General features: G+C 42.8%; 2 protein-coding genes across 3 annotated transcripts; both read left to right on the top strand.

The window, feature by feature from the left end:
* The first annotated feature begins 14,604 nt into the window (after positions 1-14,604).
* Positions 14,605-18,781, top strand: penka (proenkephalin a). Its single transcript, XM_070845454.1, has 3 exons — positions 14,605-14,839; positions 15,301-15,447; positions 17,852-18,781. The coding sequence occupies exons 2-3, from the start codon at positions 15,304-15,306 to the stop codon at positions 18,443-18,445; spliced, it is 738 nt and encodes a 245-aa protein (XP_070701555.1). The 5' UTR covers positions 14,605-14,839; positions 15,301-15,303; the 3' UTR covers positions 18,446-18,781.
* A 23,214-nt stretch (positions 18,782-41,995) lies between these two features.
* sdr16c5a (short chain dehydrogenase/reductase family 16C, member 5a) lies at positions 41,996-69,323 on the top strand. Of its 2 annotated transcripts, none has more exons than XM_070844883.1 (7): positions 41,996-42,064; positions 43,434-43,761; positions 45,941-46,072; positions 46,312-46,411; positions 49,389-49,533; positions 53,959-54,084; positions 69,054-69,323. In XM_070844883.1, the coding sequence occupies exons 2-7, from the start codon at positions 43,441-43,443 to the stop codon at positions 69,148-69,150; spliced, it is 921 nt and encodes a 306-aa protein (XP_070700984.1). In that variant the 5' UTR covers positions 41,996-42,064; positions 43,434-43,440; the 3' UTR covers positions 69,151-69,323. The 2 variants fall into 2 exon arrangements, with proteins under 2 accessions (XP_070700984.1, XP_070700983.1); XM_070844882.1 differs by lacking the exon at positions 69,054-69,323 and adding an exon at positions 57,073-57,190.
* Positions 69,324-72,089: the final 2,766 nt, after the last annotated feature.

Genomic DNA, 72,089 nt, shown 5'->3' with positions numbered 1-72,089 from the left:
GTTATTTAGTAGCAGCCTTCACACATGATTTAATGAAACACACACACACACGTGTCCTGAATGCTGCTGCCTTCACATGGCTGCAGAGATCTAACTGAAGGAGAAACTGGTTTAAACTGTAATACAGTTTTAAGCAGCTGTGGAAAACAGATACTGTATGAATAATCTATTATCATTGATGCAGACGGATTGAAATTGAAATTCAGACTACCGTCATTCCTGCTTTACCCACATTAAACCTTTGTTGTTGAGGATGATTTAAATGCATCCATTAGCTTGGGAGCATTTCATTAAAATGAGGAATAACACAGGCATTATTGTGCCATTTTCAGCATTTTCTTCAATTGCTCCTGTCGATGAAATCACCAGATTGGCAGCTGAGTGATGTTCCACCAGAAACAGGTGGATCTGAGACATGTATTCTCAGCCTGATTTCCACCAAAACAGTAGCAACTGGCTTTGTGCTCCCAATCTGAATAAGCCTCCCACCTGTTTGCTCCCCTCCTCCCACCTGTGCACCACGTGCTCTGAGCTTTGCACCAAAATACCACACACACATGGCCAAGCCAATTTCAAGGTGGTAGTTACGCTGCCACACAAACAGGGCCCATGACAGGGAGGCTGCAGAGCCGTGTCTGGTGAGGACAAGATCCAGCTGGGTGCCAGACTACAGGGGGTCTAGGCCAATGGTGACGCATCAAAAGAAGAGAGGGAGAGAAAGAATAAATTCAAACTTCTCTGTTTGGATGTTAAACGTGTCACCAGACAGTGTTGTCTCCCGTGATCCACGTCTCATAGCGTACACTCAGCCTGAGGTGAACTCAGCTTTCTGCTGAGCATTTACAGCCTGCCCCCTGAGAGAGGGGAAGACGATGGTGGGTGAGTCAGAGTACCTGGGTGAGACTCTGTGTGCCAGGCTAGCAGGTGCTAGCTCAGCTTACTTCCCCAGCTACATGCACCACTCCCATTTGTTCCCAGTTCTGGCTGACATTTTCTGTTTTCTGTCAGCTCAGCGTGGCATTGGAGCAGCGCAGGAGAGCAAGAGCTGTGCTTATGTAGTGTTCATTGTAATTCTACTTTCTTCTGCTCCCCTTTCACCATAACGATCCACTGTAACAATCAAGCCTTCAGCTCCCCACAGCTCCACTGTTCCCCACAAACCAGCTTGTTTTTGGAAGATTAGTGACTAACACGCAAGAGTACAATACTTTGCTTTTTGAATTGAAATATATTGTCAGATTAGTTTGTAAGTTGAATTTTCATAAAGGCAGGATTTACTGCAGACATGCTCTATTGGACTGTATTAGTTTAATCGTACCTAACGGAGTGTCATCTGAGTGTATGTGCACTAGTATGTGAGGGCCAGTATAGGACTCCACCCAGCCTCCAAGGCTGCTGCTAATCCACTGCCTGTGTTTATAAAGGATACTAGTGGACTGGAATCATTCCCACGGGGAGAGATAACGAGTAGTGGACAAGTTTTAAACAAATTAGTCTTCAATGATCATTGAAAATCATGATCATTGAATGATAAAAAAAAAAGTAATGTTGTTGGCAATCTAGGGGATCTGATGATAATGGAAGGTCTAATAAAACACTCTGTATTGTGCACTAATTCTCCATTTTCTGGCCTGAGCAGTTTTAATTTCTGCTGACAAAACTCCCAAACTCAATGGCGGCAATATTGAGGTTATGTATATTCTTTCCATCCATGTTCTTGTGTGTCTGTCATTATGGAGTTAAAGTAAATGTTGATGGGAATACAGTAAGTGGGATTTGAGGTACAGGACAGTGCAGGACAAATACTGCTGACCTACATAAGTCTCCAGTTTGTCCGACCAAAGTGACAAGCCAATCAAAGGGAAGATCAACTAAAAATACTGGTGGATTTTCAATAGGGTTTGGAGAATCACAGCCATCAGCATGAACCACACAATCATACAAACACAACAGACAACGTGTTCGACTTGTCTTTGGCAGAATAGGTACTCTTTTCAGCCAGTGACCCCCTGATGAATGTTGTTTGGACAAAATGGCTTCTTTCTTTCTGATACAAAGCAACTTTTTCTTGATTATTTTCCAGACTGTCTCATCAATTGAGCAGACCTTTATTTTGTTGTTATTGTTGCTGCGGTACTTTCAGGAAATGTGCTCTCCCAGTATCTGATGGTAGCTTCCAGGGCTGTTACATTATGTTTACTGCCTGGCACAAGTACTTTTATCACACCCCAACAACTCAGCACCACGTAGATGTGGAGAAAATGGGAAGGAGAGATGAAAGACAGCATGAAGGGATCTGCAAGAAAGAAGGAAAGAAAGAAATGAATTCTGCTTATCATCAAATTTTGCAGAAGTAATATGTTGTTCATCTGGCTTGCTTTCTGCTGCTCAGCGGCTCAGTCTGACTTTCCCTCCCTACCTTGAATTTTAATCTTACGTCAATGGCCATCACATCCTGTTACAGAGACTGGAACACTTCATTGGCATAAAAGGAGCTGCATCAAGCTGGTTTAAGTCTGTCTGTGAGGATTCTCAGTCATCCAGGTCATAGTTATTACTTAGGAGTTGAGCAAAAGTCAACTGGACTTGTTGAACGTACTTGAAGACGTTTCGCCTCCCGGAAGGCTTCTTCCATTCTAACTGACGGGTAGGGAGGTCAGGCATATAAACACTGTTAGGGTCGTTAGGCCCTGGGTGGGTCCTGTGTGGGTCGTTACCAAGTCGTCATTTGAGTTGTTACGGTCACATGATTCAACACGTGAATGGGTGTTGAGCTGCCTTGTATAAGTCCTATTTATCAGATCGATTTCAGTTTGTACATGACCTCTGTTTACAAGTTAGACATGGAGTTCTGCAAGGTTCAGTGCTTGGACCAATTTTATTCACCTTCATGTTTTGAACACCATTTGCTGGTATTTTCCTGAGTCTGACAGACTTTCCAGCCTTTTCGCAGAGTCCTCGTTGGACCATTACCATTACAAGTATAAGTGGAAATGATTTATACATGTATACAGGTCTACATGTCAAATTTCATTTATATACATTAACATTTTAATTTCTAATTACTAGTAGTGACTTTGATGAGAGAAAGCCACACAAACGCTTAGACTGCTTAGACTTAGACAAGAATCTTCTCAAATTGGCTTTTCAAATGTATTTTCTTGTTGTTTATATCGTACAAAACATCCAGCAGGAGGTGTTATATACACAAGGAAAGTTAATGAGGCGTTAGAGTTGTTGGAAGTACGTTATCTTATTGTGAAAGCCAGTAGTATGGTCCCAGATGTTTTGATAGCACTGATATGCAATTTGCAGACTCGATAACAACTCAATACCCCGCCCTCACTTTCCAAATCAGGAAGTAGCGTAATTTAGAGCACGGCTAGGTCACCAGCGATAGCATCTTTTTGCCGACTCTGCTAAGAAGGAGTCAAAATAAATGGTTAAAAGGATATATGGTTAAAAAGTTAAGAAGTTAGACTTTACTTTAAGACCATAAAACTAACTGAAAATATTACACAAACATTTACATTAGTATTTAAATTTGCTAACGTTCAATCTTGATAGAATGTTAGCAAAAATGTGTCTGCCTTACGTTTTATGCTTCCTCTGGGTAATATCACCAAGAAAGAATAATTTCCACTGTTATCCAGACTATAGCCAATTATACTTATCAATAAAGCCAGATGAATCCAATCAGTTGGCTAAACTCCAAGTCTGCCTTAAGGACATAAAGTCCTGGATGAGCAGCAATTTTCTGCTGTAGAACGACTAAACTGAAGTTATTGTGCTTGGCCCTAAACACCTTAGAGACACATTTTCTAACAGCATAACTACTCTGGATGCCATTACTCTGGCCTCCAGCTCCACTGTGAGGAATCTGGGAGTTATCTTTGATCAGGATTTGTCCTTCAACTCCCACATAAGACATATTTCCAGGACTGCCTTTTTCCATCTACGTAATCTTGCTAAAATCAGGCCCATCCTGTCTATGAATAATGCAGAAAAATTTGTCCACACATTTGTCACTTGTAGGTTGGACTATTGTAACTCCTTATTATCAGGCTGCCCCAATAAGTCCTTAAAGACTCTCCAGCTGGTCCAGAACACTGCTGCTTGTGTACTGACGAGAACTATAACTATACTATACTATAACTCCCAAAAGTTTGGATTCTCCTACCCACTTTATTAACGTTACATTATTTAGACTGAGATCTAGCTGGCTGTGGTTTGGAACATAAAGCGTAGCTGGGGGGGCTAACCTGAATGAGTGAGAGGAACTACTGCCACAGGCCTGTCACACTAAATAACTGAGTTATGTAAACCAGTATATCATAAGGTATAAATGATGACTTACGTGTCAGTGGGCTTTCACTGGCACTGCAGGACGCTGATATTACTCAGGAGTCTGTTGTGTGCATTGCCAGTGTAGGTCACGACTAATGCTGCCTCTGGGATGAAAAACATATTGGAACTCAGTTGCCAGTCAAGACCTCCAACTGACTTAAACCCTTCTTCAGCACTCAGCTCCTGCCCTCTCTTCTCCTCACCTCTTTCTGTTTATGCCCCATACATTCTCTATTTTTCTTCCCTGTTCTTTTATATCTTTTTTCTCTTTTCTTTTCTTTACTTAATTATCTTCACATTTCTCTCACCCCCCCCCCCCCCCCCCCGGTTCCTCTTTTCTGGCCTCGTCCAACCTTATCCTCTCTTTTTCTTTGCTCCATGTTATCCCCCTTTCTCATTCCCCTCTCCTTTTCCTTCTCTTTCGTCCCACTACACTTTCTTTTTTTCCCCAGGAGCAGAGGCACAAGTTATTTCCCTTGTTACCTCTCCCTTACATGAGGGGTATACAAGTGTGGCACTGCCTCAAACCCCTTCTTTTACTCATCTGCCAACCCAATCTGTTCCACTCATCCTCCTCATCATTAATGCCATCTCTCTCTCGCCATCCATTACACTTAGCCTTTCTGTTAGCCTCATCAGAGAGTGCGGCGGGCTGACGGAGCTCTGAGCAGTGTGGTACACATTTGTACCAACTGTAGGGGTGTATGTGTGCGGCTGGTACTGCTGACCCCTCATAAGCCACCATCATCAGAAACAACATAATCATGGTGGGTAAGGGCTTTGGTCAGACTCAAGAGCCATTTTCTCTGAGGACACAATTCCCGCAATGATGCTAACATTAAAGTAAAAGATAACTACATGTAATGATCCAGTGTGTGTGTGTGTGTTAATGGCTTTACATTTTAGGCTACATTTGGTGTTTTGGAGAGGCAGCATGCCATTAAGACCTACAGGTTTACATAGAAGCAGGCACTAAAGCATTTAATCGTTGGTTTCTCTGCTCTGGTTGTAGGTTCATTGGACGTTCCTTGTTTACCTTTTAGAAAAATGTATGCATCTCTCTGTCATCATGCAGCTTGAAGGTTATTTTAAGTGCTGTGAGGACCGACTCTGCTAGATTTGTTGATTTCACAACATTAGCCATGGTAGGACAGCAAAGAAGGACTGCCTCAGCAACGACATTTCCATAAAGATGGAAAGATGACTGATGATCCCATCAGTCATATATCCTGTGAAATATCTCAGCATCAACAATTTTGATTGGCTGCTGGGTGTTAAAAAGTGTTTAAAAAGTGATGATGAACACCCAGTACTTTCAAGAAAACTGTGTCTTCATGTATTTCCAGCAGTGAGTGTCCTCCTTCTGGTCTCCATCCTGTGAACACCACAGGATGAAGACTGTAACGCACAAGCTGCAGGAAGTACACTGCCCTTCTAAACTCACCGACACTTTGGATCACATCATCACGCTGATCACGTCCTTGAACAGTTTACATTAATGATCGTCGCTTATGGGAGCGAGTCTGTGATCCTGAGCTTTTGTTGGTGATCTTCAAAAAATGTCTGTGTGTGAAAAATCGGGGCACAAGTTGGCACAAGCGATCATCCCAAATCCTACATTCAGTTGGCTGCTTCAGGTACAGGGACATGGCTGTTAGCCAGCTAGTCTTGTTGTTAAACATACTGTGAAATTATATTTACTGTTTGCGAGCTGTATGCAGTGTTATTGACTTTGAATCTTGTTAGCATTATGTCAGCTTTGTGGCTAACAGCTCAGCCAAAGGGTTCAATGAGCTGAGCTAGAAATATCTCCCTCTGCCATGTCATAGCTGAGATTTGTCCTATTTACTGATGACTAATGTTTCCATTGCATAGGAATCAAATGGGATGGAAATTATTGATCCACATATTAGTCAAACCCTCAGGCATAACCATAAAAGGTTTTGGCTCGTGACAAGCTGAAGTTTTTAGTTGTAAAATGCATGAAAATATGGCCTTCAGGGGTTAATTCATTAACTCCTAGACACCTCATTGGGCATTATCCCTTACATGTTTAATGCCATTTATGAAATATTAAGTGTCCTTAAAAATACTGACTGAGATTTTAGAATTCAAGATATTGTGGATTTGAACAATGCTGGCATGTACATTGTGAATTTGTAATGTTACAACATTGAATACTTGAAATACATACTTGAAAAGTGAAAACTGATCTGTGATCTGGATGCTCTCTGTTGTGGAGCCCTGATATGTGTTCAGTTAACTCATGTCCATGCCTTGGTATGAATCTGGCACAGTGGAGAGGAAATCTGCCATCATAGCCAGCATGTAGCCACATTGCTTCTCACTGTTTTAGGATCCATTGCAGCAAGCATGGAGGCATGGATCATCTCATCATATCCAAAGTGTGTCCTCCTCAGAATGTATTTGAGGTACATGGAGTGGTACAAATCTGGATTGAATGAAACATTAGAGTCACATCCTGCCATAAAATATATACTAAGCTGAAACCTTTTGTCAGAAACTATATTTGAACGTACCTCTAGTGCTGTTGTGCGGATGCTCCAGGCCTTTCACAGTCTTCACAAGTGCTTTGTGGGCATCACATCCTGGCCTTAGCCAAAGCTTTCATCTCATCATGGGACTCATGCGCACCTGTTTGATGGCTAACCTCTACCTCTAAACCTTAACCATGGAATTAGTGAACTGGTCTCTCCACGCAGTTGATAAAATTTTCAGCACCAGAAGAGCGGTTTCTGGGGAACCGGCATGCCCTCAAGGAACGTTTCCAGCTGGCTACATGGTGGGATAAGTGGAGGATCGTGTGCCTGGCGGACCTGTCCATTGAGGACGTGGAAGATGTCTATCTGTTTGGAACCATGATAACAGGTGTTCTGCTGATTGGATTAGGTATTGCCCTGATTTATCGTCAAAATTGGAAGACGGTGGCAGCAGTCAGGGCCCTTGACTGCTGCCACCGTCTTGGCTATTTGTAACTATAGCCGTTAGTACATGTGAGCTCCAGTATTAGCCGTGAGCCTTCATTTTGCTGCTTTTCCTTGGCAACCAGGGAGCCGAGGCAGTTGTTTTAACTAGAAAAAAACCTCTCTTCTTTTGTAGTAGTCAGTTGAAGTTTGTGACTCTCATCGTTAAATTCATCATCTGAGAGGAACACATCCTGGGACAGACTGCCGTCCTCTACATGGTTATCCAACTCAGTCTCATATTTACCTAAACAAACATAGTCTGTAATAATTATTGGATAGTGGACATCCACTGTACTGCTGCGTTCAACATGTCTGTATCCATCTGAGTTGCTAGATCAGTCTTAGTTGGAGAACATGGTACATTTATGGACTGCTGAACTTCTGGATTGTCAGGGTCCTCCATAATCAGGGTTGTGTCCAATATTTCACCTTCAGAGACAGAACAGCGGGTTGTTTAACTTGTTTAATGTTAATGTTACATCCTAGCAGGAGAGCGCTCAGTGTCTCCTGCTTCACTGTTTCTCAGAGTGCATTTCACTCGCTATCCGAGGGCATTTTCTCCATATGGAAGAAAATTTTAGGTACAGCATTGGGTTTTAGTCTTCACTCACAACCAGCAGCACCTGTGAGCTCTTTTAGAAGCACTGCTTGACAAAATGCATTAAATGCATCAAGAGAGAAGTGGCGAGAACACGGACATGACTCTTTAGGATGTTGTACTTGCCCGCAAGCATTTTCCCTTTGTCGTTCTCCTTTATACTCTTCTTACCACTATTTCATTTGTTTTTTTTTTAGTAGAGGCATATTAAGGCTCGTCAGTCTTACTCGTTCCCCTTAAAGGTTCTCTACATGAGACCCAGAACATGAACACAGCATTAAACAGCTATTGTCTATGTAAAGATACAGTAGAGTCATGGAGACCTGAGCAGAGGAGGAAGTCACTCTCCCTCTGTGTGCGTTGCCATCTGAGCCTCTCTGTTTGTTGTTTTTAGAGCACATTTCATTACAGAGAAACTCAGCATGCTTCACAAAATCACGAAGGAGACATAAAACAACACTAACACTGCTCATAGGCCTGAGAAAACAGGAAGGCTTTGAGTTTAACTTTAAATGTAGAGAAAGTTTTTATTTATCGCAGCTCATTGGGCAGACCATTCCAGAGGAAAGGTCCTCAGTAACTGAAAGCACCTTCACCAGCTCCTGATCTTCTGGGAACAACCAGAAAGCCACAGTCTGAAGACTTGAGAGGTTTGATTGGGGCGTCGTCATTGAGCGGGTCAGAAATGTACTGGGGAGCTGAACCATGCGCTGGGGCTGGATTTATGTATTGGAGTAATGTGATGATGTTTTCTTTCCTTGCTGAATTTTGTAGGAGTTGAAGTCCTTCCTGTTGCGATGATTCAGTGAAAAGAGCTCTGCAGTAATCTAATCAGTTCAAAATGAATGACTGAGCCAGTTTCTTAGAGTAGGTTTATGATATCGGCCTTTTTTTTTACGTTTGATATATTTGATAAGTGGTAGAGTGATGATTTGGTAACATTTGGAATATGGTTTTTAAAGTTTTTGGGAGGGACAACAACAACAGTTTCAGTTTTATTCATGATGAGCTGTATAAAGTGCTGCCTTAAGGTTCAGCCCCCGAAGTGAGAAAAACAGAGGAGCCAACAGGGCAAGTCAGGGTTTTTTAAACTCTACGGTCAAAGTCACCATCTACACATGCACACAAAGAGGTCTAATGGTAAATAGACAATGGGACAAAAGAGCAAGAATTCTCTAAAATCACTTTCCTGCTGTAGTACCTATTATTCGTCAGGAAAACTTAAATACCCCCCTCCCCAACCCCAACCCCCCCAAAGTCAAAGTTTCTTTCTTTTTTTAATTCTTCATTGATTGATTGATTCTTCACACTGTTATTTCTGTCACTTCATATAAAATAAAAAGAGCAGTGTCGGGTTTGAGTCCAGATGGCAGTTGATTAAATCACATTTTACACACAGATCACAGGGGACAAATAAAAAAAAACAAAACACAATGCCAAAGTAGGTGGGAAGCAGAACTGAAATAACAGGGACTATCAAAATTGCTCTTGCTCCACTTATTGTGTAACCTCGCCACATATTTTCTTAAAGCAGACATTTTAATGCGAAAACCATTTTTGAATGTCTTTTCAACAGAAATGATTGTGTCCCTGAACCCTTTAGCTTTGTCCAGTCCTGCAGTGATCTATTTAAACAAGTGATTTGCCAGTTGGTAGTCATAACACCCCCGACCAGGAACACCACACCTGACAAAGTGCACACAACAACAGCTTTCCTTCCCACTTCATTGAAAACAGCACTACTGCATTTTTGATCAGTACACCAATGTTCCATCATTGAACTGAACAGATTAAAAGAGTTCTATATGGTTTAAGCAAGCTGAAATGTAAATAATATCATCAGCTTTAGTCAAACGGCACAGCCAAGAATATAGCTAATGTCGGGTTAATGCTACTGCAAATCATTCTACCTCCTGCCTGGCTCTGCAGCATCCAAGAAATTAGACATTAAAAAGTTGTTACTCAATTTCCCATAAGCACGTCGACAATTCATGTACTGACACACACACCCAGACACACAAACAGCTCATGACTGGCATTGCAGGTTAATCTTTACTGAGGCTCTTGTTCCTGACAAATAAGTGCTGGGAACAAACAGTGAGGCGGCGTGGTGATGTTAGCAGAACGCCTTTTCTTAATTAAAAAGCTTGTCTTTGTAATACCTGCACCAATGATAGCAGCTATCTGTGTGGGGGAGATAAGGTGGGGGAGTGGGGGTTCAGTGAAACTGTTCACGCGTTTGTGCGTGTGGGTGTGAGGAATCTTACCAACCTAACACAGTGATGCAGTGCTTTGAACAAACATTGTTTCTGTGTCTCTGTGGGTGACAGAAATAAATATTCTATATAATGTGTTTTTTACATTAGTAATTCATTTTACACATAATTTGGTAATACATTTATTGAAGCAACAAAAAATCTGAGGAGCCACTTGGGAGCCGAAAGAGCCGGCTCTTTTTAGGGAGCCGAGCCAAAAGAGCCGGCTCTCTAAAAAGAGCCAAAATTCCCATCACTACAAGGCCTGCGGGCCACATCCGGCCCGCGATACAATTATATATGGCCTGCGAGATAATTTCATGTGACGTTCATGCACAACTAAAGCATGTCAGATGTGGTTATATCAAACACTGAATATTCAAAAAGTCAACTGTGACTTGAAGCACAAGACATAATGTTTACTTTGTGTATGGTGCATGGTCAAGTGAACTTCGATTCTCTACCATATTTACTTATGTACCATTTTATTATTCTGAAAAGTGCCATGACTCCCATCACTAGTGGACATTACAAAATTCATGTAAGCCATCCCCTACTTTTTGAGATATCTTGTTTCAAGGATTAATGTTTTGGTTAATATCCACAGGAGCTGAGACATCTTCTCCTGATGGGCCGACTGAAACTCCATCCTCAGGCCACACTAGAATCAGTTGGGTTTTTTTAGTTGTAGCATCTAGGGAGTGTAAATGCAAAATAAATATTATATTATAGATATCATCACATTTACTATGCCAAGTAACGCATCACCAAGCTGTGGTGCACCACCAGGTGTGGAAGCGTGTCACTAGCACATCTCTAGGGCGGATCTCTGTGGAGCACACGCAGTGCTGCTCTCATGCTTGGTGCAGCTGCTTTCCAGTGGAGGCGTAGAGCTGCAGCAGCCGTTCCACCCACATGCATGATGTGTTCAGAAGAGTGACCCTCCTGTTATTACATGGGCTTTACCAGACACAGAAGACTGGACCCCCGCCGTCCAAGGGCTTTCTGTCTCCATCAGAAGCCACCGTGCAGGAGCTCTTGTGTACACCACATTTCCACATCCACCCATTGGACGGAGATTCAGGGCTGTAGGCTAAAAACCTTCCTTTTTGATCAGCTCAGGCTCAGGCCTTGGACCAGCCCCTACTTATGCTGCTATAGACTGCCTGGGGACTCCCCATGATGCACTGGGCTCCTCTCTCCTCCTTTTCCTCTCCATCCTCAGGCAGGTTTTTCACTGTCACCATATTGCTAATTATTAGTCCTATTCCTGTTATCAGTACCCCCCCCCCCCCCCCCCCTCTGTTCAGCCTCCACTCAACACGGACCCTGACAGAACTGCAGCTATATAAATGATTGATGGATTGATGGATGGATTGAATGATTGAATGGTTGATTGATATTTAATATTGTAAAGTAACTTATTACTCTGAAATGAAAGTAACCATTCATGTGTAATGCATGACACAGGAGGTGCCAGGGGGCTGTTGGGCTGGATGCAGAACAGAGAGGGTGGGACAGACAAGGCAGGGGTTTGCATCAGGTGTTGGACTTGCATTATGAAGCTCCTGTCTCTGCCCTCAGGCCTTCAAGTCCTTTAAGAAAAAGAATTGATTAGTCTTTTCACCTTTTTTTCCTGTCAAGGCAGACCACACACTCTCCCTGCAGCTGTTTTACCTCAGCTGGTGCTCTCAGGTTTAGGTACACAAATGACTTGGTTAGATTTAGGGGAACATTGTGGTTTGAGTTAAACTAACTGTTACTAACTGTATGTAAAAATGTCAAATGTAGAGCTTGGTGGGGGAAAAAGAGAAGTGATTACAAAACATTGTCATTAAACGTACACTTTGAGCTCTGCAGACCGACAGGCAGACCGACAGGCACCTAACCTGCTTCATGGAGGCTGATCCCAGTCTTTGAGCCATCAGTCTTGTTCCAGGACTTCCTGTGTGTGTAAAGCAACAAGTACACTTTCCGCTCTGGGTTCCCATTGTACCACCCAGGTTTCAGAAGAGGGGGAAGACAGAATGGTTGAGGATCATCTACATAGCTGTGGCAGAAAAAGGCACATGAGTGAACAACAGAGCTGAGGGACTTGGTGTAAAGAGAAAAGAGGAGGGGGCCCACAATCCTGATGGACCTCAGTAGTGAGGCTGCAGGTTCAGGCACAGATCCTCCCCAAGTGGGCCTGTAAGTGTGGCTAGGATGGTAGGATGGGAGCAGGGGGAGGGCAGAGTTTGGTGCATCAACAGCAGAGTGAGCCACAGTCAAGTCAGTATTTATGGTTATCCAGTTGTTTGGCCACAGAAACTGTTTACATTAGAGCAGCTGAACAGTGAGAATGTGTATTAAGACACAGTAGAGGTGATGATGGAAGGCAGGAGAGGACTGAACGGAGGTTTGTCCAGCTGAGACTGCCTGGTGCAGCACTGGTGGTGAAGCACTGACCGTCGTCAGCAGGTTTTTTTGTTTTCTGGATGAAAGAGGAGCGAGAAAAGATCCAACTGTTTCCCCACTGTTTCCTCCATGAAGACGTGGAGCATTAACCAGTGTTTGCCGATTTAGCTGGCTTAGTGTGGGTGCAGCTAACAAGCAGTGGCAGCTGCTGATTATTCACCTGGGTGAGGCTACGGGCACTGACGGCTGTGTTGTTGTCAGCTCGGAGCACTGAGCCTCGACTTCAGCCGTAGAAAACCAACATTTATTCAACAACTGAATCAGTAAAGCAGTCACAGCTCAGCTTTTCTCACCAAGCAGCCGGATCCTCAGAACACTTTACACACCTTGCTTTTTAAATTCCATATTAAGACAGTACATACAGTCCAGTTCTTCATAAACATAATCCAATATTGTCTTGACCTGGTCGACATACTCTGCTTGTCCACTTAATGTTTAACGGCCTGGTACGATGGGCACATGCAAACAGGAACAAGGTCAATAAAGCCAGAGTCCAGAGCACTGTGCCCCCTTCATATTGATACCATGGTGTGAGGACTACAGACAGAGACAGAGTCCCTGTGGGACGTCTTGACCCTCAGTTGATCACCCATGAATCCCACAGTACTAGAGGGAGGCCAGATCACAGGGCTGGACTATGTTATGTTGAGCCTGAAGCCTGAAAGGTTCCACTGTCACTTTTAACCTGCTATATCACCATGGTGACTGATGCTGCAAACTTAACCTGGCCCAGGCTCTGTTCCGAGATTCATCTTAAATTTAAAGCACCGCCCCCTGTTCCCTGATGGTATTCTCTGTCAGCAAAGTAGATTAATAAATGTGAGAACTTCAGAGAGATGACTGGACGTCTGTGCCGGAGGTTTATCTGCTTCAGCCCCGAGGGTTCATAAATTGGGGATGAACTCTGAGGGAGCACAACTACCATACCATTGGAGTTGTGTGATCACTTCCCAGAGTTCAGGGCAGGATATGACTAACAGCTTATCAGACCAATAGAAGAGCAGCACGACACTCGGAGAAAGGTGCAAACCAAGACACAGAGAAGTCAGTCACACTGATGCTGTGATTGGACATAGAAATCTCATTTCTTTGCTTTGCTGGAGCTCTTTGTCCAGTTTTGAAATGAAGGTAATTTAATTGGTTTTTATAACAAGCTGGACTCCATATAATAACCTCCACTGAGGATAAATCCACAGAGCCACCTGCACGGCTGATTCATCCTAATGGATATCAGTAACATGAGACCTTACCTGACCATATGACGTTTGAAAATAGTTTCTACTCTCAACCAACATGGGCATGTTTCCGCTCATCCGGTCATGTCAAGTTGTGTCGCTGGTAAAAACTCCCACTAAAGATTTCCACACCATGCAGAGCAGCTGGCCGGGTTCACTGCAGCCTCTATTGACTGTGGGATGAGAGTATAGCCTGTAGCACTAATGATTTTCCAATGAGACATCAAACAGAAAACATTGACTACCTGTGGTCAGGAGAGCAGTGACTGCAGTATATTGGATTTTTAATAAAAGAGCAATCACCTCAAACCCTGCAGAGCTGTTTCTCCTGGCAAGAGCCCACGAGAAAGCTGGTGTGATACACACACGACCAGTAGGCTCACATCTGGAGACAATGAAATATTATTTCACACAGAAGCTGCATGGTTATCTCTGTCAGAGCCTTTCTGAGAAGCGATAAAACAGATCACTTGATAGAGTCAGTGTGTGTGTGTGTGTGTGTGTGTGTGTGTGTGTGTGTGTGGTAAAGAGAGGGGGGAGGCTGTCACGTCACATCATCATGCTTATTAACCCCTCCACCCCCAGTCCATTATCCCTGGTGACGTAAGCCACACAAACTCCTTAAAGCAGCGCGCTCTGGAGCTCCGTCACCAGCCGCCGCAGCAGCGCACTAGACACCGGACACCGGACACCTCCAGCGGACTCCACTGCGCTCCCCTTGTTCCCTCTCTGACCGCCACTGCGGTGCTGCACCCTGTGCCACGGAAAACCCGCCGGAGCGCACGGACAGTGTGCGCGCACTGATTGGCTGCACCGTGACCGCTGTGCGCACCGCGTGCTCACACAGGGAGAGCCCACACATAAATTGGGTGCACAGGCTCAACAGTTTCCCACTCTGCCGGAAGCCCGAGGGCACGAGGAAAGCACAGAGCAGTTTAAGTATCCTTGAAATAACAAGAGGTAAGAAAATCACTTCTTCACCAAGAGATGTAGAGGAGACATCTGCTACAAGTACTACTAGTTACTACTACTAGTACTACTGCTACTACTGCTAGTACTACTTGTTACTACTACAAGTAAAACTACAGTTACTGCTACTACTACTACTAGTTACTACTACACTTACTACTACTACTACTACAGCCACAGGCACTGTTAGGACTGTGAGCAGGACCGTAATGATCTGACTGAGACTGTTCTTAATGTTCAGCTGTGTGATGAGCAGGCTGGTGGGAGGGTGAAGCATGTTTAGTTTTAGTGACACTAATGTGTAGAACCTGTAAATACTCTCTTCAGTGATTCCACTGTTAAAAGATATAACATTGTACTCCCTGACTTTTTTTTATCATGATCTGAAATGTTTAACGTTAAGTGTAACTACAATCTGACAAAGCTTGAACTTTGTGTAATCTTCCCCTCAGTCCATGGCTACCCCCGCACACTGCAGCGCCGTGTGGATGCTGATCTTGGGTGCGTGTGTGTCGCTGGTGGTCGGAGCGGACTGCGGGAAGGAGTGTGCACTGTGTGTGTACCGTCTGCTGGGACAGCAGTCTGGTTTCTCCACCCTGGTACTGTCACTTCATTACTGTTCAGTTTCTTTGTGTCTCTGACACACTTTACGTCAAACTCATCCTTCATTGACGAGGTCACAGGGACAGTTTGGTGCCTCATACGTGGGACACCTCATTAGAAATAAAGTCAAGTTAATACAGAGACGGACTCCTCAGCGTGGATGAGGGGTACAGCAGTCTGGTTTCCCCTCCTCACCGAGTCATATTAGAGCAGGTTTATCAGCTCTATCATGTCCAGGGACCAATTAATAGGCTTCTTTTGAAAGGCTACCATTATAATATGAAACAAAATACACCTGGAGTCAATATTTAGCAAACACCTTACTTTATTATTTTTATTAAATTCTATGGATTTCTTTTCTTAAGACTTTCTCCTTTCCTTTCCTGCCTCCTTCAGTGTCTCCTTTCCACTGCGTTCCTTTCATTCTTTGCTTTCCTTATAGCTCCTTTCAAAATAATTTTCCCTCTTTTTTCCCTTCTCTGTCTCCATTCCTCCTCTCCTCTCCCACTCCCCGACCTCTCCTCCTCTCCCATTATAATCTTTATGTTTTCACTTCCTAAATGACAATCCTGTCATTTAAAGCTTTCGAGGCAATAAAGCCTCAACAAATATCCACAATTTCACTGTTCTCCTTTCTATAGCAGACATTTTCTTCCTTTCCTTTCCTCCATACTTTATTCCTCCCCTCCTCTCCCTTTCCTCACTCATCTTCTTTTCCCTTTTGAATCCCTTGTTCAGCCGGTCAATGACTGTAATCATGCTAGTACTGTCGAGTCTTTTTTCCATTCTTCTTCTTTCCTCTTACCTCCTCATTCTCTTTTACTGTCCTCTTTTTCCAGTCACGTTTCCCACTTTTTAGACCAGAGTCATCACCTCAATATCATTCTTTAGCTTTCCGACAAAAAGCATCAATACGAGCACACCGCCGTGTTTTCTCTGTGTTCTGACGGGGTTTTACATGCCGTCTGAGTCTCCTTTGTTTTTCTGCCAATTTCACTGTGTTTGCTTAAGTGATGCAAAAATTCCTTTAATGAGCTTAAAAATAATTTGAAACCTACGGACTAAAACATCGTCACAGCTTCAGTTTGCCTCCAACAGTCTCTTGGCTTATGTCCTATTCAGATTCACTCTGTGGTTTTAAGTCAAAGAATGTTTTAGTAGGTTTTTATGAGCACACGATTCTTTAAAATTACCGCACAATACGTGTCGGAGGACTAGATATGTAGGCACAGAGTGATCAAGTCAGTGAAGAAGGCTTCCATCCTCGAAAATATATGAACAGGATTCCTCTCGTTCAAGATTTTGCAAATCACGTGAAATTCTCTGACACCAAGAACTCAACACTCAAAATACATTTCAACATTTAGACTCCTGCGACAGGAGGGGGGGGGGCAGCATAAAGACAAGATTTATTATTAATAGAAATCTAAATTTAATATTTTTTACATTTAAACCCGGTCAACGTGCCCGTATTTGCTCTTTGCTCTCCCCTTCCCCCCCATAGCATCATTACCAGTTGTTTACTACAAATTATGGCGACCGGAGGGTGCTGCCGTCCCCCCAGCCCCTCAGGTGCCAATATGTCCTCAATTCAATTTTCCTGCTCATTAATTCTGTCTTCATAAGCCAGCGGCACTGAAAGCTCAGCAAGAATCCCTCCTCCATGCCTTCATGTGGGAATTTCTGATGGCTCATATATGTGAAATCTAATGACATATATGACTTTGGGAGCAGGTTATCCAAGCAGTGTGCACCCCCGAGGGCCCCGCAGATCCCTTTAGTCTGATGGTACTCCTGCCACTGGGGTTATATGGACTCACACAGTTGAAGGATGACTGGGATTAGTGGGTGATGGGTCGGTTAGATGAATAGGATACTGTGTCAATGGGTGAGGAGGAGGCTAAGACAGATGTTCTTCAGGGGGAGCTGGTGTTTTTCAAAGCCGTTAATGAAGTAAGTGGGGGACATCGCAGATAAAATGGGTTGTTGTGTTCTCCCAAACCATCTGTTGACTGTTGTCACTTCCATCCTCAACAATTTCTGTTCGGTGCAGTCTTTGTCTGTATTTCTGTAAATGAACACAATGTTGACTGGCAGTGCACATAAGACAGATAGCAGAGGGTTCTCTGTGTGTTTCTGTGTACCTCTGTTTAACTTTCAGTAAAGTCATGAAGCTTAGGGTGGGAAAATGAAACAGCAGTGATGGATGGAATGAGCCACAGAGAACAGTTATCTTCCAGTAGTGAGATGACAAGATTGATATCAGTCTTATGTTTGTTAAAGGGATATTCCAGAACTTGCATTGCAAGCTGGGGAATTGTGCACTGATATTTCTATGGAAGCATGATAGCACGTTCATGTCGGCAACAAAAGTCATGATGATCATTTTGATTTTTCCAGACTTGCTCACTTGAGTGTGAGGGCGGGTTGGACAGCCAGAAGCTCCGTCTGTGCAGAGACTTCCTGTTGGAGGAGGAAAACCAGATTCCTCTGGATGCCAACCCCCGTCAACAGCAGGAACAGGAGGCAGCCATGACAGCTGACGATGAGGATGCAACATCGCCGGAACACCATCTGACCAAGAAGTATGGTGGCTTTATGAAGCGCTATGGTGGTTTCATGTCCCGACGGTCTTCCTCTCCAGAGGGGGCACTAGAAGATCCCGGAAATCGGGATGAGGAAGAAAACGTTCGCCTGGAGATCCTAAAGATTCTCAACGCGGCAGCTGAGCATGGCAGTGAGGGGGATGGTCAGGGAGGTGAAGCGGTGAAGAGATACGGAGGCTTCATGCGTCGAGCTGAGGAAGGGGTGGCGCAGAGCGACCTGCTGGAGGCCGTGTTGGGCCGCGGGCTTAAGAAGCGTTATGGAGGGTTCATGAGGCGCGTGGGCAGGCCTGAGTGGCTGGTGGACAGTAGCAAGAGTGGAGGGGCGTTGAAACGGGCCTGGGAAAACGGCAGCGACCTTCAGAAGAGGTACGGCGGGTTCATGGACTAGGATGCCACAGTTACGACCCTTCAGCCCCCACACCCCTCTGACCCCCTCTCTTCAACCAATCAGCTTGTAGTCTGGACTTGTTGGTGTTTGAATCAACTGCCCACCCACTCTGCTAATCGCATTGCATCATTTGGCTTTGTATGATGTGCTGCTGCCCACTTCATTGGTTGAATTGGTCCTGTAATGGTAAAAATTATAAACGTATATTGTTGAGATGTACACAAATAATTTTTGGTCTGTTTTTGGTTTTCATGAAGATATTATTTATTAAAAGAATCTGTTGATCGAGGTGTGTTGGTCGAGTGTGTCTGATTTTTAAACATGCTTGTGTGTGCACAGTCACACGTTCAAGCATGCAAATATTTGCTATGTTAACATCCGAGAACATCAACACAACATATAACATGATGGAATTTGTTACTTTACATAAGATTGTTACCTAACAAAAGAGAATGTTAATACTGCACTATATATAGAATTTTAAGTAAAATCACAGAAACTTTTCGGCATTTTATGCCTGATTGAATCGAGCAGAAGATGACGTGCAGCAATGGGCCCCAGCCAGATTCAAACCCAGGTCCTTACAGTAAGGACTGAGCTGCAATGGTACGCACTCTTCCAGGTGAACGACTGGGTCATCCAAAGTCCTGGATTGTTAATGCACCTGCACCTGCAGCGCAGTTAGTTGAACTTTACCTGATACTAAATTATGCATGATGTTATTATTGCTATCTCGCTATGCCGTCACTGCTGCTTGTAAAGCTTAATTGCTGTAAGCCAACATAATAATTAAAGCTGATGAGTGCATCAACATTTTTATCAGTTTGCGTCTCCTCTAATCTGGGATTTGGGGGGTGGACGGTGCATGGTAAAATGTCATTGATCACCTTACTTAAAAAAATAGTGACCCTAACTAATTGCTGTTTACTACCAAAATAAACTAAAGTAAAAGTTAAGACAGTCTGGTGAGGAAAATAATGAACCTCATTGGCTTAAGTAAGCTTAAAGTATGAGTGACGTGTTTAATCAAATCTGACAGACTTGGTCATCAGAGTTACCGTTCCTCAGTGTTTCTAAGATGTTTCTAGGAGTTTACAGGCTGCTGTTGTGACAGAATGCATTTTGTACCATGAGTGAAGGTCTGTGCACCATCAGTATTTTCCCTCTAGTGTGAGAGTAATGGGCCAATGATGGCTCATGATGGCTCATCCAGTGGTCATCATCTAACTGCTTAGCGTTCTTGTCGCTGCAATGGCCAGTTTGTGAGACCTGAGCTAAATAGATTTTGGCCCTGAGACACTGATTTAAGTCAATTTCATGAAGTGAGGAGAACTTTTTTTATGACTACTGCTGACTGAGATTTTATTTATCATCTCAATTAATGTTTTTGAGTGAGATGTTCTCTTCAGCTTTAACAATCTAAAATGAATGACCCACTTTACTGAAAAAAAGTCAAGAAACCTATAGTCTCAACTATAGTCCTGGGGGGACAGGGCCACAAAATTATCTTAGCATTTCCAGCAAACCAAAGGGTCAAATAAATTGTTCTGAAGTCTCCCAGACCTACTGACAAGATGCATCTGAGGCCCTTCAGTGATTAGATCTTATATAATATTATACAGTACATGGCAGCGGGCCTCATAAGAAAGTGTAGACACTCGGTTAATGAGCTGTGCGACATTACCATTTTACAACAGGCTCACACAATCACAACTCTAAGTGTAATCTAATTAAAATTATAATGAGGTCCTGTCATTTTTTAATAACTGGTGCTGGGGAGGGAAAGAGTGAAGAAAGTCTATATAGAAAGAGGAATAAACATAAACAAACATAAACCTGTTTCAACATATTTATTGAGATATTATATGAGAGACGTGTTCATTGACCAATAGTCTAACTCATCAGTAGACTCTATATATGATAGACTGTTCATGTTAGACTCATATTATTGGCATGTGTACAGTGAACTTGTCTGCAGTAATGTTGAAACAGCTGGCAAAGCCTCCAGAATTTGAGGTGGCATCAGGCAGTGTTCACACTGTGCTGTTGTCTCCGCTCTCCTCGGCCAAGCATCATAAACATTGCTGTGCAAGATATCCAGATCAAGAGCCAAATTATATTTAAGGTTCATAGTGTTTACTAGATTAATTCATATTTCAAGTGCATAAGAACCTTATGCAATGGAAATACAGTTCAAAGTCTAGCGGCATAAGGTTCTTATGGGATGATAATAATAATAATCATATATTAATAGTAATAGCAATAATAATAATAATTACATTAATTATTAGCTCCCCCCCAAAAATTTAACTGATTTTAACAGATTCTGTTTCATTATATGCTAGAACATCAATGTCGAACTACTGTTAACACTTAAAAACTACAACCAAAATGACCATATTGATAACTAGTACAGGTGAAGGATTTTGGAGTTCTTGGCTGAGTAGAGATTGGCACAAGTATATTCAAAAGCATTCAGAACACACCAAAGGTCAAAACACACAAAACATTAAACTAACTGGACCTAACTGAAGACCAGTGTACCGGTGTATCCAGTTCTCAAAGCTTTTATTCATACATTTTTTTCATGCACTAGTTACTGTATGGTCCAGCTCAAAGGCACAAAGGCAATGACTGCCTGTCAGACCAGGCCAGTCTAATGCTTTCAATATTGAAAAGTTGCTGTGGCCACTGTAAGTAAGGCCTATTATTGTGGCTTTAAGCAGGTTCAAGAGGGCTAGCGACCAGCTTTGGCTTTTATGTTGTTGACTCTATGTGAATAAAATGTAATTGAGCGTGCACTGGAAACCATTGTGTCGGTTGTGGAGAAGCGTGAGTGCTGCAGCTGCACCTCATAGTCCCAGGTAGATCTTATACAGTCTTATATATAGTCTTCAGGCTTTATTAATGACATATTCATCCCAACAAGTCTCAAAGTCTGGATGAGCCTGATCTGCATCAAAATATATCAATATATAAATATATTTTATAAAATAATGACGTGAATATTTTGGATTCGAGGGATCTCTAGTTCCTTGTATCATTCTGATATATAATAATAATAATAATAATAATATAATTATTTTACTTACAGTTACTGCTGTTTTGTATTTATTTTTGTGTGTGTCAAACTGAAGTGTCAAATGTTTGCTGCCATTTGACGTGATTGCAAAACTGATTATGCCTCCCAACTTGCCTGCCTTCCACTTTTCTAGGGTCAGTGGTAATACAACTAAGGGTCTCTGTTCTCTTTCACTAGCAAACCCTGTGGTTCCCCCGAAGAATGTTTTGAGTGGGGGAGTTGTGATTCCCTCTGGATGCCCTGACAACTCCTGCTACACACTTTCCATAAATGTCCTTAGCAAATGATATAAATGGCGTCAGTGCTCCATCAGTATGATATGAAAACTGGCTGGGATAGCCACTTTGTAATTCAATCAACTGCATTTCAGCCTCTTTGCTATGGGTTTTCCAAACCACACAGATTCTGATGATGTTTATTGTCTCATTGATCTAATTTTTCCCTCAATTTCAGCTTTGCTGTGCTTTCTCGAGGACCACCTCTGTGTCTGGAATCAATTCAAGCCCAACTCTTATCACATGCACTCTGCCTGTCACATAGTCTTCCCTACTCAATGTTATACAGTGTTATCTCTGTAGAATTACTCCAAATTGTACCTGGAGCCTTTTGCCACTTTTCTTTTTCAAATATCCAATTTCGCAGTTGATTTAACACATAAGACTCTTTACTCATACACACATTTGACACTGTTACAGATTAGGGCTGTAAGAGGCAATATTTCATTCTCAGCTGTCCTTCTGCAGCGTTACCAGTTTTCTGGACAGAAGTCTCTGTCCTCTTGGCTCCTTAGTGACTATTAATGAATTGTAATCCAATAGGCCCCTGAGCTTATCTGTGTAACCACCTACCCAACAGATCTTCTAATAACTGTTCATTCACAGAAAGAAAAACAGCATCCACGGGAGTTTAATCTTTTTGCCTTCCTAATCATACCTCCCTTTATCGTAAGATTACCCAGGAGTGGTCCCTACAGGACTTCTTACACCCAAAACAGATACAGTAACAACAGATACAGTAAAACTTTCCTACTCTCACTCCACTGTTTGGTCAGAGCTATCAGACACATTCATTCACCCATACACACATTATAACAGACTCTTGTACAATTAGAGTAGAGGCGACATACTGCCTTAGTCCAGGTGGAAGAAGGCTCTGCTTACCTTCATCTTGTCAGGGCCGACACATAGAGACAGACAACCATTCACGCTCCCACACCTACGGGCCTTTTAGAGTCACCAATTAACCTGCATGTTTTTGGACTGTGAGAGGAAGCAAACCCACACAAGCACGAGGAGAACATGCAAACTCTACACACCTGAGGCAGCAGTTCTAACCACCGCACTGCCCTATTTTATTCATCCCCAAGGGGAAATTCAGGAAAAGCATGACAACACTAGTAGAATTCTCTTTGGACGAGGAGGTGGAGTTGCATCCATTTACAACTCTAGCTTATTAATTAAGCCTAGACCTAAACTTAACTATAATTCATTTGAAAGCCAGTCCTATTAGTTACAGTGTACCGCCCTCCTGGTCCAGACTCTGAGAGTTTCTTTCAACTGTAGTCCTTAGTGCAGATAAAGTAATTATAGTATGTGACTTTAAAATTCATGATAATGATGGTCTGAGCTCTGATTTCATCTCATTCTTGGACTCAAGTAGCTTCTTTCAGACTGTAAATGAACCCACTCACTGCTTTAACCACACTCTTGACCTTGTTCTGGCATGTGGTATAGAAACTGAACAGTTAACAGTCTTCCTACAAAACTCTATTCTGGATCATTACCTGATAACGTTTGATTTCCTCTTACTAGACTATGAGCCATTTGACAAAAATGTCTTTACTAGATGCCTATCTGATAGTGCTGTTGCTAGATTTAAGGAAGTGATTCCATCAGTATTTAAGCTAATGTCATGTCTCAATACAACAGAAGACCCCCATGTGAAAGCCCCTAGTTATGCTGCTATAGGCTCAGACTGCCGGGGGACTCCCATGATGCACTGGGCTCCTCTCTCCTCCTCTTCCTCTCCATCCTGATGCTTCATGTCTCTTTAATGTCTGTTACTAACTTGGTATCTTCCCCGGAGCCTTTCTGTGCTTTTCTCATCTCTCTGGTTCCTGTGGATCCTGGTCCTGGTTCTCCTGCTGTGGTTCTCAGGTTCCTGTGGATCCTGGTCCTGGTTCTCCTGCTGTGGTTCTCTGGTTCCTGTGGATCCTGGTCCTGGTTCTCCTGCTGTGGTTCTCTGGTTCCTGTGGATCCTGGTCCTGGTTCTCCTGCTGTGGTTCTCTGGTTCCTGTGGATCCTGGTCCTGGTTCTCCTGCTGTGGTTCTCTGGCTTCATGATCGTCAGCCACCTGCTGATGCTGCTCATGTGGGGATTCTTGAATCCTTAATGTTGAATTCCTGAATCTTTGGGCCTCTTAGTTAAAGAGTTTGGTCTAGACCTGCTCTTTATGTAAAGAGTCTTGAGATAACGCTGTTATGAATTGGCGCTCTATAAATAAAGATTGATTGATTGATTGACTTGTGTGTACGGTCGTGCATGCTTGTGTGCAGAACTGAGAGTGACTAGGGGAAACAGAGACAGTAATACAACACCCGGAATGACGAAACAGGCAAAGTAGTGGTGAACTCAATAGAAATGTAGTGTTTATTTGGCAGAATTTTCACATTTACAAACAAAGATTCTCTACATCGCTGCTTTGAAAGCCTCTGTGCTTTGTTACTGTCCCACTTAAAAGCTGATGTTGTTCCAAGAGATTCTCTTCATTTATCGGTCTGTTCTCTGGAACAGCTGGTGAAGAGGTTTATAATTGAGGGAACTCAAATACTAGTAAAATGATCCCCTGTGTTGTTTCCCTGTCTGTGGTTGCCATGGTCACATGGCAAGCCACAGCCAGGAGTTGAATAAGATGGACCATCAGAAGCTCTGACTGCAGTCGTATAGAGCAGTAAGCATTCATGAGACCAGATCTCCCCTCCTTGTCTTTGTATTTACACCCACGAAACAACAGCAATTTTTACAATTATCAGAATTCACACCAGTACCATTTTTTAACACTTTATTTATTGAATTTCAATTCCACACAACAAAAAAGAAACACCTGTTGCTACATAGTCAAGTACACAGACAATAAAGTTAATGGTTATTAGCACTCTCGAAAAGAATATATTTTTATGAATGATGTTAACAATCAGGACTGTGGACAGTGCATATTTTCCACATATTCAATGAAGGGAGATTAGGTTTTAAAATATTTTTTGAGTGAGCCGTTTAACATGTATTTCAGTTTCTCAATTTGAAAACACATCAAGTCCTCTTTAATCCATTGTACAAAAGAGAAGGACATCCATCTAAAGAGGATTAATCGTCAAGCCAACAATGAAGCAGATGCTATGGCCTTCAGTTGTTATAAAGTAAGTTTATATTGTGTTGGAGGTACACCAAAATATGACCATGCATGTGTTTGGGTCGAGAGGTCCAAAAACAAAGAGGTGCCATTGTAGCTGGTGAATATTTACATCTGGGGCAGCTGGCATCCAAATTAGAACAGATTTTAGAAAATGGATCTCTTGTAAAGTAGAGACGATGGGGAGGAGGAGTGAATACGATCAATAACAAGGTCCCAAATAGTAAGCAGATATTCACATTAAGGTCTTGTTCCCACGCGTCTTTTGTTTTGGTCAGTGTTGGAGGTTTAATATGTTGAACAATACCAAATAATCATGAAATGTGGCCTTCACAGTTAGGACTTAGACAGTCCTCTAGGAGACTACCTGGTTGGAGAATTGGAAATTAAGCGAAATATTTCATGACGAAACTTCGGGCTTGTTGGTATCTAAGAAAGTGAGATTTGGGAATATTGTAATTTTCCACTGAAGTATTGAATGAAATAAAGGTTGTTCACAAATAAAGATCTTTAAAACAAATAAACCTTTGCTGAACCATAATTTAAATGCTTTAGAATAAAATGTTGCACACAAAAATGGGACTCTCAGGCGTGCATGGGTTATGAACATCTCTTTAATCCACTGGAAATACAGAAAACACAAGCACATCTGTTCAGCGTAGCCAAATACTGTCGGACATCTCGGTCAACTGGGGGCGCGTGTGCACCTGTGCACCCTAAAGACCCCTAAGCTGCCCACAAGTGTCTGCGTGAGCCATACTCATTTTACCCGCCCAAAATATACCTACTAAAATATGAGTGGTGCTTTAGTGTATGAGTATAAATCATACTACAACTGCAAACTAACAAAAAATAAAACGTGAGGATGGGGGGTACCCAGTGTCCATTTATATTCTCACATTGCTATGGGTCCCACAAAGATAACAGATGAACCAAAAGGTTGGTTGGTCTTAACTAAGTTAGTTAAGACTAACCAAATGTTTGCAATCTTATTTGTGGTGTTTTGTAAAAGATTTTTTAGATTTTCTGTCACATTTCTCATTTCTAATGTGGAAATAAGAACCAGTATCCATCATTTTGTCATCACTTGTCTAGAATGACTATGAAAAAACATAAAATATATCTGGTGAAGCTAAATGATGGGAGAAGGGTAAAACATGTATACAGTGCACCAGTTTTGGGGCACTTATAATGCTTCTTAACATGAGACTGAGTCATTTAATGTTTTGTCCCCTGCAGTGAGGAGATCCTGAGTCTTGCAGGAAACAAACCAAAACTTTGTGTCTTGGCACCGATGCAGAAGCTCCTTCACTTCCTTGGAAGTAGCTCTGCATTTCACCATGGAGGGAGGCAGGTCAAGGAAGATCATGACCTTGTCATCGTTGGGGGTCAGAAGATCCCCTCGGCCGCTTTTCTAAACACTTCCATCTTCTCTTGGTAACAGTGAAATTTTACAATGAGCGCTCTGGGCCGCTGTCCTCTTACGGGTTTCTGTTGCAAGCTGCAGTGTGCCCAGTCCAGTGTAGGCGGTGTGTCCAGGTCTAAGCAGCTTGGCCACTCGGGTACTAGCCTGACTTGAATTCTTCTTTTACCCCCAGAATTGCACAAGGACAGTCTTCCTTGCAGGTCCTCCGTTTTCTGGTTGAGCTCAGTCACATCTTCCTTTAACTGGGTCTCTAGAATCAGCACTCTGTCGGAGTATACATTTGCAGCATCCTCAAGGCAAGGCTAGCTTCCTGAGCAGTGCCGGTAGCCCCCACTGATTCAGTTTTCATCATGACACACCAACCAGTGTCAATTAATTTGTGCATTTCAGGTCTGTTCAGGTTTTGCAGCCTGCTTTTGGGGGATCATTCTTTGGCATTTTTGCTTCAGACATCCCAGGATAAGCGATGCTACTTCTCTCCACAGCAAATATTAGTATTGTGACTTTGACAACTAGTTTTTGGGAGATTGATTTACATTATTTATATAGGAAAAAGATTACTCACACACATCTTTACATATCGCAGCTCACGAGCGCTCCCACAACAATGCCATTTTGATATGCTTTGCAGTTCTAGACATCTGACTGCCCACAGTTATCAGCTTCACCAGCACATCAGGACCATGATTGGATAGACAGCACTCTGGTGTGTGGCAGCATCATTAATGTGAACTGAAGTGTAAGCATAGAGTTTATTTCTTTAAAAGACCCTCATGCTTTGAAAAGAATGAAAATAATTAGTAAAAACATTTTAAATGATAAAAGATATTATTGTAGGGTAAATCCAAGAGAACTGAAGAAAATACAATAGCCAGTTATTTTGCACAAACATGTCAGCACTCAAATGTGTGTAAGTGTGCGCTTCAGTGTGCACAGATTCTGTTCTTACCAAGAAGAAATAGAAAATAAGAAAACACTGGTGGATGCCAGAATGTTTGTGAAAACTGCGTCAGTAGGTTTTAAGAAGTAATTTCCTCTTAAGGACTGTTGGTGAACGAGGCCTAATGTTACATTAGCGCCAAACCTCTCACAGCTGTCCAACCAATGATGTGGACTGTGCACTGTGTCATCGGTCACATGGCACAACAGACAGCGTGTCACACTGAATCCCACACTTCCAGGAGTGACACAAACATCACTACAGTCTTTTTGAAGGTATGCCTCACATGTTCTCTACTTGAATCATGCTTTGAAGGAACTGAATCAATGATTGTCTTGTCAAATGCAAAGGCTCATGCCTTTCACTGACAGTGATTGCAGTAATCCACAACAACCTCTATTGAGTCTTAAATTGCTCACTCATTTTGGAGCCAGAGGAACCCGTGTACATAAAATCTATATGGTGAATAATAGCAGTGGACGTTTCTACATGTAGAGAAGGTGAGGGTACAGGAAAATATGGAGTGATGGACAAGTCAATACAACCATTTCTATCAGAATGTTCCTCAGAATGTTTCTCTGAACAGAGGCCTACAGCTACGTGTACTCCATCTGATGATAAAGCACCTTAATCCAAACAAATGCTGATGAAATCTCAAGCAGCTCTACAGGAGTAAGCCGTCCAAGCTCTGGTATCAATTTCTCAGTCAATTAGTTCAATAAGTCTCACTTACATTAATCTGAATACACAGCCGATCCAATCATTATCATCATCATTATAATTACATTACATCTATTCAGAGTTAATGGAGGTTTCTTTGCGGTTTTTCATGTGAATGTAGCAATTTGAGAAGAGTGGGAGTAAAGAAAATCCTGCGTCTCCTCCAGGAAGTTGGAGACCGCCTGGAGTCAAATCTAGCCGCAATGTTATGTCACATCATAATCTCTTTATAACACCATCACGGTCTCAACGCCCACCTCCACCCAATCCAAAATGTAGTTGACCTGAAGGGACCTTAACAAAGACAGAACACCAATACCTCTGCAGCACGAGGAGCTATCAACTGGCAGCTGAGGTGGAAAATGTAGCAATAGCATAATGAATCCCAGTGTCCTACAGTCAAAAATCATCATTTTTTAATATCATTTTAACATCAACATTAACATTTTTAACCAACCCAGCAAAACAGCTGACTGTCGCTCACTCTTCATTACTCAAGATTCAATGAAGGAAGAAAAAAACTATTTCTGTTTGCTCCTGTCATAATTGTAATGTTCACAAATGAAATGGACAGCTGTTTCCTTACTTACTAATGTTCACTTTTTGCTTTAGTTGCTGTGTTAACTCACTGACATGGTCATTTTGGAGAATGTAACTTGTTGTGGTGTTAGAGTGGAATGCATGAAAAGGTGTTAAGTTATTAAAAGTTATTAAAGCATTATACAGTGAGATTTCACCCAGTGTAACAATAAAATTACAATATAATATAAATCATTATCATAATATTATGTATTATACGTTCTTTCCCCATAAAACACGAGTATCTGCAGTCAGACACAATAGTTGTGAAGACGTGATAATACTGGTGCAGTCCCTGACAGCCGCTGAGTACTGGAACACCAGATAAACTCCCAAACCGACTGTCAAACTGTCAAGCAAATCAGACCAGACACCTGCAGATAAAACCCTGATCACAACAAGTGTTTGCTTTGTCACTAGTATCAGTGATGCTGCAAGGTGGCAGAGGCTGAAGAACGACGCTGGTTCAACAAAGCATCCTTTTTTTGTGTCGTGTGGCATCAGAGCTGTGAAGAATTTAAAGACATTATCAGAGCAAAAAGCAACACTGTTGCTGGAGCTAAGACAAGAGGGGGATGCTGACAGACAGGGGCTGAGCGTGTCAATTTGTAATGGTGTTTTAGCACTCAGTGGCCTGTCAGTGCCTCCCACATTCAGAACTTGATGCAGCAGATTTAAACATTGTGCTTAAAAGATGCATTCAGGTCTGAATATGTCCTATAATGAAGGAGACATGGAAATCACTTTTGGTTTTTGGCCAAATCAAAGTTAAATGAATTTTTTGGATTGAGTATTATCTGTGATAAACACTACTTTTTAGTTTTTTTGGTTTTTTTTCAATTTGAAATACAGTTTGATATATTAACAAAACTCCATCACACAAGTAAACCTAACCTAATATTCTATACACACACACATGCACACACACGCTGTGTGTGCTAGCTTACTTTCTCAGTTTTTCTGCATAACCAACTGAATGTATGTAGTTTCCTTTGACTAAAAAGCATATATACATATATGTAATCACCATTTACATATAAGTGCATAGCTTTTTGGAATATTATCATTATATGGCTCCAGTAGTTTGCATAAGTGATGCATTACCTTGGCTGAGAATCTGTAGCACAGAGGGAAAAGCCAGCGGATCACTCTGATCTCCATATACCACTCACTGCTCCCAGCAGCACCAGATGTTGTCTCCTGCCATCTATCCATCCATACCATCCTACCAACCAGCTGTCTCAATTTCCCTACTTGTCTGAACACTAAAGCTGCCCCTCACCATCACTGCCAGTTTCCACGTCTCCTCCACCTTCATCAGGACCAGATTAGGCTGTCACGCATACTGTGTAGTCACATGCCCAGCCTCTGCCCCTATCAGCGACACCGAGCGCCTAATTGTCAGCTGTGATACACCCACCACAATTTAGATGTCCAGCCAATTTGACCATACAGCCATCATGCAGCATGAATCAAGCTGCAGCCCTGTTTCCATCCCAATGCACCTCGCTGGTCTGGAGACTGGAGTCTGCCAAGGCATCCAAGACTACCTCCTCCCTTGTGTCTCATCGGCTGCTTGTTCGTATTTGGCATTTGTTGTACTCCAAACTTGAAACCTCCTACTATTGCAGTGCCTAGGCATTAGGAATCCCATTCGTGTCCAATTTCATTGTGTTCTGGAAGAGGCCGAAGTTATTTGCCCTTGACAGCCTGTAAAACGGCCTTTGGCCATTAAAATCAGTCAGCATTCCTGCATCACAGCACAGTGTGACTGACTGTCTTCTCCCATCCCACACCTGGTCAGTCAGGGGGTCATTACATTACGTCACTACTTGACCCTTGTGTCCACTACCATTTTATTAGATGCTCCCTCCTGGCCAGGGCTTTCTCATCAACCAGGCTCATGTAATGACAGTTTGTGAGCCTCTTAGACACCTGTCTGGGTGGAATCATAAAATACCATGTTGCATAATGGCAGGGTCATTCAGTCCTACTGCAAAAACAATTCATCCCTTGCGTTGCCTGAAAAAGACAACAAGGTCTCCTGCAATATTGCTGTCTGGATATAAAGTTATTTTGATTCAATTAACTTTGTCTGAAATTATATCAAATCAAAAATATTTATTCACTGAGTCATTTTTCAGTCTTTAATCAAATGAAAGATTCCCTTTCATTAGACTGTCTCAGTTTTTCTGGGTGTATCATCCCTCATGGCCACTCTTTCACCTCTTTTAATGGATTCTCATCTGAGTCACTCACTAATATAAATTAGATGAAAGTCTGATGACAGTCTGACCGCTGTCTTTGGGGAATACAGATCAGACTCTATCTCCTTCCAGCTACCTGATAACACCAACTTCATGAAAAAGGAGAGAGATTTTTTTCTGCCATCATTTCTGTTGGTGATGGTCTCACATAATAACCTTGCTAGACGTGATTTAGAAACTTTCACAGGAGTGAGCAGAATAGCTTTCAGAAGTGATCACTCAGGCTTTAAACAAGCCGAGTTTAAACAAGTCTAGTTTAAACCAGGAGGTGACTGGGGCCGGGGAAGTCTGGGCATCTCTGCTGAAACTGCTGCCCCCGCGACCCGACTCCGGATAAGTGGCTGCAGATGGATGGATGGATAGTTTAAACCAACTATCTCAACCATTTAGTGGAAATGTAATCAGAAGAGAACGTGCATCACTGCTCCCTGAGCATTCTACAACAGCTTCTGTTCCTCCTGAGAACTTCTGTTCCCCCCATTGAGAATGTCACTTAGGTGTGAGGGAAAGAGAAATGTTCAAGGAAACCACCATGTAGGGAACTGAGACATCCCCTCCCTCTCAAGCATGATGCTGTCAGTTAGGCTCTTGGCAAGTCACCATGCCATGAGCACAGCTCATCAAGCTGATCATGTCTAGAATCTCCTATTGCAGGAATTCTAATCATAAACTGAAATCAGGTCATGGCTGCATCATGTTCTGGCTCATCGCTGCCCATATTGCTGTTCCAGTCAGTGTGCACATCCACGGTGAGGTCGGTGAGGCAGACAGCGGAGTTTCACCGCTGCTCCTTTACAGGGTGACTGTGATTGTGCCTTATATAATTACCTGTGACAGATTGTTCACATTGTCACATAATGGAGTTGTGTCTGACTATGAAAAGGTTGAGACTGACTGCATATCAAATTTGGTGGAGTATGGTCTGTACTGCACAATCTCCTTTCCAGTGAAGAGTTTGTAGGTGTTGAACATATCCTCATCCATAGTGGATCAAATGATCTCACCAGGAGAACCAGAGATAAACCCACAGCGCTATGGCAGCTGGCAAAAAGAGCCACTGAGAACCATCCAACTGCAAAAGTAACGATATCCACATTACTCAAAACGTTGCCAACACCATTAACTGCACTCACCTCCCTGATGTAAGCGTGACACACAGTATAAGAAGTTACCAGCACATGTACAACCGCATCCATCTCAGTGTGAGGGGAGTAAAACGGTTTTACGTCGGCCAAAAGCATCAAAGAGACAGCTCTGAACAGAGAACCTGCACCCTGAACCTGAACACCAGCACAGCTACCCACACCCTCCCCAGGACTGCCAGAGGTATCCTTACCCTCCCCAGGAGCACCACAGGTACTCTCACCCTCCCCTGGACCACCAAAGGTATCCTTATCCTCTCCAGGAGCAGGGCGGCAACATCGAGCAGAGGCAGCAACATCGGCGGCTCTGCCCTCCCCACCCCCCCTCAGCAGCGACACTGGGCCCTTCACCAACAGCAGAAACAGTATCACCACCAGGAAGAGCATCCTCATGAACAGACACTCCTACAGTCACACACACCCCAAATAGAAGCCCCTACACAGAGAGACACCTGCGTAGGAGTTGCTTCCAGAACAAAAGGTCGTCTAGATGAACACCAGTTAAGATCCATTCTTTACAGCTAGACTTTAGTACAGTGCAGATGTTCATTGTGTCATTGAGTGGTTGACTGTATCTTAAATCCTCTATTGTGAAGCACTACACATTTAAATGAGAGAACAGCATCCTATTCAGGGAACTCTTGACTATGAGTCCTGAATTTATAGATAATACACACAATGCTGATCTAATTATCTTACATGATACATGGAGACATGAAAATAGCCCTTTAAACAGCCCATTTAGCTATAATGAAATAAGTCTACCCTCCTTAAAATATCCTCACACAAAAAGTGGAAGACAATCTGGGGTTTGTTTGGTATAAAAGGGAGCGTAACAATTATAAATATATAAGGGTTGAATCGGCAGAGTGAAAACACTAAAGATGTGTATTTGTGTGCTGTCTATTTACCAGCTTCATGCTCCCCATTTTATTCACCAGAATATCTTCATGAACTCCAGGGAGAAGCATTTCACTTTCAGTCACTGAATTGTTATTTCAATGCCAGAACTGGCAAGGAGAACGATTTTTATTGACTCTTCTTCTCCCCTTTTAAGGAGTGGTAACGACTGCGACTGCCACTTTATCCTCCACACTCACACATACAGTGTTACAAATAGGCTTCAAACGGGAGACAAAGCTTCCTCTGACCTTCACACCAGGGGTCTGGTGGCCATTTTATAGGGAGTCAACCTTTTATAGTCCTCCATGTTACATTCCTTTGCCCAGTCACACACACACACACACACACACACACACACACACACACACTCTCCCTATTGTTTGTTAGCTAATCACACTTGTTTTAACCTCTAAAGACCTGCCTGTCACATTTTGGCTTATATTACCATAGTAGTTAATTCTGCTTAGCTGGGGCCGTATGGACATGTATGTGGGCAAAATTGTTGATATTTCATATTGTTTTTTGCACCGTGATTTTCAAAACATGTTCAAAATGTGTTTTGTATGTGTTATTAATACAAGCAAAAGCAGTCAGGAAAAAAACTACTATGTTCAGGGTGGAAATAAAGAGTTTTGCACAAAGGTGAATTATTGTGTTTTCTGGAAATGAAGACCGATTGTCCACATATGTGGACATAATGTTTCTCTAAAACTGCACCATGTAAAAAGATGATGCTTAGGTTTTATACTTATCAGGGTCCAATAAGCCCAAATAGCAAGGAGAAATAAAAAATGCATATCAAACAAGAGCTCGGGTCTTATGAGGTTAATCCACATGCTGTCTTCTTTAATATTGTACAAGAGTGAATCCTGCCGACCTCTACTCTGTCAAGAACTAGCTGTCAATGTGGTCATTTTGGTTTTAGTTATGAAGTTAATTATTAATCATAATACCAAACTGAGTTTAGTATTTTGATGAGAATGAATCATCCTCGTTTATCGAGGTGGTGCCCCAATCGAGGTGGACTTTACACTAAATCCCATTAATTTATATAATTAGTAATTATCTTCGATAGTTATTAATCATACAAGGTACCATTAGCACAACACTTTTGGTGCCGCCGTGTGAGGCAGAGTATTGATTGTCCACACACAACCACTGGTGACCAGAACAAAGAGTGTGACTGTGCTCAGGTCTCCACCCTTTAATGGAACAGTTTGGTGCAGTTCAGTGGATCTAAAGCCAACTGTAGGAGTCAAACATGTTCATTCTTGTTCGCCAGAGGCCCTTCGTTCAAATCAGCTAAGGTCAAACCTGAACTGGCTCTAAGCAGAAGCAGCAGGCTGCCTCACCAGTCTGTCATATAATAACCACTGCATAGTCTGCACTTGCTGCAGGAAATTTCGGTCATTTACTCTTGAAGATCTTGCCAACAGGGTGTTACTGACAACAACCATTGTGGTTTGAAAGGTGTGATTTAAGGTTCGTGTCACTGCTCCAAAGACAGTGTTTGCACACAGAACACAGAACCAAGCTCAGTGATTTTTTTTGTTGTTGTTCAGAACATCAGACAGAGACAGAGGCCTTTCAATTACAGATCATAATTATCTCTCTGTCTCCCCCCCCCACCCCTTCTCTCTCCAGCTGTTCATTTGGCGTTCAGCTGTGAAATGGGGATCATTCAGTCCTGTTGGGATGGAACATAACAGCATTTCACTTCAATTAGACTGCACAAAAACACAATCAGTCGTCCAGATAGAGCCCGGAGGGCCTCTGAACGCTGGCCGGGAGTCTGTGTCACATGCCAGTTTTGGGTTTGACTGCTTAGACTTGTATGATTATTATTATTATTATTATTGAGTTTTTTTGTTTATTTGTGCTGTGTTGCATGATTTTTATATGTCACTCAAACATTAGCTGTGTGACCAACCTCTAAGTGAAGCTCTAGCCAAATGAATCACACCAAGAGACACCGACAGAGCCTGTGACATGCATTTGTTTTAATGTAAAGACAGAAGTTTTTATTTATTCATCAGCGACGTAGCACACAGGAAGTCACACAGCTGCTCCGGTCACTGGGGATAAAAGGATAATTACCCTCCACCCTTTACTGGAGTCCATGTTGTCTGTTATTAGTAGCCTGTATTATAGATCATATCAGTATGTTCTCATTGAGGAAAGATAAGGAAACATCATGATCTCTGTTATGGTGACACCAAGGAGACACCTCACCCCCCCCCCCCTCTGGGAAGATCTGACCACAACCTGGTTCACCTCCTGTCTGTGTGCAAACCTCTGGTACACAGGCAAACTGGCTGTCTGCAGCACAGTGAGGAGATGGTCTGACGAGACTGAGGAGGCTCTGAAGGACTGTTTCGACACGACTACGTGGGAGGAACTGATCCACAGAGAGAGGATGTCGACAGCCTCACACACTGCTAACGGACTCTATCAACAAACACTGCACTGTACTGTAATGTACACCAACTGTGCAAAATATTTACTCAGAGCAACCTCACTATTTATTCATCTTTTTACCTCACTTCTCAATGTGCAATACTTTCTAATACCTCCCCCTTTTTTTATAGTCCCCCTATGTATATTATATCATTTCTATTTTTATACTTTGTCTTTCTAAACTTTTATATGTCTCCCGTCCCCGTGGTGGGACTAATAGAGGGATATGGGACCAGATCTTACAGCAGCCTACTGATGATGTTCGGTCATGCTTTTCACCACAGAGAGCATTGTGCATTGGTTTACAGGCCGAGGAGATCTCACCACGATGATTCAATTGACCTTGATGTGTAAAATCAGTGGAGTGCCCCTGTCATTTCTGCATTTATTTTATTAGATACACCACGTGTCAAATCCTACCAGTATACTTCATCACTCTGTCGTCATCATTTCTGTGCTCACGTGCACACGTTTTGGCTTCCTTGTGTTTTAAGATTGCTTCATTAGACACTGCTGTGCTCACTCGCTCCTCGGCCCTGTGCTGTTCTTGTTACACATGATCACTTATCTTTATGGCTTTGTGATTGAGTTTTTAAAGCACCCTCACTGCAGCTTTATTTTAGACAGCAAAGCACAGCAGGCAACTAACAGGCAAGGGCTTTCTCTGCCGAGACATTAATTCATTTTGAGCCATTTCATGAAAATGACTGGCTTATTGCCCTATTAATATGATATGGTGCTGATTCTGCCCGTGGCTGCACACACACACACGCACACACACACACACACACACACACATATAGACTTACACCTTATTATGGGAAAATTATAGTCTGATAGTTGAAAGCTCTGCCTCCTGAACTACTTTAGAGGACTTTAGGAACCACCAGTAGACCTGCAGTCTGGGAGCACAGTGCTCTAGTGGGGTAGTACGGTACTATGAGCTCTTTAAGAGATGATGGAGCCTGAACATTAAGAGCTTTGGAGGTGAGGAGAAGGATTTTAAACTCTATTCTAGATTTTACTGGAAGCCAGTGAAGAGAAGCCAGTACAGGAGAAATGTGGTCTCTTCTCTTAGTTCTCGTCAGAACAGGAGCAGCAGCGTTCTGGACCAGCTGGAGAGTCTTTAAGGACTTATTCAAACACTTTGTTCTTAGAAAACACAAATGAGAACAAATTCAATATATCAGAGGGTAACGATTGAAAGTCATGGCATTCCAACCAATGAACAACTGGACTTATATCAGTCGTACTGCAACATCCAACTTAGATCACAGTTTCACTCAGTACGAGCATCTTTGTCATCACCAACACATTTAACAGGCATTTCTTCTGGCTTTATATTTGCACTTGTACTGATGTGCTATACAAAGTATAACATTCATCACAGAATGAAACGTACAAACATGACAAGCTGAGCTCATAATGTCAAGGAAACTAAAAACTTGGCCGTGGCTTTTTCCTGGTCAAAGTTAAGTCAGGATCGCATTCAAACCTTCAGCCTCACGAGTGGAAACTGACCGACCTGGACTCACAAATGACCAGTGCGAGTCACATATACTAATCTCTGTAGAAAAGTATCCACAGTAGCCAAATGTCCACTGCTGTGGATAAACCAAGCGCATAGACGACACATTAGGGTCCATGAAACATGCGATTTACTGCTTATTTGTCATATGTGTGATTTTTGAGAGGCTAATCTGGCCAAACAGTCGTGGCAGAGTGCAGCGTGTCACCAGCGTAGCCTCAAACTACGGTCCCCAGAGGAATCCCAGCTAAATGCTACCACCTACTGACTAAAAGAGCAGAACAGGACACAAAATGGACAATCTGAACAGCACTCATGTGGTGGTCACAACTGTTTGTTTTCTCATGCATATGAAACTTTTTTGAGCATCACACACACATCTCTCCAAAAGTACAAAGCCATTTACATTTATGTTGAATTTTGTCTCTTTCACGGTTTACTTGTGTAGTACAGATGTAAATGTCCATCCAAATACAACTTTTAACGTGATGAAGGCAGTTTGTGATCAGTGGGTGATTGGAGGCTGCAGCAGAGGAAAGATTTACGATGACATAAGTCTATTATGTTTACTGGAAACCACGCATCACCAGTGACTTCATTCATTATTTAAATCCTCCAGCGGTGCTCAGAGATCCATCACATGTTTGCGTTCACTGTTTTTTACAGGCAGGACTGCTGAGATACCACACACACACACTGAGAGTTTACTGCCGCCTGTGTCCTGTGGACTAATACAGCGAAGAATGCTGTGCTCCATCAAGGCTGTCGGGACACTCCAAATGCAATTTCCTCTGGTTAGTCAGAGTGTTTTATTCTATTGTGCCAACAGGAATATTAAGGGAATTTTTCAGTTGTGCTGCCTGAATGCCTTCATGATCATATTGCAGTGGCATTATACTGTGCAAATGCAGACTGGCTTTTTAACTAAGTGCAGCCGCTGTAAATACTTAAGTGAATATTAAAGGACAGTGACTGCACTAATGGATTTAATTGCAGTACTGGTTACTGTGGTCATTGCCTTGATGCATGTTGTCTGAACTTATTCATGAACAACAGTGTTTCAGTGTTTCCCGAAAAGAAAAAAAAAACATATTTAGGGCTCCGTACATTACATAGACCAGTTTAGCTGTTCATGTGCATACAGGACAATGTCACTGCTCTCTGTAGACTGACAGTCCTGCATTGAAACAATCCCAAAGATGCGCCTATCTTCTTATTGCTTAATCAAGCAAAAAGCTGGATAACTCACACTCGTTCCCTCCCTCTTCTTCACATCTTGGCTTCTGACACCTGATGATAAGATCTGAACGTATCTTATAAATAAATCCAGCTCACAATTCACACCATGTGGAGGTTGAGTGAGAGATTAATTATCATCATTAAAAGTGAATATTAATTCCTATCTAGTCTGAAGTGAGGAAGATAATAACAGCCACCAAAATAACTTTATATTAAATGTTCAATCAGCAGTGTGTGGCTGTGATGAGGCCAAATGAATCATTGCTCTAATCAGGCCCATCTCGCGAAGGGAGAATCTCTGAGACATCATCAAACCAAACAAAGGCATTCACAGCTAGCTGGTGTCACCACAGAGGGTTATCGATGGGCATGTTTACAATGAAGGGTCGCTGTTTGTCAGAATATTAACAATAGAAAACTGTATTGCACTTGATAATGCATGTATTATTCAAGAGCAAAGATTGCCTGCAACCATTAGGAGGAAAACGAGCAGACTGGGGGGACACTGCAACAGCAAAAACCACTTGCAAAGGAGACAGTCTAATCACCAGGGTTGACCTTTTATAGAGGGGGTCCACAGGTGTGTCTGTGAGCCTGCTGGTACAGTTGGGACACCGACACACGAGTAGCATAAATACTTTACTGACACGACCCTGTGGACACTGGTCTTTGTCTGCACTGCTCTTTTTTCCAGCCTCTTTTGCTGTTTGTGTGCATGAAGAATGACAATCAGCTTTATCGACAATGAAAAACTAAAGTATAGCAGCAGTGACCTACTGGCAGCTCAGCAAGGATTCAAATCAATGGCAACTCTTTGGGGTGAATGGTGTGGATGACACCATTAAAATGCTGTTAATTCATTTTTTTCCTCTGTTTGAGAGGCCCTTCTTGGCGAATGTTTCCTCACTAAGAGAGTCATTCATACCTCAAAAGGAGATTGTGATTTCTCAGGAACGGGACAAAACTCTATTTAAGAGGATAATAATGGGGAAGCTACTGGCCCTGGTGCCAGTTGTGGATGTGTGTTGCTTTACTGTGCTGATGAGCTCAGTGAGATCTTCTCAGCTTTGTTCCAAACACTGTGTAGACAGTCGACAGATACCTGATACACCTTCGTGATGAAGTGCTTCATAAAAATCTTAAAGGATGAAATTACCTCAGAAATTGCTGGCAAACTGGATCCATTACAGTTTGCTCATTAAGAGAGGAAATGTGTGGAGGATGCTAAGCTTTTCAACCTAGACAGAATATACAAACACCTTGAACAAGCAAAATCCCCTGCAAGACTTTTATTTGCTGATTTTAGCTCCGCTTTTAACAAATTGAGCCATATGCTTCTTATTTTACTTTACCAGATTTATTTTGTTCTTTTTAAACTACTTTTAAACAGATAGAACCCAGCAGGTCTTCATGAATGGACACGTGTCCACTGTCATCCCTCCCCACGGCTGTGTCTTCTCTCCCTTGCTTTTTATTTTTTACACAAGAAAGTGCAGATCCTCCTTGTCAAGTTCTCCAGTGACACCACCTGTCTTTCTCTTCTTTCGGGCCAACAATCCGATCCGATCAGTTTGTGGAAGTGCAATGACAGCTTCCTAGATCTAAAGGGGACTGAAACAAAATAATTAATTATACATTTCAGGTCCAGCATCGTACCAAAGGCATCGTACCTGTCGAGGAGGCACAGATCATGCAAACATATAAGTACTCAGGTATAGCGTCTGATGCAGAGTTTTCGGAGAACACAAACTGTCTTGTAAAGCGGGGAAATCAAAGAATGCACTTGTTGAGGAAGCTGAAGCTTTTGGTGTCTGCACGAACATTTAATGCACTTTTTATTGAACTTTTATTGAGAGTGTTTTAACCTTTTCCTCTGGGTGCTGGTTTGGCAGGCTGTCTGTGAACAAGAAAAAGAGCCTAAGTGACATTGTCAGGACCTGCTCCGGGATCATTGGAGTCCAGCAGAAGGACCTCGGCTCCATCGGGAAGAGACGAGTGATCCTGAGGGCGGAAGGCGTAACACGTCAACCTGATCATGTCCTTTCAAAGGACTTCTTAGTTATGTCCTCGGGCCGGGGCTATTGTGTGCCTGCACAAAAAACAAACATTTGCAAACTCCTTTATTCCTTTTGTCGTGCTACTGTCACGCTACTGAGCACAAATGTTCTGCTGTGGCATCGCTGCACTGGTATTGTTACGGGCATGTTGTTGGTGTTGATTTGAATCTGTGTACACGTACAAGGAATTTGTTTGAAGTTGCCCTCAATGCAGTGAAATAGAAAAAGACATACAGCTAAAAATAAGAACAAACGTAGCTGATCAGAGACAGGTGAACTGTAATATACATACAAGTAGGTAAAAATATATATAACCATAATATACATACAAGTAGGTAAAAATATATATAACCATAATATACATACAAGTAGGTGAAAAAAAATATAATCATAATATACATACAAGTAGGTAAAAATATATATAACCATAATATACATACAAGTAGGTGAAAAAAAATATAATCATAATATACATACAAGTAGGTAAAAATATATATAAATATCTAGAATTATCAATAATGAACAACAACATACAATGTATATATACTAGTCAAACAATGAATACAACAGTGTAACGGTGGAAAGAGTGCTGGAATAAATACAAAATTATTCATGTTCTAGATTATTTTCTAAACTTAAAATGGTATGTACAGTATATGTATATTTCTGTCAATATAAGGTATACACAGTGTGCTGTGGGCGTTTTAGGGTTACAGGTTATTGACACTGTGTGACTGATGTAGTTTGTCAGAGTGAAGGATTGTGGGTAGAAACTGTTGGCACATCTGGTCATTTTGGTGAACAAGGTGGGTACAAAGAGAGCTAAAAGTCAGTATCAAGGAGAGCAAGGAAAACAGTTTTTCAACAGGTTTGACTCCAGCTCCCCCACCTATCCCTGCAGCAGACTCTACTCTGTCCCACCCCCGGCATCACCATCGTCACCCCCAGTATCTCTTCAACCTGAGCCTGCACCTTCAGAGAGTCCCAGCACTGTGGAAAGCATCCTGCCTTATTCCTGATTAATGACATCCAAATAAAACATCAATAAAATACCGAAAGGAGGCCCAGGCCGATAAATAACCTTGTTTATTGCAATGATCCTTTGGTGCACCACTTGTCACGTGTTTAAAAGAAGCACAGTTAAAGTCAATGGAAGCAGCGTTGCATTTCATATTGGCACAAACCATCACCAGAAGACGTGTCCTGATTTTTACTCTTTGACAGCTGATGACTTGTCTTTGTGATATGACACCAAATCTTGATTTCACCATTTGGAGAGATGTGAGCCAGTAGACAGAGGACTGTATTACTTTATGTATTGAGAATATATAACTGTATTTAACTGATTATTGGACAAATTACAAATGATTTAATGACTCAATAAAAACTGATAATGGTTATTTTCAGTGTTAATGGGGACACTTGTTCACTTCATACAAAATCATAAACTTAGTTTAACTTAGGTGAGACTTCTTGTTTTCACTAGTAATCAGCTCCTCTACCACTGATCCTGAGGATTGTCTTTATTCAGTGATAGAGTTTAGTATATGTTTAGTATATGTTTAGTATATGTTTATAGTATATGTTTATAGTATATGTATAGTATATGTTTATAGTATATGTATAGTATATGTTTATAGTATATGTTTATAGTATATAGTATGAGGGGCTCACACACTCCAAGTCCCATAAAACCTCGCGAGGCCTGGGCTGGAGCGCTGATTGGCTGTCACGTGAGCAGCCCGCGGCGCCTCCTTCCCTGTTTGATGTGACGTCCTGCTGCTTTCCTGCTCCCGGGGCTACACAAACGGGACGGCCGAGCAGACACACCGGGACACACCGGGACACCCCGCCGAAGCAGCCCGACCACGGTACGTCCACCGGAAGCCCGCTCCTCTGTCGCTTCCTTCGGAACACCAGCACGACGGCGTCCAGAGGTCTCGGTACAGGCTGTGGTTCACTGAGGGAGGGGCGGCGGGGTCATATGTACATTAGTGCGTAGGGGCGCATTGTGAGCCTGAGCCCGTCTGCCGGGGCTCGGTAGCGGCTCCTCGGTGCAGCACCGGGTGTGCTGGAGGACTGTGGAGTCCCACACCGAGCCCTGACCCCCACAGCAAACGGTCTGAACTTCAGAGTGGCTGTTCTGGACCCACCCCCTCCCCCCCCCCGCTCTGTGGCGGTGTGTCAGCCCGGAAACACGAGCATCATGTTGGAGGAGATTTAACACTTGTTGTTCAGCAGGTATCTACTGAGGTCCTACCTGCCTCAGAGTCCCTCTGGAGGGGGGCAGCTTAGCAACAGGTTAGATTAGATTAGAGATTAGATTAGATGAGTCCAGATGAGTAGAGACCTGGTCCGTGACCAGGTTAGTTGGTAGACTTCGACCGTGTTCCTGTGTACCAGTAAAGTGAAGTGAAGACACCCAGCTAGTGTGCTTCATCAGGACTGTGTGCTTCATCAGGACTGTGTGCTTCATCAGGACTGTGTGCTTCATCAGGACTGTGTGCTTCATCAGGACTGTGTGCTTCACCAGGACTGTGTGCTTCACCAGGACTGTGTGCTTCACCAGGACTGTGTGCTTCATCAGGACTGTGTGCTTCATCAGGACTGTGTGCTTCACCAGGACTGTGTGCTTCACCAGGACTGTGTACTTGTGGTTTTGTCAGATCGTTTGCTGTCTCGTGCAGCAGATCAATAGATCCAACCAACAGATCTCTGTAGTGCAAGTGCATTAAAGTCAGGGGTTATAGACAATTTGAAATGTGTCCAGTGTTTTAACACAGCATTCAAGATCGCTGAAAATGCACAACGTCTACCCATCTTTGGGTAACAACCCACAGCGCTCGTTCCATTTTGATTCGAATGTGGCTGAAACCTGATTAGTGCACAGAAATGGGCGGCATCAGGTTTTTTTCCACCTCAGACCCACAGAGGAAACTGCACAGATCTGTAAAGCAGCAGTTTGTACATTTTGTAAAAAATATCTTTTTGTCATATTTGCTGAACCTGATCCTGACTGTAGAACACAAGAGAAGAAGACCAGCTTCCTCTGGCTCCTCCTGGTGTTCCTGGTGTCATTTACAAGACGACACTGTGCCTGAACGAAAACAACCAATCAGAGTAGGGGTAGTCTCTAACACCACAGGGCCACTATCTACTCCTACTAAGTCATAATGCAGATGTGCTCTCCCATCATGCTGCTCTTTAATTTATCCTCTGTCTGCCTTCCTTCCTTCCTAGATCCAACATGAATTTCTTCCTGGAAACACTGCAGGTCCTCCTCCTTTCCATCTGGTACAATGTGGAATCTTTCATCCACCTCTTTGTGCCCAAGAAGAAGAAGAACATAGCCGGTGAGGTCGTGCTGATAACGGGGTCAGGCAGCGGGATCGGTCGCCTCATGGCTCAGGAGTTTGCGGCTCTTGGTACTGTGCTGGTGTTGTGGGACATTAACCAGGACGGGATGAAGGAAACGGCTAGGCTAGCTAAACAGAGTGGAGCCAGCAGAGTCCACTACTATCTCTGTGACTGCAGCGACAAGACCGAGGTTTACAGAGTCGCAGACCAGGTAAGGTTCCTCTCCGCCCCCTACACTGCACACAACTCTGCTTTTTCACTGACTACCATATGTACAAGTCCGTATGTCTCTGCTGACATTTAGTGCTGCTTCCAATTCATTCTGTTGCAGAGTAAGCTGCCTTGATACCAGTATTTGGATGAGCTGCACAGTCATGCAGTAAAATGCTTTCTAGTGGTACTGGGCGACCCTTACCTGCAGTCCCACAGTGATCCAGGGTGGTCCGACATTGAAAGATAATACAGATATGCTGTTTTCTTTAAATAGAGTTTATCAGAGTTTAAAAATGTAATGAAGTTCTAACCTTCATTAAGGGAAGCGTCATTGCAGGCTCGTTGTATTAGACAGTATTCGTTGTAGCTAGTCAGACCTGTAGTTGATGTGAGATGTGACCTCGGAGTAAAACAGCTTGTTTGCCAGTTTTACCAGTTGCATTACGATTTATTTTGCAGGCTACACTGCAGTCTGTCAAACGTCAAAGATACATTTATAATCTTGTAGCCATTACTTGCCTGATCTTTCCTTTGACGCTGAGTTGCGAAGCTGTTTGTAAAGTCTGCTTGAATGAATCCCCGGTCTTTCTTCTGACGTTTAACGGTGATGACTGAGATGTCAGCACCATGGTGCTTTACATGTGATGCATTGGTGGTGTGATCTGTAAATGGCTCCAGCTGTTCTGGTGCTGTTGGAGAACCTTGCACGTCCTCACTGTTGTTCTCAGTGACAGGTGTAATGAGTGTTGGAGCAGGAACGGATATCCACAAGCAAACACTTGTTTAAGGGTGTTTCTGTGTCCGTTATGGCGGACTGTGGGAGTGAAAATGAGGCTTGTGCATGTGAGCCTGGCTTCACAGTGACTGAGATTTCTAAAACAGAGCCACTGATAAGTGCAGCTTTATACATCTGATCAAAAGAATGCGTCCACACATTTCTGTGTTTCTTGTGAATCTACATCTGGTCCCTGGTCTCACCTGTTTTGAGTAGAGAGAACCCATGCAGCCACGGGGACAATGTGCAGACTCCACACAGAAACTGCATGCAAACTGTATTTTTGGCAGCCAGCAGGTTTGAACGTGGACCCTTCTTGCTGTGAGGCAACAGTGATAACCACGGCACCAGTGTGCTGCCTGTGGCAGGTCATATCTGCCAATATTTTTAGGCTCTCATATTTTTGATCTCATGTTTGAGGACTTTGCATTAGTGTAAAGGAGTGTGTCAGGCCAACAGCAGAGGTAGCATGACAGGGACTGTGGTGGGTGGGGAACTCCAACAACCAAAGTGGGAGAAGGAAGTAGAAAGCAAAACCAGAAGACATGGTTTACCTTTGACCCGGTCACAGCATGCCAGGTTCCCAGTTGCTCTGATCCACCCACCTAAAGATGCCTAGAGATTCTGTTATTTAAACACGATGACCAGATGAAGGTCCAGGCAGGATCGAACCGCTGTCATTAATAAAAACTTAAAAGAAACTTATTCGACCTCTTGCAGGGAGAGAAAGATGGCAGAAAGCAGCCAGGAAAGGCATTCAAGGGGAGGTATTTCCCCCTCACCCCATAGCTGAGCACTCATGCCCAATCTGCTCCCCCACCCACACTTGCTGGCATGCCTCTAATAACCATAGATAAACTTTAAATGCCAATAAATGTCAATAACTGCATTTAATTTGAAGTAATTGTAGTCCAAGTGGCATCTGGTTATGGTAGCTGGCAAAGTGTTGCTTACCTGGCAGCTAGAATTTAACGAGCTACTATCTTGCAATCAATATGAACTAAAGCTGGCTACATAAAGAGGCACTATGAAATGGATTTAGAAAGGTCTGTTAAACTGTCAAAAAGTGCAGGCATTTCATTAGCGGAGCATGCTTGGCAAACATTGAAAATGAACAGGGTTCGATCCAGGAACTAGTCAGTGTTTGGAACCGTTGGCTGCCCCCACGACACACACTGCTTCTACCTTTTCCCATGAAATCAGAGGTCTATGTCGCACCTGTATGCCTCTATGTTTAATCTTGGGAGAGATTTATATCTTGTGTTAAGACATTTCTCGTACAATGTAAGCAGCCCTAAAGTAACAGTCTTCTGCTTGGTAGCATTTCAGGCATATTTGGGAAAATCTTTTACAAAATTAGATTACATGGTACATAACGGATATTTTGCTTTGCTCCATGAAGGTGAAGCGAGAGGTGGGTGATGTCAGCATTCTGGTGAACAACGCGGGGATCGTGACGGGAAAGAAGTTCATGGATGCTCCTGATTCCCTGATTGAGAAGACCGTGGAAGTCAACACCATGGCTCACTTCTGGGTCAGTCAGGCTGCACATCGTCAGCTCAGCTTTCTCATGAGCTTTCCTCGAAACTTTGAGTTTTGATTTGACCATTTGTTCTTTGTTTTCTTTTTCCCCAAATAATCAAGATAATTAATGCAGTATATTGAAGTGATGTTTTTGGGAACGGGCTGTCAGTTTTCTTCTGAACTGTAGTCTGATCCTGCCTGCTTCTGGCTTTTGTGTCATGGTTGTTTGTTCTGTGTGCCTCCTCGCAGACCTATAAGGCCTTCCTTCCTGCCATGATCGCCAACAATCACGGACATCTCGTCAGCATTGCCAGTTCTGCAGGACTGATAGGAGTCAATGGACTGGCAGGTGTGTGTTTTCTCCTCCTAATCATATCATCCATGTCCCTAAGTCTGCAGCAGGGTGCCATGGACAAAAAGCCTGTGTGTGAAGTTTTTATGTGACTGCAGCACCCATTAAATCGGAAGTGTTTTTTTTTTGTAGAATAATTTGAAAATTGGTACTCTAATGGTTGGACTGTCATTTTAGTGTCACCTCATTCATTCAATGTGACAGCCTGCTCGTTTTAGCCACTTTTGTTGGGCACGGGTGTAACTTTGGTTTGTTTTGTCCCGACCCATCAGTAGTAAGTTATGCATCCATACCACCACCACCACCATGTGGTAACAGTTGCTAGCGGCAGTAACCTTCAGTTGACTTAAAACTACCTGTATGCCTGCTTCTGTGCTTTTTGGAACCATCTGGCTGCCTAGTGTGTTTGTGGATGTGGCTGTGTTCCCAGTGTTGGTCCTTCAGAGCTCTGATTGGTTGATTGGTTCTTCAGCCAGGGGGAAACCTCCATGCCTATGAAACCTGATCTATTTAATCACTGAAGAAGTCAGTATTGTGGCGAGTCTGAGGTCTGGATGGAGGTCTGCCTTCCATCCCCGTCATCGGTGTGTGAATGTAGTGTTACAGTCGAAATGACCAGGAAGGTGCTACACAGTCCACGTACCGTTTACAGCTGGTAAGGGACGGCTGTCCTGCGTGACTTCTGAGGGCCAATCACAGCTTTTTAAAAACATGATCAGTAAAAGGCCGTACACAGCTGATCCATCTCCGGTCCTCTGTTTCTTCTAACTCCTTATGCTCTGGTGTTCATGGTGCAGAAAACACTTGATTGTGATCTTTTAAATCATTGTGACTCAGCGATGTGAGTGCCTGAACCTCTGAGCAGCACAGAGTAAACAGACAGCAGGCAGCTCACCGGCAAGTGTGTTGGCAGCAGGACATCCACACTGGGCTCAACAGGCTGAAAAAACAAGTGCTCATCTCTAAGTTAGTGACAAGAACCATGTCTCTAAAGTCCTCTAATGTCCTGCTGCTGCTTTAACACGTTAACCATGACCATGTCTAGGGGGATGGATGCACACAAAGATCAGGTCTGGCCAGACATGCAGGCCTGTGTTGAGGGCAGCATTAGGCTTCGTATTTGTGTAGGACTGTTGAATTATGGGGATCATTTTTTGAAATAACCAGGAAAAGTCTTTTCAATCAGATTATACAATAATTTAAGCATCCATTAAATAGTACCCATGAAGTCTAGAACCATGGCTTCTTGAATTAAAGCTGGTAGTTTTCTGGTCCTCTGCTCGTGTTGAGACATTTACCATCACTTCTAAAAGTCTCCAGTACGTTGTGGAAACACTCATCTTTTTGTCCAGATGGTTTTAGTCTCTGTAGCTTTCTAGTTTGGTTTCTGTTGCATGGAACCATTTATCTTATCTTTATTATGGTTGTATCTATATTCAGGCCTGATCCTCACAACCCAACATCCAGCACTACATAGCCTGTGAGGGCTCTGAACTCTGCTCTAATTATGCTGTGTATCAGTTAGATAAACGTGTTACCCAACTCCAAGGTTGTGTGAAGAAATCAGTCTGTGGGCTTGATTGATGGACAGCAGCTAAGTAGTTTCCAAATGGTTTGTTTAGACACAAAAAAACAAGCTGTTGTCAGTCAGGTTACTGATCCTGCTCACGGTTATTTTCCTCCATATTTTGCTGGAGATGTCATTTGGCCTTTTAACTTAAAATACACCTGAAATCTTTTGATAATCCTCACCAAACCTCTTCAGTGTACCCTCTGAGAAACCTGTAAGTGGAGATATGGGCCGACAACATTTTGTTACCAGCAGTTTTCAGTACATATCAAGTCTACTCTTGTTTCTTAATTGGAATTGTGTGTGTTATGATATCAGGAGGTAATGAAACTGTAACTTTCAATCCGTAGGCATCAGCAAACTTTATTAGGAAAGCTACGTAATCCAAATCTTTATGAGAGGATATTACTATTTAGTATTTCATTACTCTGACACTGAATTGCCCTCTCACCTATATCAGTCAGAAAGGTGTTGAGCCTTATCACCTGTAAATCTGCCTTGGTCAGCTTATATAATAGGTGTAATCATGGCACAAAGTCTTAACTGTCCTCAAGCAGCTCTGCTATGATAAGCAAACTTGCCAAATAATGGCTACAAAGGTGGAGTGGAGGCGTCTCATCAGAGCTCTTTTACTGTTGCGTCTACTCCGTCGAATTAAACAAGAGAAACTGAGAAGACGCAAAGTCTTCCGGTGAAAGTGTCCCTGCATGGTCCTCCAGATCATCTGTGGGGACAGCCTGAGGACACGGGGCTCCAAAGAAGACTTGTGAAGGTTTGTATTTTGAAAAGGAAATGTGACATAGTGTTAACTTGTATAACACGACGTCACCAAGCCAAATACATGCTGTTTGGCAGTAAAGAGGATCACGTGTCTGTGCTGATGGAATAAGATGAATGAACGTATTAAGAAATGTGGGTTTGAGTGATAAAACCAGTGTCATGGTCCATCTGAGCCAAGCCCACCCCCGCTTCTATTACTGTTATCAGTCATTATCCAGTGTTAGTCATATTATTGTTATTATTAATGCTTGTATTATTACTTTTATCTTTTATACTATTATTATTACCACTATAGGTGCTGTGTATCTCTCCCTCCCTCCCCACACCCAACACAGACCTGGACAGAAACCTCTAAGCCAGGCTGTCTGAGGTTTCTTCCTGTTAAAGTGGAGTGTGGTAAAGAGTTTGGTCATGACCTGGGCTGTATAGAATATTGAGATAACGCTGGTTATGAATTGGTGGTATATAAATAAAGATTGATTGATTTGAGATGAAAAGTCATTAGCATTTCCTGTCCTGTTGGAATTGATCCTGTGTGAATGAGACTTGAGGTAAACAATAACTTAGAGCTTAAACTGACCATCTCTCTTATTTGTCCTGTACCTGTGACCCTTCTCCCTGCAGACTACTGTGCCAGCAAGTTTGCAGCAGTAGGTTTTGCAGAGTCGGTGGGTCTGGAGCTGCTGGCGACTGGGAAAGATGGGGTCAAGACCACCATTGTGTGCCCGTACTTCATCAACACTGGAATGTTCGATGGATGTCAAACCAAGTAGGTCCCTTTTACATGATTTTCTCCTTTGACTCTTTTAATCTCAGGCACTGTTGGCTTAAGTGAAACTGGTCATTTAAAATTACTGCTCCTGGAGACATTATATCCGTATCATCCGAAGCATGTTCAGTCTAGTCTGCTTCTCTCTGGATCACCTGGCTTCACAGACTCTTAACGCTGGTCTTCCTGGATAACAGGTATCACAGAGCTTGTTAACGTCTGGCTCCATCAACTTTCATATCCTCTTCACATGGAAAATTAAATAGTTTGTGTGGGGAGCTCAGGTTTTATTACTAAAGAGCAATATTTAGTCAGGCAACAATAAATACTGGACAGAAAGGAGAGAAGAAGAATGACAGCTGATAAGGTCTATCTGGAGTGCTGTTTTTTAAATGACTATGAACTCATTAACAGTGTGCCAGTGATTTTTGGCCAATATAAAGGCTCCAGAGGACAAACAACACTTATCAGAATGCTCAGTGATAATCCCAGTGGTTCTTCCGGGTGCCTTTTTAAACTTAGAAGAATTCTGTCTCTCTGGCATAATTAGCATGCTGAGCGGTCACTTGTGGGCTTGTTGGCACGATTTGGTCTGGTCCTCTTCAGTTTATGTGCTCTGGAGCAGGTCAGCTCTACAGCACAGGTTATCATGATGATGTAATGTTGCTAAGAGTTCATGACGGCTGAAGTTCAGCCCAAGCAGAGGGGGCCAACCCACTAGTCTGGCTTCATGATGCAGAGTCCTGGTTTCAGTAATCTGGATAAGCCCTGGGTTTGAGTAGAAACTGGGGAACTGTGGTTCCTAACCCTTCATCTAAAAATGGTTTTATAAAACAAGGAGTTTGTGTTAAGTCTAAAATGACGTTAGATGGCTTCATTAGCAGTCCTATAAGCTGCACAGTCACCTTGCACTTTACAGGACGGCCATGACTCGGGTGCCTCCACCTGTTTCCGGCTGACTAGCTGGACTTGCTAGCGTGCCACGTAGCATTATCTCTGTGTTGTGGAAGTCAACTGATCAGTGTACAGGTCCTACTTTGTTCAGCCATCCCCTACCTGCTCAGTAGCTAATACTAGCTAGCCAGCTGTCTGCAACTGTCATGTCTTGATGTCCTGTCAAAAACACAGAAAGCAGAAACCGATAAATTAGTGAGCAGACTTTTCTGCTCTGTCCGTGCTGAAACAATTAAACTGGATGTCTGTTCTCTTGTTACTTGAAGCATGTGGTTCCGACAGATTGTAGCTGTCTGGGATTGCCTGTGTTTTTGAGTGCGCATAAGAAGGGCAGACTTCTAGGTCGTCCCCTGAAAAATCTCCTATTTCCCAGAATATAGTATTTCAATTGTGACTCACCTCCAAGCTCAGAAAAGAAATGGAGATTTTGATTTCTGGCCATATCAGCCAGTCCTGCCTGCACTGTATCTGCGTGGAGGCAGACATCTCAGAGACACACACATCTCCAAATGAGCATGTTGAAGTGTCCTTGGGCAAGTGTGAAGGAACAGTCTCCTCCAACTTCCATTCCTCCTGAATGAATGATGTGGAAAAGTGCTTTGAGTAGTCAAAATGACCAGAAAGGAGATATACAAATACAGACTTTAGTATTGCCATTTTGAAAATGGCAAGTCCCTACCATCTTACATGATTTGTGGAGTGGTTCAGCCATATCTCAGATGATGTCATAAACTATAATGATGATGCCTCTTTGATCACAAAGTCAATAATTCTCTCTTTGGATTGCTCCGATGGCTTCAAATGATTGGCTATTATCACCTCAGCTTAGCTCTACTTGGCTTAAATGAACCAATCACGTAAGTCATCACTGTCTCTTTTCACATGATTTTCTCCGTTCTCATCTCGGTGTTTTCTCCTTTCTTTTTCTATAAAATGCCTTGTCACAATAGGGATTCGTGCTTCCTGGTCCTTCCCATGTCCTTCTCCATGATTATTTTCAATCCTTGTCTTCCGTAATTGATTCTTATAGATTTTGCTCACCTGGATTTATTGAGGTGTGTGTGTGTCTGTCTGTGGGTAACAGTCCATACAGAAAGCCATTAAGCAGCACTAGCCGGGGGCTTCAGAGCACTGGCCATAACAGCCAGGCTATAAAGACTGGTGTGAGGTTGTCACAATGGAGGAGAGGAGCTGAACAAGGGGAGAAGAGCAAAGAGATGGGATCAGAATTCTACTTTATCTACTTGGCAAGTCGATTAAGCACAAATTCTTCTTCAAGGCAAGATCAGGTTCATAAACAACTTTTTAAGTAAGATTCCTCTCACGTTGGTGTGACGTGAGCCGACGAGAACAAGGTACAACACTGTGTGACGCAGGACCCGAGGCACCCCCCCACGTGAAAAGCCAAGTTTATACATCCATGGTTTTAGGCATGGATGTCACTCTAAAGTCTCATAATTCTATGATCAAAAGAATCGCCGCCCTTTTCTTTTTTTGGCACTACCTGTTAGGTGAGCTGCTCTTTCTAGGTGAGCTGTTTGTAGACGCACCGGTGTGTACGCTGCCACCACCACACCTGTGGAAGCAGTCACAAATATTAGAAATCCACTGAGTGCAACAGTTGTTAGAAAATAGTTTTCCATGTGATAGTTTTGTTGAGAACTGGAGCTAGCACTAGATTTGACCCTCCTGTTATGCAAACAATCTCTCAAAATCCAGGTGTTTGACTTTGACCTCTCTGCTGTTTGTCTCACACTCCAGCCACATTATTGTGGAGCATTTTATGTAGAATTCTCTGAATACTGACAATAGCCGCCAATATTTAGATGTTCTATAGAATCTGAATCTTTCAGTCTCTGTTGCTAAACTAAAGAACCAAGAGATCTGAGTTTTTACTGAATATTTCAAGATACAAAAAAAACTAAAACTTTGTTGCATTGTATGTTCTTATGATTAATAAAAGATATTTCACTATCAGTATTTTGTCATATCCCAGAAATACCCTAAAACACTGTGATATTCTTTTAGATCCATATGGTCCAACCCTTATTCCACTGTCCATAATAATCATGAGTTTAGTTATTGTTGGTGCCAACAGTGCAAATGAATCCTCAAATTTCTGCCTACTTTTATGGTATTAAAAACACAACCTTTTAACTGTTTCTAATGACATGGAGAGACGGGCAAAAAGAAGCCCCTATTCAACAAAAACACTGCAAAATGCCTGAGGTCATTTAGACTGACAGGCTCTTTCTCCTTTTACCTACCCATTTTCTCTCACACACACACACACACCACAGGGAGGCCATTGTGGTACACTCCCGGATGTCCTGGGGCTAGGTTTTAAAGGTGTTTGGAGACTCGTGTCCGTCTTTATTATTGTCCCTGCCATCATTCCACCAGCAGCCCCTGAAGGAGCCAGAACACATGCTATACGCCAGCACAAACACCTGGCCTGTCGCTTTCTACTTCTCACCTCTGTGCCCTGAGGTCATTAAAATAACCACTAAAACGTCAGGAAATCTTCGACCTGCTCAAAATGGACTAAAATATCTTGGAGCCGTTTGTGTAATAACAGGTGTCCATGTTTAGATAAATGGCTAAGTGTTCATTCTGTAAACCTTACCAAACACCACTGCAGTTTTTGGACAAGGTAGCAGCGACTTTGGTGTTTTTAAGGGTCAGGTTGGATTCGAGTGTGTGTGTGTGTGTGTGTGTGTGTGTGTGTGTGTGTGTGTGTGTGTGTGTGTGTGTGTGTGTGTGTGTGTGTGTGTGTGTGTGTGTGTGTGTGTGTGTGTGTGTGTGTGTGTGTGTGTGTGTGTGTGTGTGTGTGTGTGTGTGTGTGTGTGTGTGTGTGTGTGTGTGTGTGTGTGTGTGAGAGATTTGAGTAATCTTCAAATAGTGCACAGTGACTATTGAATTGTTTTGCTCGAAATGAGCATCCATGAATTGTAATAACTTTGGTGATCCTCTGACTTCTTATTTAGGTTCATCTTCAGGTCAACATTTCCATTCGTCCAATTTTATTGTGACCACTAACTAATGACATACCCATCAGTCTCAGCTGTGCTTGTGTTTGGTGCTAATTAGCAAATGTTAGCATGTTAATCCGCTAAACTGAGGGTCATGTTGAGACAGTAACCATAGATTTGCAACTTTTGCAAGATTTGTAGGCACATTTCCTCACCCTGACCATAATCAACCCTGACCCTGAGCCCTAATCTCACAAGAGTCTTGCAAATCCAGGGTTAGCTGCTAGACAGAACCTATACTAAGATGGAGAAAACATTAGACCTCGCAAATGTCACAATGTTAGCATACTGGCATTAGCATTTCGCTCACAGCACTACTGTGCCCGTGTACAGGCTGGCCAGGCTAACAGGGAGTCTTATATGTTGCCAAGTGGTTTAGTGCTGCTAGCAGTTTTATTATGTTTCCTTTTTCTCTTAACGCTTGTTTTGTCTTCATCAGGTGGCCAAGACTGCTTCCAATCCTGAATCCTGACTATGTAGCCAAGAAGATCATCCATGCTGTGCTCACAGATCAGGTCTTCCTGCTACTGCCCAAGAGCATGTACCTCATTGCAGCTCTCAAGAAGTTAGTGTCTACCTTCTCTCTTCTCTGCCACATCACTGCACTGACATTACAGATCTTTCTGCACACAGAGCTCATTTCCACTGAGTAGTTCATACTTACTGAGTCAGTAATGCAGTCATTTAAGAACTAAAGTACTTCATGTCCATTATATCCATCCTTCTTTTAGTCTCCCAACCTTTGTTTCAATGCACTAAGCTTAACACCCTCACAGATAAACCCCCCCTTTTCTTCCTGTGGTTTCTATTGGCAAACAACCAAATTGTGTCTCACTGCCATTATTTGATCATTAGTGCAGGCAGTCTTGACAGACATGACAAATGCTGTGCTCGGTCTCAGCAGGTTAATGCTTGATGTGTAATGATTTAGTGTATACTGGCTTTCAAACTTAGCCAAACATACAATATAGATGTTGTCATTGATAGTTATGTATGTTTTTGTTGTTTGACTGCCCAGTTAAAATCTTTAGTTTCTGCCTTGCAGGTAACAGTATTTCAGTACTGCAGTCAAATCACTGTTGTGCCACATAACGATATCTGGCTGGTTAGAATTCAGTGCCCCTTTGAGTCAGATGTAGTTTATCTCACCATGGTGGGATGGAGAGGGCTTAATTCTGGTATGTAGCCCACTGGGGCACTGGCCACATTGCTCCTGATGGTTAGCGAGCACCCTGCGTGGTAGCTCACTGCCCCCCCTCCACCCCAAGTGTGAGTGTGCTCTTTACGTCACTAATATGAGAGCTGCTTGGCAAATGGCACCACTAGACTGGTTCAGCCTCGCTGTCAGTAGTTGCTGTGGGCCTGACTGTCTTTGTTGAACTTTGACCCTTCTGGGGGTGACCTCTAATGCTTTATGGCTTGTTTGAGTTCTCACTTAGTTACACTTTTCAAAATGGTGTCTAAAGGAGTTTGGCAAATCAGCATAGGTAGCAAACAATTACTAATTACTAATGACCCCCCCACGACTCCAACACAGCGTGTGTTCTGGACTTGATGTCAATCACCCCAATCACTTTAAAATGTATGAAACCAACATACTGACTCAAATTTAATTAAAGTGAATAACCAACTCCACTATTTGTGTAGTTTATGATATAATCTATGCACACTGTACTGATGTTTGAGGCTATTTTAGTGTTTAAATGACGGCTCAGGGTGTCACAATGACTTGTGACCTGTGTTTTCAGTAGCGTAAAGTGGGTTTATTAGCGGACGACAACAACAGGGTGTTAGTGACTGTGGGGACCACATAAGGTGCTGCAGGTCATACTGGCATGAAGCCACAGTTAAATGTCTTGCTTTGCTTGCATCAGGAGTCAGATTTCTTGGCCATAGTACCGATGCAGAACGAACACTGGACCATTGCATGCTTACCAGATGTCAACATGCATGGCGGGCTAAAGGCATCCTTGGGCTCTCAAACATTTTTGCTACATGCACACTGGCTTTCATTTGCAGAGGATGACTCATCCAAGCATTTTCCATCGACCAGGGGTCCAGGTTTTGTGTCTGTTACACCAGGTAATGTGTTTTTGTGCAATGGCCTTGGTTACAATTGGTCTTGTAATTGCAGCCCTGCCCATGAATCCCACTGTGCTTCTCATGTCATACAGATTGTATTGAGAGGGGTCACAGGGGGGCTGATTCAGTGCTGTTGTCATTTTCAGCCTGCACCTCTGTGGCATTAATCATTTACAACAACAACCTCTGGGTCTATTTGTGTTGAAGAGCTGTTCTTTTAGCCAGGGCAGTCCGTGCATGTACATGCGCCGCATCCCGTCATAATGCCTGAGATCAGCCCCCTCGACAAATTGAATAATTGTGCATGCTTGTTAAATGTAGGCAGTTTGGAAGTCTGTCAGGATTTTGATGTTTCTATAAAACCTTTCTGTTTCGATCTTTTCTATAACTGGTGCTTAACAGTGCTGCTACTTGGTAGCCATCCTTGTATGGAAACATTTGCCGCTGAATTTTCAATGTAGTTGATCACATACCAATTTCATCTCACCAACTAGGTGGAGTTTATGGCAAATTAGCTCCATACAGACACTTTCTACACTCAACACAGGTTTTAATATTTAATTTCTGACCATCAGCTTTTTCAGCCATCACTTACTAATATGTTGGAAGGTTTGACAAGTCTCACTCAGTCTCTTCATTCAGATTACTTCACCAGGATAATCTAATGCAAATGAGAACTGGTTCTTTGCAAATGAGAACCGGTTCTCCATTGACCTACCTGGTTAAATAAGGGTTAAATAAATAAACTAAATCTACTCAGTATCACTGCTGCTTTGACGTGACTACTACTGTGTACAAAAATCAGCTAGACTGAGAGTCTGAGCGGCTCCTGGAGGCTGTGATTCTCATCGGACCGTTAGCTACGTGGAAAGTTAGAGGTTCACTAGAGTTATTCGACGTGGTATATCTCATGGCAATCCATTCTGTGGCTGGTTCCAATTAAAACAAGTCAAACATTTCGTTTAAGGTTCATTCTCCAAATTCTCTGCACGCCTCTCCAATTCTCTCGTTGTGAAGGTGCTAAAAATGTATGATCAGTTGCTCATGGTCCCATCCATTTGAAGCTTGATGCAATTATTATACACCAACCTAGATCATCTCGGGGACACGGTTAGCCTCTACTGGCCCATATGCTGCGTTTGATCTGGTGTTGGTTTAGGCTAGTGTTGGTTTAGGCACTAAAGAATTCAGAATATCCAGCAATAACAGAGGGGAAACTCACCTTTAAAATGATTATTGTTATCATCAGGTGAAAAAATAGGAAAGAAAGAGAGGTAAGACTGGAGCCAACAGCCAATAGATGTGTTGAGAAATAGGGTTTTGAGAAGAACTAGCACAGGCATCGGTGCATTCAGTGGATTCATTAGAAAGCTGACTGCACTGTCGCAGCTATGAAAGAAGCAAAGTCAGAGCTGAATATTGAATATATCCCTTACCTGCCCTGATTCTGTTCTTCCATCATCCCCTTCAGCGTTCTGCAGTGGAAGCTGGCCTCCCTCCTCGGCTCTTACCTGGGATTTTCAATCCAAGTAGAGTGCCACGCTAACCTCAGTCTGCACCGCAAAGTGCACTAGCACATGTTCAGCATTACTGCCATGCAGACATTTTACATGTGGAGATGCTCCAACAACACACAGCTGCTCAGTTTCCATTCTGTCAATACTATGAACATTGATTCAGCCACTTTACCAGTGCACACACCGGTTTCAGCTGTCCTCTCTTTGTTTAATACCATCCAGACGGAGACATTTGAGATTCGGATTTAGAAGAAATAAAGATAAATACAACAAGTAGCAAAAATAATGAATTTACAGGTGACTGCGTTTAGTCCAGGTGAATGAGGCAGCAAAATGTTCAGCATATGTAACATATAACTTCTCCAAATGTGTTTCTTTTTTTTGGTTGTAAAGGCACCATGGGGTTCTGGTGCATTACCACTTGGGTTAGTCGGTCTGGCCGTCGTTTCTATCAACTCCAATAACATCTAATTCACCAAAGTAATTGCTGCGACGTGGGAACACACTGACAGCTGTCGCATAACCTGTTGTCCTCTGAGGAAGCGTCGTCGTTGTCTAGCACAGCTCACTAGTTTACTTTACATGAATAACTGCCGGGGGGGTTATCATGACCCCAAACCATCTAAGAAGTCACGTGTGGACTCAAAGAGATAAGAGTTATGTGTTGAATGTGATTCATTCCAACTTTTTTGAGGAGGAGGCAGTCCTGGCAAGGGTAACACTTTTATCTTTCACTTTGCTCCAAGATCTCAGCAAATGACTTTGGTGAGTCTGATGTGATTGGCACTGATGTGAACGAACAAAACTATACAAAGACAAAAAGGTTGTAATAAAGCAGACTTATTCTCTAGCACTAATGTGCTTTGTATGAACTATGGACAGCACTGTTATTGTGGTGGTTGAGGCTAAAGCATGCAGCACAGAGGGGTCTTATCGTCAGGATTATTGATCTCTATCGGTTCACGGGGACAATGCACTGCAGAGCTGACAGCATGGCTTCTCTTTGATCTCAGACAGTCGGGTGTGTTTTTAGACATAAACAACTGCCACTGCTGCCCAGAGGCCAAACTGGACCTGTTTGTACTGTCATCAAGAGACAAAGAGGAGAAGAAACAGACTTTTGTAGATGTGTGACTGCAAACAGCATGAGTGTGTTTTGTTTGCACTCAGGCAGGTTTCTGTACAATGGAATAATGATGTTCCTGGGGGCGTTACAGTTTTGAGTGTCTGTCAGTTGTGTGTGTGCTTGCGTGCGGCCCCAGGTGATGTGTCATCATGACTCTGCAGACACATTCGATGAAAGCCTGTACAAGCTTTTAACCACAGAGTTTGAGTGTCGGTTGAATAAAGGTCTGTCTTTTTGTCATGCTGCTTTTCCAGGATCACTTTAGTAACTTCAAGTTTGTTCATATTGAACCAGTAAAATGTGCCAAATGACTGTGCGTAGTTGTTCAGTTGTCTCAGATGCAATTATTGAAAAGTGTGCAATAAAATGTTTATTTTCACATGACTAATATGTGTCCATAATGTTCACATCTCATCAGCCACATTTAGAGTGGAGCTGGCAATCATTTTATGGACATTATAACAGAACAGGGATGTAACGTGACTTGGTAGTGAAAGCAGTCTTTCAAATTTGACTGTATTTGACTATCAGCATTCATGATGAACATCCCACAGTACTATGAGGGCACTAAGAGCTGGAGCCTGATCTGTGGGGGGGTAGACCTCCCCTTCTGAAAGTAGAGGATCTTATGAGGAAAGTTGTGATGCTGGCTACACGTGATTGTTGGAGATTTGGACCATCAGGGCCCACATTAACATTTCAGGAGATAACACACAGGTTAGCCCCGTCTTTGATAGCGACATGCATTGACCCATTATGTATGCACTGTCCGTAAACTTTGATATGCATGAATTTAAAAGTTAGTGATGGCACTGTGTCAGGACCGTGTGAGTGTCTCAAGTAAGAGAGAGGTAATTATGTAGCACAGGCTTGTTCTAGAATCAGCCCTTGTTTTCTAGCTGTCCTCGTTCTTCTCTTGATACAAGCTCAAACTCTTTTTCCATCAGTACAGTGTTCTGTCTTGCTTTTTCCCCCTCAGTACTGTTTAGTTCAGAACTTTCACATTAAAAGTCTTGCAGCCTGCCTATTTTTTGGCTATCAATGTGACAGTATTCATTTGACAGCAGTGTAAGATTAATCAGTATTAAAACAATATTTAAGTTAAAAAAACAGAACAGCAGAATAAAGAGTATGACATATCTGTTATTCTGCTGTGCAAATGGACTTTACACTACAGTTACTATGTGAACTGTTGTAGCAGGCTAGAGGTAATACTGCATAATGTGAAAACTGGCTTTTATTTTAGAATTTCTGGGAAGCACTGAACCAGAGATGGCTACACTCAGGCAGCAGGGGCAGGGAGGAGGACCCAGTGGGCTTCCACTACTGTTCCTGTATTATCTGGTATCTATAACTTGATGTCAGCTGTCCAGCTGTCGGCAGCACTTCTGCTTGGCAGCCGCTACTTCCCCTTAACCTACCGGGGTTACCAGCTTCTTTTCCTGTGGATAAGCAATCACCAAACACTGTTAAACAATGATGGATTGTAACTGCGAGTAATCACAGGGAAAACGAATCCACACTGCAATCTGTGTGATGTTCATTTAGTGAACTAGAGGGTCCGCCACCAAAAGCTCACGTCGGTGAACAAATATCGTCCAGATCGGAGTGCGTGGGTGATTTTCCTAATATTCTCCATTGTGTCTTCTTTCTTTACTTGGCGACCAGCGGTTTTGTTATGTTGGACTGCACTTTTAGTAGCACAGCCTTGTAGCCTAGCATGTCAACATGTTCTAACGTTTATTATTGAAGAGGGGCTGTGTTCAAGGTCGTCCTCTGAGTAAAGTCCTTCTCAGTTTCTTCTGTCTGTGGAGTCTTTACTTTTCACTTACTCAGTTCCTGGATGACTCCGTACCAGCTGACATTGACTTGGATTCTCAAGCATCACTACAAATTGATAAATTCCACATCCTGCTTTGAAAAGGTCATGAGCACAGTTATGACACAGCTGTGTGTAGGCAGTGCTGTTGAAGGTGGAAACATAACCTCGGGCCATCTCAGCTGGACCTTTTTTATGACTTCATCAATTTGTGGTGGTTCACTGAGCAGCGTCAGGCCTCTGCAGACCTTTTTCAATTTCACTTCACTTGTGAAAGTACCTCCCTTTAGTCTATTTTTTCCCTAACTTCCCTCCATTTATTTACCTCATTATCTTTATGCACATTTAGAGCTTCACGTCCATGTTCATTTCTTTATACAACCTTTTATCACAAGCAAGGGCTTGAAAGATGGGAAACAAACAGAGAAAGGAGGCAAGAACAGGAAATGAAAAGCAACCAACCTAGATCTAATAAATCTCAAACGTACACAGGACAAAATATTAAAGAGACAAATCTAGGCATGCATGGAAAAACACACTTCATCAGGAAACAAATAGTCTTGAATGGTTAAATTCAGAGAGAGATCCCTGAGGCAGCCTGAGCACACAGTGGGTGTGGTTCAAAACACTAGTGTAAATAGTGGCTAGTGGCAGCGTCCATCCTGTAACCGTGTGAAGAAGAGGCTGTGTTTGTGTGTATGAGTCCACAGACGTTACTGATTACATTCTGGTTCCATCTGGCTGTGGTGCTGGAGCAGAGGTAGTCCACAGTCCGAGTGGACCCGGGGCACAGTCGGCCTACATGGAAAAGACCAGTGATATGTCATTTTATCTGCTCTGCAATCACAATCTGAAGTTTTTCACAGGCCATAACTCCGTTTAGGGTTTGACTGATACCTGCAACAGTTTCTTATGCAATGTTGCCATGGCTACTGATTTAATCAGTGCGTTACTTTAGAACAGTGAACTGCTTAACAGGTGTCCTATATCACTTTTTAATGGAAATTCTGCGGCCAGTCAGAATCTAGAACAAGTAAAACCACAGTGAGTCTTCCTGGCACTAATGAGGTGGTCGAGGGAGGATTGTCCGATGCTTGGTTCATGGTGTTAGTAATACCACAAAGACCCCCACCACTAGTTGTGCCACTCCTGTGAAACACTGAGGATCTATTGGAAAAAAAAAAAAAAAGTCTGAATAGCTTCTCAGTCCAGTCAGGCTGTGACCAACCAAGGAGGAACAAAGGCATAACTCTACCTCCATGTTTCCCCTCACCGACAGAACGGTTGATGAATGGATCAATAAAACAGAGATGGATTCAAACGTACACGGATGTGGGAACAAAACTGCTGCACACTGACAGCACAGTGATGGTCATATATTTTGAATGTGTTCAAAAGCAGAGCTTGACTGAGTACAAAGCAGACAAACACCCGGCAGAAACGACGGATGGAGACATAATTTAAGAAGTAAATCAGCTGGCTGCTCTGCATCTGCTGAGTATTTATGAGCTCCAGTGAAAGCAAACACAGGCCTAAAGCTGCCTTTTATACAGCCACGGTAGCTGGACCCATCAGAGACCATCAGTTTTATGGAGACGCTGTGTGTCTTTATGGCAGTAGGCAGATACAGCCTGGCTAGATACAGCTTATGAAGCGTGATAATGTTCTTGTCGGCAGCTGCCATTGAACAAATCAGTGACAAGTGTACACCCTCCACAGTGGTGTGTGTGTGCGTGTATGTAAACACATGCATGGTGTGTTTACCTACACGGTGTTATATAAATTAATTCATGGAGAATTAATTCTAAAATGAGGAAGTTTGAATTGTCACCAATGCCAAGAGTGCAAAGCAAAAGGTGGCTACTTTGACAAATCTAAAACACAAAAAAAATCCTGTTTGTTTAATACTTTTTGTGTGTTCCCTCATAGTTTTGATGTCTTCAACATTGATCTACAATGTAGAAAAGAATAAAAATACAGAAAAACCATTGAATGAGAAGGTGTGTCCAGACTTTTGACTGGTGCTGTGAGTCTCCCAGACTGGAAGAAGCATGCAGTTGTGAAAGATGACTCGTTAGACTTGGTGTGAGGAGTGAAAAACATTTCATATACCTTTACAGATGGTTGTATGTTTTCCTGAACCTGACGAAGCTCTAAGCAAAAAGTTTTGCTTGTGGTAACTTTCATTAAGAGAATTTATTTACAAAAAGGCATCTGCAGTCAACATGTATTCTGCGGTTGGTCCAGCTTTAAGGACTTGAAATAATGTTAATATAATGTTTATTTTACTCGCTCGCACTGACTAACCTCCACCGCTACTCCTCATCCACACCTGGTTGCCACTGGCCATCACCAGCAAAACTCTCCCTCCCCCATAAACCACCCTAGCTCCCCCCTGTGGTCAGGAGTGCTAACTACAATGTCTGCCATTCCCGTGTTGATCAGTATCAGCTGGAAAGTTTACCCAAAACACACAGCTACTATCTCCAATCAGATTCCCGTTACACTCCAGCCACAGTCTGCCTCTGACAATGACTTTAGTACTTTAAAGTTAGTGTTATTAAAGATCAGGTCTCTGTCTGGCAAATCACTGCTTATCAATGATTTTATTATAAAGGAAAGCCTTGATTTTATGTTTTTAACTGAAACTTGGCTAAATGAAAATAACAGTGCAGCAGCCCTTATTGAATCAGCTCCCCGAAACTTCCATTTTATCAGTGAGGCTGGAACATTTAAGAAAGGAGGAGGAAGAGTAGCCATTGACGACACTCCTGAAGACATCAGCTGAAGTTCAGCTGAAACGATCAGAAAACGTTATATCGACAAAAACACCTGTATGTTATTCACCCAGGCCTTTACGCCCACATTAGCTTACCTTCATTTTCTGCCAGTGACTTTGATGACAGTTTCAATTTTAATGTCACTGATGTTTTAGATGCCGTTGCCCACTTGAAGACTAAAGTGGTCTCTGGTAAGAGGAGGAATGCCACACTGCTGAAAAATGAGAGTGTACAAAGGCGTAAAACCAAACTCCAGGTACACTATGATATTTTTTTCTTCAGTTGTCTTCAGTCAGGCCTTTTTCCTCGGGCCCTGAAGACAGCTGTTATTAAACCTCTCTTGAAAAAGCCTAATCTAGATGCCTCGGTGAAAAATAACTACAGATCAATATCAAACTTGCCTTTTCAGGGAAAGGTCATTGAAACATTGTTTTCCTGCAGCTTAACACCTTCCTGACGTAAAATAATTCCCTCGATCTCTTTCTGTCTGGTTTTTGACCACACCACAGCACTGGGACTGCACTTGTTAAAGTTTTAAATGACATCCATCTGAGTAGCGACACATCGAAAATCTCAGTTCTAATTTTATTGGATCTCAGTGCTGCATTTGATACCGTTGACCATGAAATACTGTTGGACAGGTTAGAAAAGTGGGTGGGACTGTTTGGCACCATGTTAAACTGGTTCAGATCTTACTTACAGGGTAGGGACTACTTTGTGTCAAATGGTCATTTTAAATCTCAGCGAACAACAATAACATGCGGGGTACCTCAAGGGTCCGTTGTCAGACCTCTTCTTTTTAACATTTATATGTTCTCCCCTGCTCAGATCATTGAATCTTACAACATCCAGATGACACACAACTCTACATATCAGTGTCTCCACATGACTACAGTCCCTTATATTTGCTGAACAAATGTATCAAACACATCAGTGAGTGGATGTGCCAGAACTTTCTACAACTAAACACAGATAAAACTGAAATGATTGTTTTTGGTCCCAAACATGAACGATTAAAAGTCGGCGCTCATGAAATTAAAGCCCCCTCATTAAGCCAGAAATCTTGGTGTTATAATGGAGTCACACTTGAATTTAAATTCCTACATAAAAACAATCATCAAATCAGCCTACTGCCACCTTAGAAATACAGCCAGAATTAAAAGATGTTTGTCTAAATAAGATACAGAAGAACTTATTCACGCATTTATCTTCAGCAGGCTGGACTATTGCAATAGTGTCTTCAGGGGTCTTAATAAAAAATCTGTTGGAAAAGTGCAGCTTGTTCAGAATACAGCGTCCAGAGTCCTCACTAACACCAAGAAGGTGGAGCACATCACACCGGTTCTTAAATCCCTCCAGTGGCTTCCAGTGTGCCAAAGGAGAGATTTTAAATCCTATTACTTACTTACTCACTTACTTACAAAGCAACAAATGGTCTTCCCAGAATCAGAACCAAGCAAGGTGAAGAAGCTTTAGTTTCTATGCTCCCCACCTATGGAACAAGCTTCCTGAACACCTAAGGTCTGCCAAAACTGTCAATTTATTTAAATCGGGTCTTAAAACATTACTGTTTCCTGTGGCTTTCCAATAATAGAGCTACATAATTTTCTTTTCATTTGTAACTATTTATACACATGCTTTTATTGTCTTTTCTTCTCTTAAGCTATTTATTATTTATTTTCTTGTACTTTTATTATAATTTACATGCGATTTCAACGTTTCTCTGTCTTGTTTTTATTGTGTTTTATGTCCCTGTAAAGCACTTTGAATTGCCTTGTGTCTGACTGGTGCTATATGAATAAATTTGCCTTGCCTTTTATGTATTTGTTTTTGTATTGTGAAGTTGCCATTATGGATTAAACCCTTTGATTTTGATTTGCATAAGGTAAACATGTGAAAGAATCTCTACCAAAGAATGTTAGAGTTCAAGTAAAACAGACATTTGTTCGAAATTGGTGTTCGCGTTCAGGTTAACCTGTGGAATATTTTGGAGTAAAGCCACAGTAAAATGGGGGACTTACAACACATACTTGTCTTGGGTCATAACGGCTGGTGAGCAGCCAGCCAGTCCATCTGAACTTTTACCGTGAGGATGCTGAGGTTTGGACTTTGATGAATGCTATGAACGAAAACCGTGAACACAGCAAAAACGTACTGCAGATGAAAGTCTTTCCACTAAACAGAGGTATTGGTTTGAATCTCAGTTTTTTGTTTTTCCAATAACATTTGGAAATAATGGAGTCCTGAGACCATTATTTGGTTTGTCTGAGGAAGAAAATGGCATTTTGGTGAAAATGGCCAATGGGGAGAGGGAGTCAGTCCAAGGACAAGCACCATCGCTGTGATATGTATGGTGGATGAAGTAGTCTGTGAGTGCTACAGGGATTTGGATTTCATTGGGATCAAATGTTGTTATAGTGACCAAAGGTATGACAGCGTTAGCATGAATAATCATTTAACTTGGCTGAAATGTAGAGGAAATACGCCTACACCATGACTGCCGTGGAAATATATAAACCTAACAAACGCTATGTTAACTCTTTGTTGGACTAGAAACAAACAGTACTCTAAAAGCAGGTTGGTTTTAAGCCAGCTGAGTGGGAATCATTTGAAAAGCAGCCCAGTGTCTGTACCCACTCACATACATGTCCATCACTTGTTCGGACAGCAGTGCTGTGCTGCTGTGGGCCCCTCCCCCAGAGAGGACATCAAAACTACTATGTGTTTCATGGCGCTATGAAGTGAAAAAATAGTGAGAGCAGTCAGCTGACATGTCTAATTTATTCTAGACATTTGAAATCGGTATTGATGTGTCCATTGAGCTGTGTGAACACTGAGTTTTAACTTTATAGTGCATTCATTCTTAATGTCTTGTTTTTATTTTGCCACCAGGAGCGAAGCCTCCTCTTCATACTATCTATTTCACACATGATCTGTCAGCAGATTCACTATCAAGTCCATCCGCCCCCCCAGAACCACTGTGAGCACTCAAAGGGCAGAATGAGATGAAGACCTTTAGCGTGGAGCCCTGCACAGTTCCAGAGCAGGCGTGAGGTCCAGACCTCAGTTGGTGGGGAGTCATCAGGGGCCACTAGTCCTCCTGACACCCACCTCATGCACCCCTGTGAACAAAAGCTTTCTGATTGCTTTGCAAGTGGTCACATCTCTGCTACACTTGTTGAGCACCTTATTCACAGTGGCTGATCATTTCTCCTTGTGCTGTCCTCCTCTTTTCATTCTTCTAGCTCCTCTCATCATGTCGCCCTCACTCGTCTCTCCTCCTGACCACTTTCTCAGACCATCATCATCATCCAGTCTTTCTTGCTCTCTTTGTTCTTAGTTCCTTTTTTATTTCATTTCTCTTTTCCACCCCTTTATCAGTAGCACCCTCTCTGTTTGTTAGTTGTGAAGGTATCCATCAGTTCCCTGCATGTATGTTTTTTCGGTTGATAAAGTAATCCTAGATTACAGCCGGATTACACCACAGTTCTTCCCAACATACAGCATCATGTGTAAAGATGAGACTCACACAGTATCTGTTGCCTTGTTTTATTCTGAGGGTGTTTTATTCCCAGCGCCGGGTGCTGAAGTGCCACATTCAGGATATCACATTTCTGTTTCTCCTCTTCCTTCTCAGCTCTCCTCATCTTTTCTTTAAGAAGGCCTTACTCTCTGTTCGCATGGATTTGTGAAACATGATCCCAATTCAAAGTCCACATAATCCAGATATTGCTCACTTGAAAACTGGCGTCTTGTGTTGCTGAGTGACGGTCGGTGAAGAACAGCAGAGATACGCAGGCAAGTCACATGACTTAGACTGGATCCAGAGATTTAGAAAGACTTGCACCTCAGATTTTACTTAAACATCAGTGACTCATGGCTATAATCTCTTTAGGCCTGGTGTTTCTGTGGTGCAATCGGATGTGGGGTGGGATCACAGAGATTACATCATGATACATTCGCGTAGTAGACAACTGAGTGTTGTCTGGGACAAGCACAAATATATGTGTGAATACACTGATGATGACTGAAGCACCACCACAGTGCCATAAATACAATGAAAGTTATATTCAGATAGATTCATTCAGAAATGAGTGTTGGAGTGATTAGCTGCTTCCCGTGAGGTCATTTAGGATGTGGAGCTCCAGGCGCTGCTTAGGCCAGAATCTGCCCAGGTTACCTGGTGTTTTAGATGAAGACACCAGGAGGGGGGCAGATGAAGAGGGACAGAAGTTTAATCGCTTATGGCTGATTTTTTTTTAGTGGGACTGTGAACTATTTTCAAATCCTCTGTCTCCAACACACTTGTTGATCTGGAGTAGAAACCGTAGAATGATGAGCACGGACAGTCCAGTAAAAATGGGTGAGGGTGCTGCAGACGCTCAGGGGCGGGGGGGTTGTCTGATGGGGCCAGGCATCGGCTCCTGTCAACCTGCCCCCGTCACTTGACACAGTGATTAAAAGCATGCAGTGTCTTAGCAGTAATATTGGAAATGGAAATGAAATGCAGCATTCTTGAGGAACCCTCAGTGCTTCGGCTGAGTTGTTTTCCTCTTTGAGTACGTTTGATTAGAAAGAACTTCTTCTCTCGTTGTTCCTTTTTCTTTGTCAGGTCCATTTGTCTGAGGACAGAGCCATTATTCTCTATCAGAAAGCTTTTCGTCTCTGGAACACAGCTCACATAAATGGAGATAGTGGCTCGCCTGTCACCCCTGTTCATTTTGCATAAAAGCCATTGTGTTCAAGCTTTTAATAATGTGTTGTTGCATTATCCAGCCTTGTCTCTGCTACCTCTTTGATGGCAGTCATTGTTAGTCAGAGAATTGTTAGTCATCCAAAAGCTGCTAACAGGAACTCTGCCACATTATCTAACAAAGCCTGTTTACATGAGCAGAATCATGTTGTTCCATTAGGAGTTTAACTCTTACTGCTGACACTAACAAAGGCATCGGCCACTGGAACGTCTGTCTGGTTTTAAAGGGCTATTCCAGCAATTTAGCACTGCACTTCCATGAAGTTGCCAGAGTCACAATAGATTAAGACGCTACGATGTCTTAATTTTTAGTGTCTTAGTCGAGCTAGAGAAAAAACATAAATAATGTTTTCTCTAGAGCTGTGAAGGAGGAGTCCAAAGTAGTTACCTCTCTGGATTCACATCCTCTTTTTCAGTGGCACTCAGCTGTCCAATATGGGAGTGTCCTTGGTACTGTCACAGCTCTGCCTGTAATGATGTTTGCATATGTCCTCTGGTGTGCCACGTGGCTCTAATTACTCCTTGGCCAGTCGGAGACATAGCTAAGTGCTGCAGCAAACTCAGAATACTGTCTCATCTCATGTTTTAGTGGTACCATTGATTCCCCCAGAACAGTTTCATGTCCGTCCGAGCCTTGAAGTGCTTATCTAACACTGAGCTTTGTTAGATAAGCACTTTACGTCTCAGTCATGATGAATATGTAGAAAAATGCTTTCCATGCCACATGTTACATATTTCATGTCTGAAGAGGCTGACGGACGTGTTCTCCACGCTCCCGTTTCTAAGAGTTTCTGTCGCAAAGTTGGAATTTCTGAGCCAAGAAGACATCATCGCTGTTATGTCGTACAAGTGTTTTTACTTGCCAAGTTGTATTTATTGATAGTTAACTTAATGTGTGAAATAGGTGGAGTTCATGTGTCAGCAGTCCGATGTGTTAAAGGTTGTCTGCCCTCTGACCTCTCATCTCAGCATGTTTTTATGTGTTATTTCTGACAGACGAAATCTCACACACACACACACACACACACACTGACTGCAAAACAAATCAAATTCTATATTTGTCATGGCTGACCTGAATGCCTCAAAGCTTAGACAGTTGCTATAGTAATTGACATCCAAATCAGTTTTCGAGTGGCCACTAGTGGACGAGTGGCGCTGAGGGAACGGGTGGTATAAGACTCTCAGTGCAGTGAATGAGTCAGCATAGCGGTGAAATAATCATCGGTCCAATTGGTACGAGAGGACTCAAGAAGAAGAACGCAGAGCAAAATATGTGTGTGTCCATGGAGCAGAAGAAGAACACGAGTGTGTGTTGACGGCAGTCAAAATAAAAATAGGACCATTCGGCGGCAGTGCATTGATTATGTATCATAAGAGGAAGTATAACAGTATGTTGCAGTGTTGATATTTTGACTAAACTAAGCTCAGATCTTCTTTTTTCGTGTTTCCCTCCGCAGCATCCTCCCCGTGAAGGAGGGCATACTGCTGGGCCAGTATCTGGGAGCCTTCAACCTCATGGACAAGTTCAGGGGACGCTCCAGAAAGCAGGAGTGAGCCAATGGAGAGCCAAGGAGCAGTGCAGGGTAGCTGAAACAAAAGTATAACAGTCATTAATCAACAGCTATTTTAATTGTAATCCTCTCAGCATAATGCTTCATACTTGAATACACATTTCTTTTGAATGTTTACAAGGTATAATCCATGTTTTAAGCATCCATTTCCATAATGTACTAAATTACATTGGTGAAAATAATATGTGGTCAATATTATCAGTAATAATTTGTAATAATATAGAAAGATGTATGTTGGCACAGATTAGCAGCCAATAGAAGGAGCCCTCCTGATGGATTGTAGACATTTCAATGTGTCAGTGTTGGTGTCAGAAATGTAAGCTAGTGCTCATCATGGCCCTCCTGAACTCCACCGACAGTCAGCACGAGCATCCTTTTCAGCACAGAGCACTAATGTGTCAACAAACCAAAGAGCCACATTGTGCCACGCCGACCGTCGGCCCCAACAGGCTGATGGACGAAAACGGGATTCTGCAGGACAAAATAAGCACTTTGATTCACGGGAACATCACATGCAGGTGAAAATCTGTTATCACTCTACCCTTATTACAAAAGCAGAAAAGGTTGAGGTCATTCCATGCCGACCCTGTGTGCACATTCAGTAACATTCCTTTATAACGTCGTAGTCACATTGTTGTCTATGCAGCCATTTTGATCATTTCGACAGGGTTTTAAGGTACACTTTTTTACAGCCGTGTTGCTCTGGCCTGGCCAGCCAAGGCCATTTCACAGAGAGACCCAAGTGCCGGGGCCAAACGCTCGTACTCAGGGACAGTGAACATGACTAAACGGGCCCTTAGATATCCAGTGTGGTGGCTGATGGTCCCCACCGCTCTAACCTGTCGTGTGTTCACACTGAACACAAAGCCAGTTTTCTCCTTGTGTTAATAAGCCTGAGTTTGTTTCTGAAGTCCTCCTTTATTCACACACAGCAGCCGTACTGGCGTTAGCGCTGCTCTCGCTAGCAGTGTTACAACGAGCTGATGCTAACGCAGGTGTACGGGCTTGTTTTTGAAGTAACAGCCATAAATTTAACTCTTACAGTATTTTCCACTTTGTCCACAAAGATTTGAAAGGTCCGACCATATCACTTATTAAACACATTTATGTAATGTAATGGCTGATGGTATAAAAGTTATTCGACATGTACCTGGGTGCACATCTAATTAACATTAATGTGTCCATGTGTCCATGTTAATGTGTCATATGCAATTTCTAACTGATCGTATGAGTTTGTATGATTTGAGTTTAAGTTGTCGTATTGAATGCAGATTCTATGAGCAACAGCTTGACCCCTAATCAGACTGTTCAGTGGCTCAGACAGAGAGTCGGGGCTGTGGGCAAAAAGAATATCAGGATGCAGAGATTATTTTAAGGATGTATCTACATTTTAGTACGGAGATGTTTTCAGTTGCATTTCATGTGTTGGAATTGGAAACTATCTGGAGGTGTAATTTTGACAATTTTGATCAATACATTTTTAAATTTCAGATGTTTTGTGTCTGTGATTTGATTTCTGAGCATCATTTAGTGAGTTAACCAAAGGACAACTTTCTACCTCTCAGAGTACAGGTAAAGGCTCTGTCCCACCACATTACGTGGCGCCGTGTTGGGTATTAATGAAGTGCACTGATTAATGGCGTGCACAGGAGTGATGAGAGCCGAGCAGCCGATGAGTGATGGAGAGGCAGGACTGACTCAGCTGATGTCTGTGCTCTGTCTGACCTCACACGATGCTCCATACATCTCTGAATGTACACCACAGGTGTGGTCTGCCAGTGCGTTTAATGATTGATGGGTGTCATTAGGTGTCCGTTTTCCTTTCACTGTCACTATTCCACACCGCCAGATTACAACAAAGGCTCAAACTCTAGCTGTGGGGCCCAAATGACTGAAAGGTGTTCTTCAGTCAGCCACTTATTTCATTTAAATAATCTGACCTGCTGCTGTTATCTCCAGATGTGCCCTCAGAGTGAGCGGTGCAGTGCGGGATGTATGCAGTCCGATGGAGTGTACCCGCCTCTGCACCCCCTCTGATGGCCTTCGTTCAGGGGTGTGCTGCACTCCGTTCTGAACTCCTCCTCTCCTCGGCCGGCTGTTAAGAGGCAGATGTGGGCCTGGTTATTAAAAGCCATACATACCACAGGTTCTCTTAGATTCACGTCAGACCAAACCATCTGTGGCCCAGACTAACACAGAGGTCGCTGTGCTGCCCGCGGGAACATTACATTTCAAATACGTTACAACCAGCTGATGATCAGTAATCAACTCGTGAGGATAAACTGATCATTACGTGAGTGTCAGCAGGACAGACGAGACACTCACAGGTTCCAGATGAGTGTTTCAGCAGTTTTGATGTTTGTCAGCACAGTCAGGTGAGCCCCCTCTGCAGCCCCCACTGTGCTCACTGTCAGTACACTGATGGGGTTCTTTGGCTAATGAAAGAGTTCGGTCCAGACCTCCTCCTTTATGAAAAGTGTCTTGAGATAACGTTTGTCATGAATGATTGGTTCTAAAGGTTCTCCAAGTTCAGTTATGTGTGTGAACAGTGTGAGAACATTACAGATGTGCACCTCTTCTGTGGCTGATGTTTACTTCCTAATGACCCAGCAGACGATTAGCACAAGGCCTCTGTGGGTGAACTAAGTGGTGTCACGTGTCACTGCTGAGAGCACACGGCGTTCATCCTTGGCCGGACGGGCTGCTGTAAAGAGTACAGTCACTTCTCCAGGCTCCACCGCACCACTCATCACACTTAGCCAGTACAAATCTTCGAGAATGATCGAAGGGTTCATTACAAAGTGTGCGTGTGGTCTCTGTTGTTTAACTAAGACCTTTAGAGTTCAGCTGAAGTCGGAGGTGAATCTCTAGGACACACAGAGCCGATGAAGCTCTCACAGACGCATCGCTCACCATATTTTC

Source organism: Pempheris klunzingeri, chromosome 15 (genome assembly GCF_042242105.1).
Source record: "Pempheris klunzingeri isolate RE-2024b chromosome 15, fPemKlu1.hap1, whole genome shotgun sequence".
Classification (NCBI taxonomy): Eukaryota; Metazoa; Chordata; class Actinopteri; order Acropomatiformes; family Pempheridae; genus Pempheris; species Pempheris klunzingeri.
The sequence above is the reverse complement of the archived record's forward strand: the minus strand, read 5'-3'. Positions and strand labels throughout refer to the sequence as shown.

Excerpts from the sequence above, each read along its gene's own strand:
- sdr16c5a (XM_070844882.1), top strand. The coding sequence starts at position 43,441 with ATGAATTTCTTCCTGGAAACACTGCAGGTCCTCCTCCTTTCCATCTGG. Across the intron at positions 46,073-46,311 it reads ACACCATGGCTCACTTCTGG|ACCTATAAGGCCTTCCTTCC; the intron begins GTCAGTCAGGCT and ends GCCTCCTCGCAG. Across the intron at positions 54,085-57,072 it reads CTCATTGCAGCTCTCAAGAA|CGTTCTGCAGTGGAAGCTGG; the intron begins GTTAGTGTCTAC and ends CATCCCCTTCAG.
- penka (XM_070845454.1), top strand. The coding sequence starts at position 15,304 with ATGGCTACCCCCGCACACTGCAGCGCCGTGTGGATGCTGATCTTGGGT. Across the intron at positions 15,448-17,851 it reads AGTCTGGTTTCTCCACCCTG|ACTTGCTCACTTGAGTGTGA; the intron begins GTACTGTCACTT and ends TGATTTTTCCAG.